Source organism: Juglans regia, chromosome 14, assembly GCF_001411555.2.
Source record: "Juglans regia cultivar Chandler chromosome 14, Walnut 2.0, whole genome shotgun sequence".
Lineage (NCBI taxonomy): Eukaryota > Viridiplantae > Streptophyta > Magnoliopsida > Fagales > Juglandaceae > Juglans > Juglans regia.
The window spans coordinates 21,793,267-21,865,355 of NC_049914.1; the positions used below are offsets into that span (position 1 = coordinate 21,793,267).

Genomic DNA, 72,089 nt, shown 5'->3' on the forward strand with positions numbered 1-72,089 from the left:
AGTTGTGATGTTTAGATGTGGGCCAAATATCTTAGTTATTGTCTTCACTGGAAAAGTCCCAAAAATGTTATTAATACCAATGAGATTTTGCCATTGCAAATATTCATTATTAGCCACATCAAAATTTTGTTACAAATTCTGATTATTAACAACGAAATATCATCGTTATAAAAATATATGCATTAGTATATGATTATTTGCGACAAAAAATTAAATCATTGTAAGTGACTTTTTTTTATTTGATTGAAACAATAAGTACTCATATTTCGTTGCAATTACACGCTTATTTGTAAAGATCTAATGTCCGTTAGAAAGACTTGTTATTCACAACGAGTTTTGATTTGTTCGGATTGTATATTCTTATTTACAACGGCAATCTTCGTTGGAACTATCACAATAATCTACATATTCTAATTTGCAACCATATTTGCAACCAAATTATGGTTGTTGGGAATGTGTATTCTCATTTACAATGGTCATCTTCATTGGAATTGTAGAAAATATCGTTAGAAAATATTTTTTACTATTCTTCAGTCCATTGTTTATGGTTAATACCAACAAAAATTTGTCATTGCAAAATCTTCGTTGCAAATCCAACTATTTTCAGCGAGATACTTTTAATCGTTACAAATGATGTATTATTAGCAACAAAAATAATTTTCGTTGCAAAAGTCAATTTTGTTGTAATGTATAATTAACTCAAATGGTAATAGGGTTCTTGTTTTTCTCAATAAGTGTAACCTCAGGCTTGAAACCCCTCAATTGAAGCCTCACTATTTTTTTTTACTATCTTTGAATTTGAGATTTTTCTCACCAATTAAGGTAGGTTAAAATTATAAAAATAAAAAATATAACTCAGTTGATTATAAAATTCATCAAGATTATCATCACTTTCATCTTAAAATTTAACCAGTAATATTTGAATTTTAACAATTTTTGTATACTCGGGCGAGTTCTAAAATTTCAAGCCTATTTCTTAATTTCATACTACTATAGCATAGCTTAAGTTGGAGCTTTTGGGTTTTCTAAGAAATTGAAACATGAAACTAGAATTATAATATATGAGCAATTTGTCTCTGTTCTTCTTATGATACTCATAGAAAGATAGCTTTAAGCGTCTTAATCACCATTTCAATTACTGTCATTCAAGTCATCATCAATTCAGGTGTTGACATAAATAGTTTGTTAATTCCAACATTTAAAAATGCCACGAGGGAATCAGGTCATGCCGGAAATGGGAATCTGCACCACGATTTTTGTCAAAAATGGAAGTGGAAGTGGACGCAAGCGGCGACGTTAGGCACAGTGGTGAGGGGGTTGGGCTCAGACCTTGGGGAGTCAAGAAGAGAGGGCGGTAGAGCTCTTAGGGTTTCAAACTGAGAGGGCTTCAAAATCATCGTCTATTTCGTCTCATTTTTTTTTCTTTTTTAATTTTAAAAAAGAAACCAGGTGGTAGTTACCACCTCAGTCAGAAACCATCCTCGATAGCCATCATTGATGGGTCTAAGTTTTTCCAATTTATTTTCCAAATCAATCAAGATGGAATTCCCTACCCTTCGAAGAAAACGCTCAGTGGCTAATTACATCTGCCATCAACAGTTACATCTTCTCAATTTGAATTTATGGTATTTACAAAATGTAAAATAAGTATGCTAAATTTAAAAATATAATCTTGATAAATGTTTCCATGTCTAACTTGCCGCATAGAAGTTTTAGCATGTTTTGTTATCCTCGAGTTATTCTAATAGTATATTAGATTTTTATTTTGAATAGGAACATATATACATGCATTTCTATGTGTGTGTGTGTATGTGTGTATATATAGGTGTTTTTTTTTTACATATGAACATGGGTTAAATTGAAAATTATAAAAAAAAAAAAAAAAAAAAAAAAAAAAGTAGTTTAAAGATTAAAAAAAAAAAATTGAACATTAAATGTTATTACAAAGAATTTTAAATTTTCAACTTCAAATTGATAATAAATTATATTAAAATAAGAAAGGTATGCTGAGTTAAAAGAAAATCAAAATAAGAGAAATCAAATAGAAATAAGATCCTATCATAATTTATCTTATACTTCAAGGGATGATGGAATTGTTTCTATAAGAGAAATCGGATCTTTTTCAAACACTCACGGTTCTGACAATACTATAGATAGAAATGAATCTGCTCTACCAAGGCTAAGGACCTCTGTATCGAACAGTATTGTCAGTATTTCAACAGCTAATACTTGTTTTAGACAATTATTGAAAACTATATTTTTGGAGATAGATCATTTGCCATCAATTATTTCATGTCAATATTATGGAGCGAAAAGATTTTATCATGAGCCAAACGGCTTTTGCTGTGCTGACGGGACAATAGCGTTGAGTTGTAATCAACTTTCAGACGAGCTTTATGAACTATTTACTTCAGATTCGATTGAGTCTGAAAATTTCCAGCTCAGGATTGAATTGACTACTTGATAATCATAACACATAAATTTTAACTATAAATGGACAGATTTATGTCTATATTTTAGGATTTTTTTATTGTTTACAATACATATTATACGCATGATTTGCATAATATTTATAACTATGATACAACGACTTACAAGAACCAAATCAAAACTTTGACATAAATACGACCGGCTTTTATAATCATTGAACATCCCAACTTAGGTATCAAAGTAGCTAAATGAGTTTTGCTCCTGATCTTGGTCGTGCCTATTCACACTAAAATTTGACAAGTTGACTGAATTAATGGCTATATAGCCATATCATACACTTCAAAATACATTTTACATCTAAAATGTATGTGGCTATTCATTCAGCCAACCTGTCAAACTCTTGTATGAATAGGCACGGCAAAGATCAAAAACAAAATCTATTCAACTATGATACCTACGCTAGGATGCTCGACGATTATAAAAGTTGGCCACATACATCTCAAAGTTATGACTTGCTCTTGTAAGTCGTTGTATTATAATTATAAACATTATATAGATCATGTATATAATATGTATTATAAAGAATAAAAAAATCCTAAAACTATAGACATAAATCTGTACATTTATAGTTGCAAAAAGAAAAATAAAAGAAAAAAAATATGGTTTAAAAATAAGATGAGAAATATTACTTTTATAAGAAGTCCATGATGCATACACTCAAAGCTTTATGTCATGCATACATGTCTATACATTTATTTGAATTTACTTTTATATACCTATGATGTATGTGGTACGTTATTTGTTTACTTGTTAAAATTTCTTGAAATCTCACTGTGGTAATTTTCACTATTATTTCCCATCCGCAATGGTAAAAGTTATAACAGGATGACAAAATCTCGATAGAAAAATGCAAAATGATAACAACTCCTCCAGAAAGGATTGTGCCTAAGATGATTATAAGCTCACCCAAGACCTCTATCTTGCAACACCTTGAGACAATTGACCAAGCTATCACAGGCATACTCAACAATATAGAGAATTTCAAATGTCATCACAATCGAGAAAAAGATTGGAATCTAAAAAAAAGAGTAAAACCCAAAGCTTAAAATATTTTGTCGTACTTACTTTTTGAAGAATAATGTGTTAATAAATCTCATGTTTGTGTTTTAGATTTTAAACTTTGCATATACTTAAATTTTATTATATCAACCATTTTATTACATATTATGTAAAAATTGCAACAAAACAACTGAATATGAAAAAAATGAGAATGTTTTGTGTTATAATTGCAAAAAAATAGAGACTTCACAATCAAGATAAACATTTTTTCTCATATTTTGAAATTAAAAATTTTTATATTATAATTAGAATATATTAATTGCTAATATCAATAAATAATAATTTATTTACTATTTTTAGATATTAAGTTTATTGAGAAAGGTATAGTGATAACATATCAACTTCAATAGTCGCTTTTGGATCTGCAATAGAAAATTGTGTAGCTGTAACTGTATTTGTGAAAATTCCTATGTTATAGCCATGGATATTCTGCACATAATATATATGATATTTTTTTATGATCAATGAGAAAATCTTAAAATATAGACAAAACTACTACATTTTATAATCATATATATATTAATCTATTTTTTATTATTACATATTTTTACAAAAAAAATCTTATTTTTAAAAATACTTTTCATATTTTTGCAACTGGGCACACGTGCAATGCACGTGTTTTCCCTTTACTAGTTTGTGTGTGTGTGTGTGTGTGTGTATATATATATATATATATATATATATATATATATATATATAAAATTAAAACCAATTTACAAAGAATACAAAAATAGAAAAACAAAAGTGCAAAAAAACAAAAAATCTTAACACATCTTTCACCATCTATAAAAGACACATAGCACCAAAACCCATAACAGATTGTCTTGTGTTTGATACAAACAAGAATCCAAAATTTGTGAGCACAGCTTATTATTGTATTTCCCTCAACCCAATACGTGACACACATAGACTACATCCAAACCAAGTAAAGCTGACCATCAAAGCCCCAAATTGTAGATAATTCTCCAATGTCCAAAATATTCTCCAACAATAATGCTTTACCAACAGTGTTGTGTCATAAAAAATTCGAGTTCAAATTATTTATTAAGGGTGTACAATAACCGATTGAACTAGTCGTCATCAATGAGAATCAGGCGGAACCGGTGGAGAACTAATCGAACAGTGGTAGAAATTTGGTGAAACCGACATCGACTGGTTCGGTCCCGATTTGGACCTGGTTCAAACCGCTGAACCGGCCGATATAATATTATATATATATATTAAGTAAAACTATGTCGTTTCACTTAATATATGTACCATTTAGTAAAACAATATATATAACATAAAATGACGCCGTTTGGTTTAATCGTTTGGAATTAGGGATTGAATACCCCTAGCACCTCCCTCTTCTATGCCTGATCTCATTTCTCTCTTCACTTTCTCATTCCTCTCTAACTCTCATGCAGCGGCAGCACATCTCTCTCTCTCTCTCCTCATTCATGTAGAAGGGTCACCTCCCATCTCTCTCTCATCAATGTCATAACGACATAGACATGGCAGTTCGGCACCATTCTCTCCCTCATCGCAATGTTCTCTCCATTCTTTCTCTCATCGCGCTACCGACGGGACACCAACAAACCAACTGGATTCACGCCAAGACTAACGTCACCAGTTTTCTCCCCCTTTACCAGCCGACTTCGGCTGATTTTAAACATGTTTAAAAGTTGTTGGTTGAATCGTTGCTGTTGATTTTTTCCCCTACTATTTATGACATGAAAATTGCCAATTTGTTCGTTTTAGTTAATATTAGATAAAAAGAATATTTTTATTCTAGAAAAAATTCCTTTTCTTCACACATCCAATGTATTATTTTTTTAAGAACATCCAATATTCTCAAAGTGGGTTATACTAATAATGAATAAAAAATATTAATATTTTAACTTTTTGTAAATATAATGTTACAACAAGTAGTGACGTTCACATGCGTAACTCCTCGCTCCCTCCTCCCATCTTCTCCACCTAGAGGGGGTGGAGCTTTGGCTCCTCCCTCCCTCCTCCCATCTACTGTTTTCCAGTTCTTACTGTGTTTTCCAATCCTTCTTTTGATTTTTATTGTGTTTTTCATTCATAACAAGAATAAACGTTGATCTACTGCTTTCCAGCCCCCCACGATCGCCATGTGCCCCACCGCAGGACTCCCCTGCTGCCGATCCTTCAGATGACAGAAGTAGAATGTCGAACAGAGTGACGCATGCTTCACACACAGCTCAACCCCCAGGTGAGATCCATGCACCGCCGCACGACCTAGGAATACCTGTTGCCACCACAGAAGGCATTTTTGGGGTCAGAGACCTCGAATCCTTAAGATCCGACCAAACTCCACTTTCTTAAAGTGGTGCATGGCCTTCATGCACCTCCACAACCCCTAGCGTTCATTGTCCGGCAATTCGACGCATCTCCTATTTATCTTTCTATGTTTCCGCTTCTCCTAACCAAGGATCGTAGGAAAGAGATAGTAGAAGTCTCCTACAGTTAGTCCAGACCAGCGAAATGCAACACAACTCACTTCACTACGACTCTCAGTCATAGTATTACAGTCTGTTTATCCATTATTAGACTGTATCAAAACTACTTCAAGCAGCAACTTCCTCTTATGGGAAATGGGTGGGGATCAAGTCATTGGCCCAAAATCACTTTTTTTTTCTTGTATTGTATTTGGTGGTTTGGAATGAATGTTGGAGCCTCCCACCGTGTTGACTTTGTATCCTGACCGTTAAATATATCTATAATATGCTAAAAAGAAAAAACAAAAAAAAAGCACACACACATCAAACTTTTAAATGTATAGCAAAACTCTTTTATCTTACAAATTAATTAATAAATTTAATAAGAAGTCACATTATGATCAATTAATTATTTAACTTGTTATTTTCAAAATTAAGAATGTGAAAATGTACGTACGAGGTTGTACCAATTATAAATCTGTCAACCAAGACACTTCTCCAATCTCCAATCGTTTCTGACTATATATCAAGAGAGGTAGAGAGCAGCCATGCACGTGAATGAAAAAACGAAAGACGAACGTTATAACATTAGTGGTATTTGTTTCATGCACTTTGTACAAAACCTAATTAAATAATAGCATTGCTATTCATAAGCCTATACACCACACACCAAAATTTTTTTATTTTTTAAAAATTTTTTTAAAGTTTTTTTTAGTTTTATTATTCTTAAAATAATTGAATTATTTTACTCATAATCTATATATCATATATTTAATAAAAAAATAAAATTAATAAAATTATAAAAAGGTTGGTGTGTGGTGTATGAGGATTAAGAATAAAATTTTTCATTAAATCATGCATGCACACGATGAATACAAGTTAGGATGACATATATACCACCTGTCAATGTCTCAGGCAACGAAAAGTACCCATCTCGAAACGTGTCGTACATATTCATGCATCAGAACACATGGTGAGTTGTGGGGACGACAAGGGAGCCTATGGCGTGTGCAGTAAAAGCATGTACGTGTCGCTTCGGGTGGCTCGTCTTTGCCGCAAGATTGGTCTTGTAAAAGGAGTCCCGGCCCTCTGTGCTTATAATCCACAACAATGTTGCCCAACTGAACTTTTTGGTTCTGCGAGATTTTGGAGGACTCATGTTTTTGGGAAATAGTAGATCAGTACGTTTACATCACTGTTTTTTCTTTGTCAGAAACAAATTAAGCTCTGAAAGATGAAGGTTTGTTCCTTTTAATCTTATTTTCCTTCAACATGAGTTGGGTTGATATTTATCTTTCCTGCATGTTCTTCCTTTCTATTATGTCAAAGTGTTTCAACCTTCGAGGACTACGAGAGTGTTCTTTTTTCTTCTCGATCCATGCAAACTTATATCATGTACAGCCTAAATATATAGCTGAAGTACTAATCTCGTCGACAATCTTTTTCACACCCAAAATACTTCATTTTAATGAAGTTGTAGCAATTGTTTTCTAAGAATATTGATATGTTATATCGTGTAGAACCCAAGACATGCATGCAAGTGTATTTATATTTGATCTACGTAAAGGAATCAAGGATACGTTTAGGAGGTTTTGAAACGTGATAGAGCTGCAAAAGTTGACAATACATAGGGTATAGGAGGAGAATTTTCTTAAATACCATTTAGATGAGTTTTTTTTTTTTTTAACAGGTTCATGGGACGCGATCTCATGCTCGCGCTGCCGAAGAAGATAAGGTATTGACGAGGAAGCAAAAGGCTGCAGAAAGCAACGAACAGGAAGCTGTGCAATCTCCAAAAAAGCCAAAGCCCGAAAATCATAACACCCAGATTAATGGAAGATCTGCAGATGAAATAGCTGCTGAGTTTGAAGAGTTCTCTAAAGCCATTAGAGAGCACCTCTCCATCCAACAAATGCGGGAAATACTGGAGGCTAATGGCCAAGATTCCTCTGGCCCTGTTTTTGATATTATCTCTAGATGGTTAGTTCATTTGATTTCCATTTATCACCAAGCTCAAAAAAACAGCATGAGGCCTTTGAACATAATTCCGAAAACGCTAGAGGCGAAGTGAAATGAAATATTCATGATATCATTTATGATTGTCTGTTTTTATTGGTATTCTTTTTTCCTTTTATGAATATTGTTTCAAACTTAACTGTGTGAACAGCCAAGACTTACTGTTTTATGGGCCATTGGAGAGATGCCCAGTTTGCAATGGCAATCTGGAATACGCGCGCACACGCTATAAATGCACAGGGTTTTATAGTGAGTGGTCTTCTTGCACCTTCAGCACAAAGGATCCTCCAAGGAAACAAGAACCAACCAAACTACCAGATTCTGTTCTCAAATCCCCTGTTGCAGACGTATTTCTTCTTCCTCGAATCTTATTAGCTTGTCCCTTACAAAGATGTTCCCAAAAGTTAATTGGGTTGTCGTATTGAGCTTTCTCTTTATGTGCTTGTGTAGTTAATAAAGAAGTATCAAGATCCAAGTCGCCGGCCTCGAAGGAATTTAGTCATAATCAATAAACCTTTTACAGGGATGGTGATTTCTCTAACGGGCCGTCTTTCTCGAACACATGTACGTTGCAAATAGTCACAACTGCGAGTTATAAAAGAGATATAGATGTCTGTCTTGGAAATGGCCTGAATTTAGCACTAATCTAGATAGCGAATTGCGAGCGTATGCAGGATTATTGGAGAAAAGAGATTGAAAAGCATGGGGGGAAAGTTTCCAACTCCGTGATTGGTAATAAGGCAATTAATCATGGAAATGTAAGCTGCCAAATACCGCTTCTTGCTGCTTAACACTGCTTGTAACGACCTTTGCAGGTGTAACTTGTTTGGTTGCTTCTCAGGCTGAGAGAGAACGTGGTGGTTCATTCAAACTTGCGGAAGCAATGTTAGTGTGGAGGCGTATATATTTCTTGACAGCAGCAGTAGTGAAAATAAGATAGTTTATCACCTTCAATTCGTTTTGAAGACGACAGTTATGAATTTCAATTGAAATCTTTTGCAGGGAGAGAGGCGTACCTGTTGTAAGCGAAGCTTGGTTGATAGATAGCATTCAGAAAAAGGATCCACAGCCTCTTGAAGCTTATGATATTGTTAGTGATCTTTTGGTAGATGGGAAAGGGATTCCATGGAATAAACAAGATCCTAGAGAAGAGGCATTCGAATCACTCACGACTGAAGTATGATTTATTTCACTATTATTCTCAACACAAAGTATCTAACAAGACATAATTCTGGGCTAATGATTCGCTCGCTATATATGTGGGTACAGCTAAAGGTTTTTGGCAAGAGAGGAGTGCACAAGGATACTAAATTGCAGGAGAAAGGTGGAAAGATCTTTGAAGAAGATGGGATACTATATAATTGTGCTTTTAATCTTTGCGACTTAGGGAGAGGACTGAACGAGTAAATTGAAACCCCTTCTAACGCTGCAGCATTGCTTCAAATCAATCTGTTTGTGACTTTATATTCAGTATTTGAATTTTACTTGGTGCAGCTATTGTGTCTTGCAACTCATCTCAGTACCAGGGAGCTGCTTGCATCTGTTCTATAAGAAAGGGAGAGTTGGTGATGATCCAAATGCAGAGGAGAGCCTTGAGGAGTGGGAAAATATGGATAATGCTGTGAAAGAATTTGTAAGGCTCTTTGAGGAAGTAACTGGAAATGAGTTTGAGCCCTGGGAAAGAGAGAAGAAGTTCCAAAAGAAGCCACTCAAGTTTTATCCTGTAGACATGGTACAATAATTGTTAATTCTGCCCTATTAGGATGCTACTAGGCTATATTGTGGTGCTTGCTTGCTTTTTCCAATGCATGTTTCTTGGACAATATTATTTGGATAGGATGATGGAGTTGAAGTCAGACATGGAGGTCTTCGTCTTCGGCAGCTAGGAGCTGCAGTCGCTCACTGCAAACTTGATCCTTTGGTTGCCAATTTCATGAAGGTTTTGTACAGTCAGGGAATATACAAGTATAATTTATATGCATACAGTCCATTTAAGTATTTTCTTCTTCAATGTTCTTTTTCTCTGTAAGCACTAGGAAACTGAAATTTTATCTATATCTGACTTAGGTACGCATTAATGGAGATGGGGTATGACCCTGCAGATCTACCAATAGGGATGGTCACTACTTTTCACTTAAAAAAGTGTACGAAATCTCTTAGTTTTTTTTTTTTTTTTTTTTTTTGGCCTCTCGTTATTTTATAGCCCCTAAAATGAATACTGAAGCAACATCATCATCAGGTGAGGAGGTTCTGCAGGAGTTCATTGATAAAGTGAAATCATTGAAAGAGACAGGGCATAAGGCTGAGGCTGTTTGGTCCGATTATAGCCAAAGATGGTTCAATCTGATGCAATCCACTAGGCCTTTCATCTTAAGGAACTGCCAAGAAATTGCAGATCATGTAAGGGAAAGAAGTACTCACATCTGCTATATGCATTCATATTCTAGTAGATTTTTAACACAAGTATACGATCTCATTAGGCTGCAGCAGCTTTAGAGACTGTTCGAGATATAACTGTGGCTTCACACATTATAGGAGACATGAGTGGCCCTACCCTTGATGACCCTTTGTCGGATCGATACCAGAAACTAGGCTGCTCAATCTCCCCACTGGATAAAGGGACGGATGACTACAAGATGATCCAGAAGTATCTGGATAGAACTTATGAACCTGTCAAAGTTGGAGATATTGTAAGTAATCTTATTTGATAGAATTTCTTACTTGCAACTAATGATTCATTAGGGCCTGTTCTTGGGAATTCTGAACCTCTTACGCATTGCAGGAATATGATGTGACCGTTGAGCGTATATTTGCAGTAGAATCGAATGCGCTCCCTTCTTACGATGAAATAAAGAAGTTACCAAACAAAGTCCTTGTGTGGTGTGGTAAGAAGCTGATTCATGCATCATTTTTTCAGTGCCCTTCTTTTGAAGGTTTTGTATTGATGACTTGATTTCCAAGTTGCCTGCCCATTTCCTTAATTTACAGGCACGCGCAGCTCAAATCTGTTGAGGCACTTGCATCAAGGCTTCTTACCAGCAATATGCCAGCTCCCTGTCCGGAGTTATATGGTATTTAGAATGAAAAGTTAAAATGCAATTGCTACAGAAATATAGTTCATTGTCTTTGACACCGATTCTGTGGTTTTTGTCGAACAGTTTGGGCCGGCGATCGTCTGCTCTGATGCTGCAGCCGAAGCTGCTAGATATGGTTTCACTGCGGTAGACAGGCCAGAAGGGTTCTTGGTCCTCGCAATTGCTTCTCTAGGAAATCAAGTTATGGAAGCAAAGAAGGCACCCGAGGTTAGCAAACATGACTCAAAGCATTTCTACACGATGTTAAGCTCTTCAAAAGACATTTAATCCCTGCTGTAACTCAATGATGCAGGACACCAAGGCTTTCCAAGATAAGAAGATCGGGGTGAAAGGATTGGGTCGAACGAAGACGGATGAATCAGAATACTTCATTTGGAAAGATGACATCAAAGTTCCTTGTGGTCGACTGGTTCCCTCGGGTCACCAAGATAGCCCAATTGAGTATAATGAGTATGCAGTTTACGATCCTAAACTGGTATGAAAATCGACTGTCAGAATGCCATTTTTTATGGATTGAGAGTACACCTCCTTAACTGGGCTATCTATATATATGTACGTACTGTGGATGCAGGTGAGCATAAGGTTCGTGGTGGAGGTGAAGTACGATGAGAAGGGTGTGGTGATGGACACAGAGGAGTGAAGGACAGTATGGAAGAGGTTTTGTGTACAGTTCTGTGTCTGTCTTTTGTTGCTGCTTTTACCTTTTGCACAGGGGATGGAACTTTCTTTCGTTGGGAAGGTTGGATGGTGTGTATATAATCATCTAACTTTCGGCTAAGATTACAATCTATAACATCATCTATTATATTAAGTAGTTCGCTATGTCTTCCATTTAAAAGAGAAATGATATTTATAGTCAGAATGTATAAAAAAATAGTAAATATGAGATTTATATTAAATAAAAAAATTAATTTTTTTTAATGATAGACTCTACTCCGGCATAACCCAAATAAGCTTACCATCCTGTACAAACACATGTTTTAAATTTCTCCCTTTGAAGTTACAAAAGTTTACAAATTACACCATCATCATCCCTCTTTCACAGTTAAGATGTAACATTGTACAATTTTGACAATCAAACATTAATAAACGGTGTGCGTTTTCAAAATGCATGTTACCATTGTACGTGATAAATCTTCTCCGTCCGTATACGGCCAACAACTTTTATGGACATGATCTCAAATGAAAGTAAAATCAACCACTTGGGAAAGGAACCAAGTGAAGCCAGTAACAGTTGAGTCTTTTTTTTTTAAATAAAAGATGTATTCATTTGATCATTTTGTATTAGTCATTACAACATCTCTCCCTCTCTACAATTCTTCTAATGCAATCAGGTGTATCTTTTATCCAAACTAATTCAGACTATAAAAATAAATTTTCCTTCGCTAGAATAAAAATAAACTTTCATTTGCTAGAATATGAGCTGCCTCATTGTAAGTTCTATAAATAAATTGTACTTTTCAATCTGTTCTATACTTCAGTAACTGCTTCATACCTTCTATTAGACTTCCATAGTATGATAAATCTTCATTGTTGTTGTGAATAGTATTAACTATGTAACGCTCCGGTCTCGGATGGGTTGAAGAGTTATCTCTTAACACTTAAAAATCATATCTCATTGTACAAATATAAACTCAAATTCCTCAATTACTCATAGACCTCATTGTTTTATACCATTTACTTCAAAATAAAGAACTAAGAATACAACGAAGTCTAAAAAAAAAATGCCAACTTCCCAAGGTACTAAGTCAACAGAGCAAAACGAAACTATTCAATAAAAAATTCTCCAATAACAAGTACTCTCTTTGTATTTAATATACTATGCTCACAAAGCCTTACCCATGCTTCCTATTCTTGAACCTCCGTTGAAGTATCCAAAATATCTAAAAAATGTTGGGGAGATAAGGGGTGAGTTATCAATAACTCAGTAAGCAGAGAACAAATGCTAGAGTACAAACATGAGCACTTACTAAGTACAGTATGTAGAATAAAATATTTTCTGGACTTATCATACAGAACAAAACATGTTTTCAAACATAACAGAGCGACGATTTTAAGACAAGTAAAACTCGGAGTACTTTGGCATATTATAACCTGAGCATCATCATCACATCAAAACAGAGCATCTCACATAGCAGAGACCATGTTTCACCCCCGTGGTAAGATTGTGCTAACCCCGGTAGCCAAACCGGACAGAGACAAAGGTGAAATATTTTCCTTATTCTTCTCGAAGTCCCTAGTGTGCACACAGGAAAGACCACAATAAAACCACTTTGTTTCCAAAGTGGGTGCACTTAAAGATAGAGAAGTTGGTACCAACCCAAACAGAACAGAGCAGAGCAGAGACAGAGTCAGATACAAAATCAGTACACCATGCCAAAGGTTTTCAGATACCATATCAAAATAAAACAGAGTACCAAAACATAATCAGATCCTTCTCACATACTAAAAAAAAAAGTCGGAGCATCTTTTGAAATCAATGCACAATTTTTCAGATTCTCAATATCGCTCTTTCTAATATTTCAGAAACAGTATGACAAAATTTAGCTCATGTTTACACAATGCATGTCAGAAATTATTTTTCCTTTTTTCATACAGATTTCATGAGTAATGCATATAAGCGATCGAGATTGGTTTTTCTCAAGTTCTCATTTCATCACAAAATATGCAAAGTTTTCAGAAAGTCAACCTCAGTCTCAATAATTCATATAAAACCTAGAATAGGAACCCCACTTACCTGGACTTTTTAGCTTTTCAAAAATTTCCTCAAAACTGTCAAACAAAAATTAATCGTCACCTATAAAATAATCACTTAATTTTCGTAAATTTTCAGTCGATCACGTACTTCAATATTTAAGCCTAAAATGCTAAAATCACCTATTTTAATTCATCAAAAACCTAAATTTTCAATCCCTAAAATATCATCACTTCCCAAATTCTTCAGTATCCAACTTGACCTTTGACTAAAATATTAAATTCTAACTTATTTACTATTGAAGAATCAAACTATCAAATTTAATACTACGTAAAACAATTATACCAAAATATTTTAAATTATATAACAACAATTATTTAATAAACTAGATCATAATAAAATTAAAATATTATCATTTACTTTTGAAAGAAAAGCCTTACTTAATACCAATTTAAATTACTTAAAATATCTCTGTAAACATAAATATATTAGAGATTACTAACTCATATTAAAAGTTTAAAACACCTTAACGCAACTTGTAGCTCAAAGGGTAATAATGTAAGTTGATTTAATTAAACAAAACATTACCCAAGCTTCAGAAGAAGCTTTGTTATTTGAAGACAAAAACTCATGTTACGTAAAAGCAAAACAACAGTTTGTGAGGCAGAGGCTCACCGAGAGATTGAGAGCTCGACGGGCGACGAGTTGGGCGGTTGTCTACAGTGGTGAGGGCGGTGGTTATGACGCAAAAATGGGCGGCTGAGCACTGGTAAGAGAGACAGAGAGAGATGAGCGAGAGACCTCACGTAGAAAGAGAAAGGGACGGAGAGAGAGCTCGGCGTGAGAAAGAACGGAAACTCATCGTGGGGCAACGAGGCTTGTGACGGTCTGGGGGCTGGGTGTTGACCAGGGCAGTGTCCGAAGGTGGAGGCTTGTCCTCCGGCGTCTTTTGATGGCAGTGGTGTCGGAGTGGAAGGGGCTAACGACGTGGCTCACGGTGGGGATGCTTCCCCTGTTTCGACGTGTAAAAACAGAGTCCTTCACGTCCAAAGCGTATCAGCGGCTGGGTACGGAGGTGCAGGGCAGAGCAGCGGCTATCATGGTGGTCTTCATGTTTGTCGTGGCTGTGGGCGGTTCCTACTACAGCGTTGCTTCCGGTGGAGATTTGCAGTGTCGTGGGTCATGCACGATGGTTTAAGGAGCAGCACAGTGGCTAAGCAAGGGGAAGCTACAGTTTCACGTGGGTGGTGCACTGGCAGTGGCGTACGGTGGAGAAAGGTCTGCTCACGGTGGGACTACTCCAATGAGAATGATGCTGCCGTGAAAGGGGCTTCCCATGAGGTTGGGGTGGTGTTTTTCCGAATGGGTGAGGACCGGGCTGGAGGGTGGTGCGCTGTTTGCAAAGAGGAGTTGCTGGCTACGGTTTCACATAGCAAGGCAGTGGCGTGAGGTTTGTTCGTGCAGGAAGTATGTGTGTATTTATATTGGTGATTGAACAAAAAAAAAAAACCTAGAGGAGGAGATGTGCATGGCAATTGGTATGGATCCATGCTTGACGTGGGGCCTATTCTTGGTTATCAAGGGCTTGGGTCAGATAAAAACATTGGGCCATTTCAAATATTTGGCCATGTTTTGTAGTGAAAAATAAAAAATAAATAAACTATTAATAAATGGGTTGCTCTCTGAGTTTTGGGCCTCGACTCATTCCTAAAAATATAAAAATACTTGTTTCATAAATTCCTCGGCTCTTAAAAAGATTTTCCATCCTACCCCAAAAAATAATACTCGAAAATTAACTGGGCTCTTTCTACGTATAAATCCAAAAATAAAAAATTTTAGAAAACAACTTGTTGCTAGACTCGGGTGTTACAAACTATCACTTGAGCATCTCCCTTGAAAAGCACCTTATCAAATCAGAGTTCACTACACACATCCATTGCCTTCCACAAAGCATGACTTTCAGCAACAGCAAGTTGGTTAACATTATACTTCTATCCCTCCACAACTACTAACGTTTCCCCTTCTTCATCTCTGATTACAACCCCTATACCCACCTTCCTTTCCTTTTTGTCAACTGTTGCATCCCCATTAACTTTTACAAAACTTGGACTTGGTTTCTCCCACCTCAAATTTCTACTACGACTCGCCTCATTCCTGCTACTACTTGCCTTTGATATCTGCTGAGCCAATTGGTATTCTGTCAGATCATGCTTAGCAAATCTTATTACTTGACTTGGATATTTGAACTTGTCTTCAAAGATACACTCATTTCTTCTCAACCATAAGCCCCTCATCACAACAGCTACCTCCTCTAATTCTGAATCATTCACCTTTTTCACTAATTTTTCCCACAAAGCTAATAGATCAGATTCTTCTATCTTCATCTTCTGCAATATACTCAGTGACTCTGACCACACATCACAAGTTGCAGGACATTGCCAAACCACATGCATAATTGTTTCCTTATCTCTTCTACAAATGGGGCAATAGGGGTTGTTTGTTTCTTTCTTCAAAAAAAGGTTTCTCCTGATAGCTAGAAACTCATTAACTTTCCAAAGAAATAATTTAACTTTCCCTGGAACATTCATTTTCCAAATGCTTTCCCAACTTTGATCCCTCTCTTGATGCCTTGAGTTTTCACCTCTGCTAGCCTTCTTTCTTTCAAGCTCCAAGTGGTATGCACTCCTTATAGAAAACAATCCTTTTTTTATGGACCCCAAATCATTTTATCTTCCACGTTCATGCTGCATATCAGATCAGCTTCCAAAGAAAAAAATGTTGCATATATGATCAGCTTCCAAAGAAAACAATGCTGCATATCTGATCAGCTTCCTCTTTACTAAAAATTATTCTAATCAATGATTCATTCCACTCCCCTCTACATTGCATCAATTCACACACTCTTGCTTCATTATTTAGAATCAAGACTGGGATTGTACAGAGAAAGTTGAAGGTGTTGCTAGCCATCTCTCCATATCTTAATATTATCGCCATTACCTACCTTCCATCTCAGTCCCTCCCTCAAAAGACTCACTTCATTCCACAAACTTCTCCATATATAAGATGGCTTGTGGCCCAATTTTGCTTCCAATAGAGACTTGTCTTTGAAGTACTTTTCTTTAAGAATCTTAGCAGTCATTAGGGGTGTAAACTCAAACCGGAAAACCGGCCCGGACCAGGTCGAACCGGACCGGTTTTGAACCGGTCCGATCCGGAACTGGTTTTTAAAATGTAAAAATCGGCCAGTTCCGGTTTCGGGATTTTTTGGCCTAGACTAAACCGGACCGGACCGGTTGATTAAAAAAAATAAAAAATAATATTTTTATATATAAGTTTTATACAAAATATTTTTTATATATTAAATATTAATATATATAAGTTTTATATATAATGTATAATTATAAATTTTTATGTGAAATTTTATATATAATATATATTCATATATGAAATAATTTCTTATTATAATTTATAAATTATTACATAAAATGTTAATACTAAATCACTAAAAGTTTATAACTAATATTACTATATAACTTATAACTATACCAATAGTCTAATATTAATATTATTATATAGTCTAATATATTAATAAAAGTATAAAACATTTTTTTTAAATCAAAAAAAAATTTTTTATAAACAAATTTTTAATGACAAATTGTGAAACTTACATTTTTAAAAACATCGAAAAACCGGACAAGACCGGACCGGAAACTGGTAAAATTGGAAGTATCGGTTTAGGAAGGTAACCGATGCGTAATCGGTTTTGAAAAATACAAAACCGGTACATACCGGTTCGATCCTAGATTTTATCCAAAACCGGACCGGACCGGACCGGTTACACCCCTAACAGTCATACTAGTCTTGTTCTGTAATAACCTTCACTCCTGCTTAGCCAAAAGAGTCATATTGAAGCTCTCTATGTCCCTGTAGCCCAGACCCCCTTTCACTTTCTGTTTCTCCATCCTCTCCCAACAGTACCAATGAATTCCATTTCCTTTTTGTTGATTACCCCACCAAAACTTGGCAAGCATAACATTAAGCTCCCTATACAGCTTCTTTGGAAGCTGAAACACACTCATTGTGTAAGTGGGCACTGCTTGAAGGACTTCTCTGATTAAAACTTCTTTCCCTACAGCTGACCAAAATTAGTTTCTCCAGTTATTAATCTTCTTCCATACTTTCTCCTTTATGCTCCTAAAAGCATTGTATTTTGATTTCCCTACTATTGCAAGTTGCCCCAAATACCTCTCATAGCTACCTTTCATCACTGCTCCACCTCCCTCCATTATCCTCCTTTTATCTTTTTCTTTTAAATTGGAGTTGATAAATACTGTTGTTTGATCCTTGTTTAAGAATTAACCTGATGCTTTTCATATTTCCATATTAAACCTTGAATTTTTGTCCATTCCTCTATCTTGGCTCTGCCAAAGATTAAGCATTCATCAATTAAGAGTAAGTGATTAACTCAAGTCCCACCCTTTGAAACAGTCACTCTCCTTGTCTCTTCCCTCAGGTCTAAGTTGTTTAGCAAGGAGTTAAGTCCCTCAACACATAGAATAAACAAATAGGGAGACAAAGGGTCTCCTTGCTTCAAACCTCTTGAGGGCTTGATTCTCCCACCTGGTTACCATTTACAAAAACAACATAGGAAACAGCTGACACACACTTCATAGTCAATTCTATCCACTCATTACATAAGCACATCTTCCTCATAACAACTTGCAAGTATGGCCGTTCAATCCAATCATAAGCTTTGGACATGTCAAGCTTAATAGCCATGTTCCCCACTTTTCCTTTTTACCTCACTTTCATTGTGTGCAAAACCTCATATGCTACCATAATATTATCAATAATTAACCTCCCAGGTATGAAAGCACTTTGGTTAGGGGAAATAATTTCATTTAACACACTTTTCAATCTATTAGCCATCACTTTTGCCATTATCTTGTAAGCTACATTACACAAACTGATGGGTCTGAAATCACTAGCCATCTTTGGCTCTTTAATCTTAGGGATAAGTGTTATATAAGTGAAGTTTGCATGAGAAGTTAAAGAATTACCATTTAGCCAAGCCAACACTGAGTTATTGACTTCCTCACCAATTAGATGCCAATGCTTCTGGTATAAACAAGCTCCAAAACCGTCAGATCCAAGAGATTTTAGAGAAGCCATTTGTCTTATAGCTTCTTCTACTTCCTCTCTAATAAAAGCTTTTGAAATGTGGTCATTCATCCCTCTTGTAACACATGGTGTCAATTCCTTCAGACAGTCTTCAATATCTCTACAATCAGGATTAGAGGAAGTGAACAAGTTCTCAAAAAAACATTTGAATGCCCCCTGCTAGACCTGCTAGACTCGTGTACCTCATGTTTTGCTTATCAACTATCAACTGAATTATGTTATGCCTTCTCCTCTGATTAGCACAACTGTGAAAGAACTTAGTATTTTTATCCCCCATTTGATACAAATTCACCTTAGCTCTTTGCTTCCATCTTAAGTCTCCTTCTCCAATATAACAATCTCTCTTTGTAAAGCTTTAATAGCTGCAGTGTTGTGGCATCCTTCATTTTCTTGTAGTTCTCTTACCAGTTTTATCTTGTCTTTTAAGGCTCTTTTCTGATCATATGTCATTTGCTTGCTCCATCTAAGTAGAGCTCCTTTAATGTCATCCAGCTTATTCAGTAGCCCTTCTGATGGTTCCCCACACATTGACCCATTTTGCCATAGTTCTTTTAAGACTTATTCACATTTCTCTTCTAGAGACCAACAAGCTTCAAACCTAAATAACCTCTTTTGTCTCCAAACTCTCTATTTTCTAGTTCATGCACAGTAAGATAGGTCTATGGTCTAAGCTCCTTGCAACCAAAACTTCCACCCACTCTTCTGCATATAACTCCTTCCATTTTAGATTGGCTACAGCCCTATCAAGTCTTTCTTTTATAAAAGACTCATCCTCATGCTTGTTACTCTATGTATATTTATCCACCCCAAATCAAAAAGACCCCCATCTCCAACACCTCTCTAAAATGAGCCATATGTTTTTTTCCTGATTTCTGCCTCCCCTCTCTATTCTCATCATGTACCAATATCTCATTGAAATCACCTACCACTTTAAAGAGCTTAATAAACCATAAATCACCCTCTTCCATACCCATAGCTCTCCCTCTTCCATACCCCTTTCACCTTCCCTCTTTTAATGCTTTCATTCAACCAACTACTCCCTTCCACCCCATTCTCCCTCTCTAGATTTACCTTAGCCAGCATCTCCCCTTCCCTTTATTCCCTCTCTACTTCAGCAACTTTTTTCCCTTCTTTTTCTTCTGAACTTCTTTTCTCCTTATTCACTACCTCCTCCCTTTTATCCTCTCTACTCTCCCCTCTACTTAACTCACATTCTTGAGTAACAGGAACCTCTTGTCTCTTCCCTCAATACTGCTTCTCTCACTTTCTCTAACCTTTCATTTTCTTTTTTTTTCTCTTCCATCATCACTACTATTCCCCTCTAAATATTTTTTGACCCCCCTCTCCGAGCTCCAAAATCCTTCTTTATTTTTTACTCTACCCCCTGCTCTCAACCATGCACCAAATTGATGCCCACCCTCCACCTTCCCCTTACATCCCGATTCTTCATGCAATACATCCACAACTAAAGCATAAATGAGGTAGTTTCTCATACCTTACAGGAATCCAGTAAGCCTTTCCCTTCATATTAATGGTCCTTCCTCTTGCCAAAGGTTTGTATAGATCTACTTCAATTAGTACTATCAGAAACAGACTCCATCCACTCCCATCTTCCTCCATATCTACCTCCAATACTTTACCAATCGTTCCACTTAAGATCCTCCTCCTCTCCTTATTCATGCATTTTAATGGCAAGTCATGCAGTTGAATCCAAAATCTTTCGATATTGAAGTTCAATTTATGTGGGGGTGTGAAGCCATAGAAGTTCAAAAGCACAAATAATTGATTTTCGAATAACCATGGTCTCCCCTCCATTATTCTTTGTTTATTAGCTTGGTTACCAAACTCCATCACAAAAACATTCGATCTCACTTCATAGAATTTTGCTCTTCTACTGATCCTCTAAATTTTTGCCATCGTTGCTTCGATCACACCTTTACTGATTTGCCTCTCCATCCAGACTTTCCCAACCATACTAACATCTTCTTTATATTTCAGTTCTTCTAACTCATCATCACCAAAATCAATATTTCGGGCTTCCTCCTCCGTCAGCTTCTCCCATCTATTCTCGATTTCATTCATCGCTCACCACCGAAATCCCACTCTCGCCACAGAAAACCACTCAGAAACCACCTCTTTCAATCCCCACACAGACGATGGAAGTGATATGAACCTGTGGGAATAGAATCTCTTGAACCCACAATCAATTTGAAAACTCACCCAAGAAAGCCACAATCAAGTCAATGGAAAATTTAGACCCGTTGAGGAACTCATTTCAAGAACCTAGATTATATAAAAATCTAGACCCATTGAAAAACCTGTCTCAAGAACCTAAATTATAAGGAAGAACATTACAAAAGTTATGATTTACCTTTGATAAGTTCAAAAATTCATTCAAGAACAAGAGCAAATAAACTCAACTCACAATGAATAAATTTATCAAATTTCATAAACTAATTAAAATGAGGCTACAAAGAGTAATTAAACCAAAACCTAATTAAAACTCTAGTCAAAATAAAGCTCTTTCTTTCAAAAATACCCCTGAATGAATAGTGTTGTGAGAGCAGTAACTCGGCTATAGTAACTTCTTGAAACTTTAGTTCAACAAAATAAAACATTTGTGGGCCACATATACTTAGCCCAAGTCGATTGCACCAATCCTTACATTGCTTCTTTGCACTACTTAATTTTCAATTTTGTGATTGCCCCATTTGAAACTTACAAAAGATCTTTAAGATTTTATCCATCTTAGTGTTCATCAAGAAGTGTCCATTATTATGCCCCTCCACTCCCAACCACCTCTGATTATGTTAGAATCTCGATGGACCCCACTTCATCTCAATTTTCTTCTAGAGAGAAAAAATGAGAGAAACTTTTTTCATATCTGCCTATTACTTAAAAGCGCTTATACTGTTACTGTTCATCAACAGTAATGAACAGTAAAGCCGTTTTTTTTTTTTTTCATTTTTTTCGCATATCTTATACTGTTTGTTACTGTTGATGTTACTGTTCATACACAGTAATTATGAACAGTAATGAGGTTTTTTTTTTTTTTTTTTGGCATGTTTGTTTGGTTTTTCTGTTTTTATGTCTCTTTTTGGGTTTGTCCGTGTGAATGCCAATGTGCGACGTAATACCACAATCGTGCGTGAGGAATGAGAGAGAGGGAGAAAGAAAAAGTAGGGAAAAATATTAGTTTTTGAGTTTTAAATTACAACCCTTCATCGTTAATTTTCAGATTTAATCTAACGGTAGAAGTTTAAATATTGATTTAAACTAACATAAAATAGATAATTAAAATTTAAATATTATATCATACACTTAAAAATTAACTTCAATTTATAAAATACTAATTTTTCATCATTAAATAAATGATAAAATTTTACTGTATATTTTTAAGAGAAAAAAACTATCTAATTAATTTGAATTTTTAATATAATTTAAATTTCATAATAAATGATGAACATAAATAAATAATAATTTTATTCTTATACATTAGACTATTTTAATATTCGAAATTACATTTTATTTTTTTCTTCAATTTGACAGATGTGGCAAACGTGCTTTTTTTTATCAATTAGAAAATCTTACGCCATATAGGATTTTACACAAGTACCACTAATTCCAAAGTAACCAAGCACATTCTAGAGATCAACGCAATCACTGAATCAAATAAATAGCACAAACAGAAAAAAAAATAGTAATAAAATATGAACAAATTAATTACTGTCGTCTGGCCGATCTGATGCTTTTGTCCTTGCCGACCTTACTATACTAGGATGCCAATTAACCTTTTATATATGTGTGCGTACATATATATCATTATATTTAAAAGTGTGTATCGTCTGATGAATAGTAAGATGAACAATAATGAACAATGATAATGTAACACCCGGACCCAAAATTGGTATGGTTGGACTTTAGATTTTTTTTTATTATTTATTTATTTATTGGAGCTTGATTTATTTTTAGTTTTTATTTTACGAATTTGAGTAGTGATTTTCTTTTAATTTGGAGATCTTAATTGTTTATTTTTATTCTTTTATTCTCCCCGCATGTTTAATTAGTTATTTTTGTTTTTGTTTGTTTCTGCTCATTTTCGTCTTTTTTTTTTACTCCCATAGTGTTCCTCTCGCCCACTCCATGCACACTCACGGCACGTCCGCGCGCACGTCCCTCTCTCGGCTCTCTAGGTTTTTCTTGTTTCTCCACTTATATATTTATATTTGTACGTATTCGAAGGATGCTTCCGTCGCTGCCCTCCTACGCGAAACCTTCGCCCAGTATATATTTTTTTTTTCTTCTCCTCTTGGCAAACAGCGCTCGCCCTCTAGCTCGGTCACGACCCACGCCAGTTTAACAGAAAAGCCTCTGGCTTTGGCCTACTCCGCGTAGCGTGCACCGAGTTGCATGCCGCGGGAAGCCACCGCAGCCGCCTTCCCGACGAACCCAGTCTATACCTCCTTAAGCCGCCGTGAACCCACACGAAACCACCGTGCCCACTGCCCAGTCACGGGAACTGTCACCTAGCGTTCCGTAGCCTCTACAGCAAGCATCGGACTGCTCTGTTTTGGTATCCAAAAACAGAGCATTTTCAGCCACCTTGAGCCGCTGAAAACACCCTCCACCGAAAGCTCCTCCACACTGTGCCCCTATAGAAACTGCCAAGGAGGATGTCTCATCACCCCTGTCTGCCGCTCGCTGCCTCTGTTTCCCACGGTAAGCTCACGCCTTTTCTTGTTGGTGTCTCCGTTCTCTCGGTCTCTCCCTCTTTCTCTCACAGTCTCTCTCTCTCTCTCTCTTCCAGTGCACCGCCGCAGTACCCACCACCACTAGCGCACCCGTCCAGCGTCTGTCGCACTCCCACGGTGCTGCTGCCTCGAGTTTCTTTCTCGTGAGTATGTCTCTACCGTCAATCGCATTTTTGCCTCTTCTGATTTTAGTCTTTGCTGTTAATAACAGTTACTTAAAAAGGAGATTGTGGTTGTCTCGAGTAACTGGTAGGAGAAGAACGTTTTTACCGTTTCGCCCGTTTGTTTAAAACATCAATTTTTTTTTTTTAACTGAAATGTGTTTCGGATGAAGGGCATTTATCTATTTGTTTATTTTTGTTGTTATGTTAAAATGAGTTTTGGGTTTAAGTCTCATAAAGCATTATTTTTGTGTAGAAAATATTTTAACAATATTGTTAACAAAAACTCTAATTTTTTTTAGAGGAGTTTTGCATGGCCTATTTTATAAGACTTTTAAAGTAGTCTAAATATTCTATTAATTTATAATATATTGTTGGTACTTTAGATATTTTTGAAGATTACTTTTTATTGAATTCCACAAATGCCTAAATATTTGCTCGATTAAATCTCTTATTTCGGTACAGTTTCGACTAAGTGGATATTGGTGATTTTAGATAATGGTGGTATTATAGGAATTATTAGAATTCTAGGTTTTGAGGATTTAAATAGGTTCTTAGGTTCAAATACGAAATACGTGATTGATTGAAAATTTACGGGAATTACTTGATTATTTGATAGTTGACGATTGTTAATTATCGACATTTTGAGAAAATTTCTGAAAAGCTAAGAAGTCCAGGTAAGCGGGGTTCCTATACTAGAATTTGCATTAAATAAAATGAACTGAGGTCCGTTTTGAAAAATATGCATGTTTTGTTATGAAAAGAAATTTGAACTACCTCAGTTATTTGTTCTACATTACTCATGAGATTATGTTTAAGAAGAAAGTATTTTCTGTCATGACTGATGTAGACATGAGCTTATTTTGACATTCTGTTTCTAAACTTTGAAAATGAGAGCGAATATGAAATTTGTGCATAAATTATGTTGTGATATGATTTTGTTCTGTTCCGAAGATTTTTGATCAGTACTCTATTTGGAAAAGACGTGATTTCTGAAAACCTTTGGCATGACTCCCTGATTCTGAATTTGATTCTGTTTCCATTCTGTTCAGTTACGGCCCTGTCACGGGTTATAATAGTGGCATACGGCCCAACCACGGGTTACAATAGTGGATACGGCCCAACCACGAGTTATAATAGTGGATACGGCCCAACCACGGGTAATAATAGTGGATACGGCCCTGCCACGGGTTATAGTAGTGGTCTCTGTTTTGAGTGCACACCTTGATGACAGAGTGTTTCATGTTCTGCTTGGCTATCCGCAGATGCACAACCCTACCACGGGGATTATACATGGCCTCTGTTCTGATATGATGTTCTGATGATGATGATGATCATTTATGTTATGCCAAATAATATTTTGAATGGAATTATTTCTAAATCTTCGCTCTGATATTTTTGATAACCTGTTTTGCTTCCGCACTCTGGAAATGAAAATATTTTGTTCTGCATTCTGATTTCTGTAAATACTCATGTTTATACACTAGTATATGTTCTCTGCTTACTGAGTTATTAATAACTCACCCCCTTATCTCTATAATATTTCAGATGACATTGATGGTTCAGCTGAGGATCAGTATTAGAGTTTATGAAGAAGATTAGCAGTGAATGGTTGTTGGGTATTTCGTGGTATTATTGTTGATGTTGGAAGTTATTTATATTTCTTAAGTTTGCTTCAATGGATTTAGACGGTTTATGGAGACTTATGTTAATGTTTCATTATTTCTAGTTTGTTATTTGAGACATGAAGAAGAGTTGGTTTTATTTGAGTTGCTGGATTGAAAATTGGATAGATGAGTTTATATGGTTTATTTAATTGAAGTATTTACGTTTGATTTGAGGTTTGAGAATATATATATATATATCCTTGAATTTGGAAGTACTCTAGCCTTGTTAGAGTTGTTTATCAGGTTATATGAGTTAACTCTCCAGACCTTCGGGGACGGGGCATTACAGATAAACAATATTCTTATTTTACGCTTCCCTTCTTCGTCCATCTCTACATCCTCACAACAATCATCTTCACAAAATCACCATAAAATATCACAAAAATTATTAAAAAATACCACAACAGATCACAAAATCACCTCATACAATATCTTAATTGAATTATATGTAATGATCAATAAACGGATAGACCCATTTCGGGAGAGGGAGTTGCGAGGAGACGAGGGCTGCCATGAGGGCTTCGACGGTGGCTTGGGTCCATGGGGGTGGTCGCCGGAGGAAGAGGAGCTCGATGGTGGTGGTGCGATGGCGCAGTGGCACAAACGTTGAGACCCATTTCGGGTTGCTCGCATGTGGCGAAGGGAGGAGCTGCCAAGGGGCTTCGGCTGTGGGGTTTGCTCGCCGGTGTGAGGGAAAGCCGGTGACGAGGTCGGTGACACCCACAGTGGCGCACGGCTACTTGAGGGAGGAGATCGGGTGAGAGAGAGAAGCCGTGGCTGAGCGGAATGAGAGAGAGGGAGAAAGAGAAAGTGAGGGGAAAATAAACTTTTTGGGATTTAAATCTAACTCTTCATCATAACTCTCCAAATTTGATCAATGGTGAAAATTTAAATATAGATTAAAATTAATTTAAAATATATTATTAACATATAAATATCAAATCAAAAATAAATTATCAAATTTAATTTATAAAATACTAATATTTCATCAATAAATAAATAATGAAATTTTGTTAAATATTTTTAAGAAAGTAAAACTATATAAATAATTATAGTTTTAACATAATTTAAATATGATAATATTCTTAATTAACTAAAGAGAACTACTACAGCTACCGAAAAAGTAGTCCAAAAATGTGTCCTGAATGTGTATTTCACTTTTTTATTTTTTTCATGTATTTTTTTAATCATCATAAACATTTTTTTAAAAAATAAAAAATTCACAATACCATTAAAAAACATTTCCTTAATCACTAGGTAAAAAAAAAAAAAAGTGAGAGAGGGAGAAAGAGAAAGCGAGATGAAAATGAAACTTTTTAAGATTTAAATCTAACCCTTCATCACAACTCTCCAAATTTGATCAAATGGTAAAAATTTAAATACTGATTTAAATTAATTTAGAATAGATAATTAACATATAAATATCATATCATAAATAAATTATCAAATTTAATTTATAAAATACTAATATTTCATCATTAAATAAATGATGAAATTTTGTTAAATATTTTTAAAAAAGTATAACTATATAAATAATTAGAGTTTTAACATAATTTAAATATGATAATATTCTTAATTAATTAAAAAGAACTGCTACAACTAACGAAGAAGTAGCCTGAAAATGTGTCATGAATGTGTATTTCACTTTTTTATTTTTCTTTTCTTTTTTTTTATGTATTTTTTTAATCATCATAAACATTTTTAAAAAAAAATTATAAAATTATTAAAAAAAACACTTCTTCAATCACTAGATAAAAAAAAAAAATTAAGCAAACGTCCCTTGGACGTTACCTACTACTAATGTATATATATAGATATATATAAATATATATATGCGCGTAACAGTAAGTCTTGGTGGAATGTATGGTGGTCCTTCTTCCTTAAAATTAAATTTAAAGTCCAGCAAATTTAAAGCCACTTTCTTTTGATGGTATTGAAGGAAGTTTGACTATTTGGTCACAAACCAGAATGCCATACGGGGAAGACATTATTAGGAGTTGACGTTTTCCCGTAAGCAAGCTCTCTGCCTTAATGCGTTTCTGCAAATAATATTCGTTTCTTCATTATTATTAACGTGGATGATACGTGCTTGACTGACTTCTCCTATTCCCATCGCAAATAGATTAATTTTATTGCAAAAAGTATCAAAATTATAATACAGAGGTTTTTCAACTAAAAAAAAATATTTTCGTAGTTTATAAAATATAAATAACAGAGATTACATTTTAAAGCTCTTATACACACACACACATACATACATAAAGCTGGGGTGGTTTCTATTCCGTTTTTCAATCACTCAACCCACTTTCATTCAGCGGGAATATGAGGCTGAGCCTCTTAACAGGTTTGATATAAAGTATTTTCCTAAATTACTTTCCCAAAAATGAGAAACAAAAAAGCTTCAACGGATGATGACATTACAATATCTCATATCCTAGTCCTTTGTATACAACTTTGAAGGCACAGTTGAACTAAAACAGTCCTGCAATCCAGCTAATATCTTGTAAAAACTGTGTGCAATGTGTGATGGAGAAAGGATTTGACATGGTTTTAATCAGTTGCTCAAGCAGGAATAATGTATCAGCAGGATGATAAGCACAGGGCTCTAAACACAATCGGATAAAGGAAAATATTGGTTGTTTCCATTGGTTTCACTGGTAAATGTGGAGGAGTACATGTTTTGCACATAATGGAATATCTCGTAATTCCTAAGGGGTGGAGGCGATGGAAACATACAGAAAGAAATTAGCAACAGGGAAGAGAAGAGACTGACATTAGTTGTACCAAGGCTTTGGATTTGCTAAATGAGGGTTTGGTGAGATGGTTGTCTTCAAGAAACTGGTTTGGCTTTTGTTGGAAAGTGATAGGTCCCAAACACAGATAATATATTTGCTAAGATAAATTGTTCTCTTCGGGTGAGAATGTACCACAGGTTTGACTTAACTTTTTGGATGCCCCTCATTAAGAACTCACGTCTGCTTAAATAGCAGTCATGTACATTGCAACCCGAAATAAAAGGAAAACGTGCAGACTAAGAACCGAATACAATGCTCATCAAACAGAGCATGAAACATAGCATAAAAATAGAATCATCAAACAGAGCATGAAACAGAGCATAAAAACAGAATGAAATTAACGGAAAGGAAAATAACGTTAAATGCGTAACTACTGAAGACCCCTTCATGCACTTCATGCGCAAACTCCCACTGGCCACGACCCAGTCTCATCCGCCTTCCTCGTTTCATGCATGCCGCATGCATTCTTCACGTACCAGATCATCCCAAATATTTGGGATTTGATTTACGGGACCTTGATGAACGACGTGGTCTATCAAAACGAGAATTTCGTTTCTCAGCATTTTTTCCTTACATCCTTCACTAACTACTTCCATTCACAAACAATTTCAGATAGAGTGAGAGAGAGAAGCGACTTTAAAGCTTTCCCAAGTTGGTCCCAATTGGTCATCAATTTAAATCCCATAATTTTGGAAATGTTGTAGAACTTTCAACCTTCTCATCCAAACAACATAAAGTACAACCTGCCACACATTATGCATAGCCATATGAAAGCAGAGCAGGGCATTCTTGAAGACCAAGGTTTTCACATCTCTAAGCAAGCTACCAAACATATAATTCATCACAATGATAACTCTCTTTGGACCTAATCAACTCCAAACTAGTACGAGTTGATTAGGTCCAAACTAGTAGTAGGATGTCTATTCTTCAAGAGAAATCCATATTGCGGTGAAAATGCATTCTAAAAACCGCCAATTTAAAATGCCCATTAAATACAGAACCAAGAAGAGTTATCCATATAACAATGAGGTCTGAAATTCTACCATCTCCAGGCATTTCAGTGAGCTCAATCTTAAAAACATGCCAGGCATTTCAGGTCTGAAGTGTTAAATTGTTTGTCCATTTGTCTTTCTCATGGCAGAGAGCACAACTCGAGAAACTACTCAAATAACTAGTGAAAAATTTAACAGTGAGAACTGACCATGTAAAACCCGAGACCAGGGCCCACGAGGAGCCCAGCCATGGGGCCACACAACATCGTTCTCGGTGAGTCCCCTTTCCCCTTTCAGTTCTCTTCTCCCCCGAGTTTCCCTCTCCCTCGATACCCCTCCTCCCCGATGCAAACTCCCCACTTCCCTATCAGTTATCTCAATCGGTTTCCTTCCTCAGCGTAATCCACAACAAATTTCCCTTCATTTTCTCACCCCGCAAATCTCTTCTTAACAGACTCTCACTCCCTCTCCTACTGAATTTCTGCAATTTTGGGTGTTACCGTCGTGGGTCTTCTTGGATCAGGGGCCGCCTTCGAGCAGTGTCATTCACCACAAACATGTTGGAATTGAGCTTGCTAAAATATAGCTGGAATTTTGGATTTTAATAATTAGATTGAAGTTGATTTGTTTGGTTATTAACACTTGATGAATATTTTATGATTAGGGGGCAAGACTATTAGAGTTCAAGCTCAACACTTAGATAATACACTGTAAGAGTTAAGTAAGTAAGATTCTTATGCTAAACTTTGCATAAAAAAAAAAAAAAATGGACTAAAGTTGACTTTATGAAAAATATGCATATTTTGTTACCAAAAGAAAAATTGAAAAAAACCTCGGTCATTTTATTCTTCATCACTCATTGTATCTAAATAAGAAAAGATAAAGATATTTTTGTCATGGTTGATGTAGACAAACAAAATTTTGGCATTCTATATCTGAACTGGCATGATTACGAAAAGATGCTCTAAATCTGTTTTGATTATGTGCAAATAATATGATTACGTTCAGTACTCTGTTTGATATGATGTGGCATCTGAAACCTTTGGCATGACATTCTGATTCTGTATCTGGCTTTGTTTCTGCTCTGGTCTGCTCTGACCTTACCACAGGTGTAAAATTGTGACCTCTATTTGGGTTGGTACCAACTTCTCTGTCTCTAGTGCACCCACTTTGAAAACAAAATGATTTTCTGTATAGTCTTTCTTGTATGCACACTTGAGACTCTGAGAATAATAAAAAGAAAATTCACTTTTCTCAACCCGATTTGGCCAGTAGGGATAGCACAACCCTACAACGGGGTTAAACATGGTCTTTATTCTGATATAATATCATGGTAATGATACTCAGTTATGCTATGCCAAAGGACTTTGAAATATAAATATTTTGAATCATCGCTCTGATAATTTTGATAACATGTTTTGTTCTGCATACTGAAACTGAAAATGTTTTGTTTTGCATTCTGTATTTTGTAAATGTTCATGCTTGCATATTAATATACGTTCTCTGCTTACTAAGTTGCTAATAACTCAACCCCTTATCTCCACAATATTTTTAGATATTTTGGATGTTTCAGCTGAAGTTCAAAACTAGGAAGCATGGGTAAGCCTATGTGAGCATAGTGTATTAAGTACAATGAGGGTACTTGGGTAATTGGACAATTTTATTCAGTTGTTTCGTTTTGCTCTGTTGACTTGGTATTTTGGAAAGTTGACATTTCTTTTGAGACTTTGTGGTGTTCTTAATTAATTATTTTGGACTAGTTGGTTTAAAACAATGAGATCTATGAATAATTGAGAAATTGGAGTTTATATGTGTACGGTGAGATATAATTTTAAGTGACAAGAAGTAACTCTCCAACCCATCCAGAATCGGGGTGTTACAGACCATGTCTAAGTGTTCTAAACTACCTTACGTTAATAACTATATGATCGTGCCTAATGTGAAAAAATTAATTGTGAAAAAAGGAGAAACTATATTTTGCACCCTTGAACCACAATTGGTTTTCATTTTGCACCCTATATTATCAAACTTCAGCTTGCACCCTCTCAACTACCCATAGATTCACTTTGCATCCTTCATTGAAACCTTTTAACAGTTAAGATGGTGTAACGCTCGGATCTTGGCATAGGGAACAAATTGACAAACATAAATAGTCTATGATGCAATTTGAAGCCTTTTGTAGTTTAGGGTGGGAAACAAAACGGAAAGCTGGGTGAAAAGTGAAATTACCAAAGTAATTGGTACAACTTTTGTGTCCGAAAAGTTTGAACAATTAGAGACAAGTAAACACAGTCCTGGAAAAAGAAAAACAAGGACAAACGTGAGCCCATATCTTTGAATCATATTCCTAGATTGCAATTGTACATTTTTGGTATCACCCCAATCTACCTTTGATAGAACAGGGCCAGAATATGAAACAAAAATGTTCGACAGATTGGTCCTTAATTGGTACAGAACATGTGCTTGTACAACATGAATACAACAATTCAATTCAAAGCTGACGAACAAAACCAACCAAATCAAACATAAAAAATTGAACAGGCGAAAGAATCACTGGTATATTACCGTAGGAGGAATCTTGAAATTGCCAGAAATGAAGGGTACTTGCCACGGCTTCTCAACCACATCTCGATAAAAGGCATACTCTGCCTCATAGTCATGTAATGCAAGCTCTACCTTCTGATTAGTATGATAGTGATGCTTAGCCGAAGCCGATTTCCCAAACCCAAAAATACTGACTTCATCACAAACTCCCAAAGCCAGCATCACAGCCTGCATACCAGAAGAGTAATGGAAATTAGCACCATCATGTGCAGTCCCCCATTCTTCCAATGGCTTTCCCGTCACCTCTGCAAATCTTTTCAACGAGTAATACTTGACAATCCTAGCACACAACACATCAAATCGCGGATCGGTGACGAACAAAGGCGCTTTGTGGGACGAATTGCAGAAGGTGTAGTCCAAAATATGCACCGGTTGGCAAATGTACATTACGATCGGCACATTTATCCCATATGGATGGCAAAAACAACCTTGTCTTCTCACGCAAAAATGCAAAATGTTGCTATTTACAAACGAAATATTGGTTTTCGAACCCACATCGCGCTCAAAACCATTGGTTCTGGCATTGTTCAATCTTATTACAATCTCGTGGCTATCGATCAGTTCCCCTTTATCACTATTCAGCAAAATCCCACTGTTCCCCACGACCGCACACGACGAGTACCGGCGGTCAGAACCCAACAACCCGTTGTGCCTATCGATGGGATGCTTCACTAGTCTTATCAACTCCGACATGACTTCTGGCTGGAAAAATGCCTTCTTTCGAGCCCATTCATCCAATAATCGCCTGAAATCCAACCAATACCGATAAAACTGCGGCGACCGCAGCCCCAACGGCAATCCAATCGAAGGCCTCTCTTTCACCTCGTGGCGATTGAACCTCCGCCAGGTGGCGAAGGTCCTGTACTTTCCCTGCCCACCAAAGTTTCCATCCAACAACTGCGCTATCTCTTTCTTTGCTCGTGCTCCACCGATGTCTATTGCGGCGTATTGGAGCAACGTGGAGTTGAAGACCGGCATTGGCGGCGGCGTCTGCGCCAGCACATTGATCGGGTCAACCTCAATACTGCCCGAGCCCACACTGCGGCGGATTAATGTGCGAAAGCTCACGGTGGCGGCGAAGACGATGAGCAGAAAAAGGCTGAATAGCGGGCGAACTGACCGTTTCATTGGCTTTACCAAATCGCCGGAACGGTTGACGGGTTTCGCTAGAGATGGCCACAAGAAATGGCTTGTCGGAATCTTGAAGGTACGTGGGTCAGATCCATCTTCGCTTACTAATAGTTTTGGGCATCCCAAGAGAGAGAACGGGGCAGATATGGATCTGGGGAGGGAGTTCTCAAGGGAAGGGGTCATGAAAAGCAAAAGAAAGTGTAATATGAAGGTGGGGTTTGGCTCAGAAGTGGGATTGTCAAGATTGTTACAGAGATTGAGCTAGATTTAACATTGAGGAGTAGCTCGAGTGGCAGTGAGAGTAAATGGAGTGTGTGGGGGTAACGGATCTTGATCTTGGAGAGGAAATAGAGACTCTGAAACTGGGGCTATGAAATGAAAACCAGAATCAAATATGAAAGTAGGATTTGGTGGAAAAATGGGAGTTTCATCGTTGTTCTATCACTGATCTAACAGAAACAAAATCAAAGACCAGCTTCTACCAAAAATAATTTACCTATAAAAAAGGACTACAGAACCCAAAGTGGGTCGTGTGATTCGAGAAGTGGGAAATCCACAAGTTCTACTTTTTCTTTTCTTTTTCTTTCTGAGAGATTGAGCTGAAAGAAAGATTTGAATTTGAGGAGCAGCTCAAAGTGGGGGAGTGGGAGTGGGAGTTGGAGTTGGAGCTATATATAATGGAAGCAGAGTTCGGACTTGCGGATGGTCGCTGAGACAGGGATTGGTAAAGGTCATTAGGGTTAAGAAAGGTCGATTGGGAAGGTTAGATGGTTGCATCGGAATAGAGTGCAGAACAGAACCCCTCCAACCTCACTGACAACCAGAAGGACGCCTTTTTCTTATTTAAATATATTTATTATTATTCTTATTATTTTGTGAAGCAGAAGCATGGCCAGGAGGAGAGAGAGAGGAGATGGAGAAGACTACAGTAGTTATCAGGTGTGGGAGAATGTAGGCATGTGTGCTGTGACTTACCAAATGAAGTGAGTGTGTGGTGTGGGTGGGATGTGGAGAGTGTGCTTCAATTTGAGAGAGAGAGTGGACCCCATATCAAATCCTACCTGATCCAAAGTTCCATAAGCATTTCAGATTGTGACATTGTCTAGCTTGAAAGTGTGGTAACATGGTATTTAAACCTCAGTTTGTATATTAAAATCATTTCATCTTATTTTATTTTATTATTATAATTTTTATATAAAATATAATAAATAATTTAATTTTTTTAAATTTTAAAATAATAATAAATATATTTTAATAATATTTTATTTTATTTTTAATTTTTATTTAAAATTATTTCATCTCATCTCAATAATAAAATACTATCATGTTGCAATGCTTATCTATTTGATCTGATTTTAGGCATTATCTTTACTTTCATACAACAAATTCCATGATGGTTCTCTCGAACAAAGGTTTTAATAAAAAAGAAAATATTTTTTTATTACATAAAAATAAATTACAAACTCACGTGATTTTATATTGTATGTCAAATTATAAAATTATTTTTTTTATAAAATAAATCTAACAAATCCTATAAATTCATATCAATTTATAAATTTATTTTTATATATCTCTTTTTATATATGTAGCAATTATTTTTAATAAAATAAAAAGTAAATTAAAAGGTTGTGGATGCCTAAAATGTAGGAGATTCATTGAAAAGACAATATGTTATAATATGAGGAGTGCATTGAAATATTAGATCGCATGCTATACTTAGTAAAAAAACATTACATGCAAATTATGATGAAATTGCTTGACATTTTTATCATTAATTTAAATCATAGATGTAAAAGTAGAGAGTGGAGCGACAATAAAAATTCTATTAAAATTACAGAAATGATATTTGAATTCTTAGGATATGTAAGTCTCATGCATTTATTTAAAAAAAAAAGAGTAAATTTGAGAGTCTAAAACTTACATGAAAAAATATTGTTTGTACATTTTAAGACTGTATCTAATATTATTTTTAAAATTATTAATATATATATGTAAGAGGAGAGAGAGAGAATAATTCAATCATTTCAAACTTACTAAAAACACAAAAAACCTTGCAACAGTCGGTCCAATATCTTGTATGAAATTAATTGTCTTTTTCTTAGGAGAATCAAATTTATTTATTCGTATTTCAAATCATTTTTTAGTGCCAGTTGAGTTAGCACCCGACAAAAAGTAGTGACTGAAGATCGATGATATCAATGGCTTACCAATATTATAATGCATCACTATTCGTAATTAAAAGAATAAATAGTGGCATCTTTCCCTCAAATCTACCAATTTCCCGAGTCAACTTTGGATTATTATTGAATATTGAATATGTTTCACCAAATAATCTTTTTTGAGAAATGACTTGGGATTCGGTTCAATTGAACACATGTCTCACGTCTAATTTATCTCGCATCTAAGTAGATTAGAGCTCGTTTAGATAGTGAGATGAGATAATTTTAAATGAATTGAATATATTATTATTGTTTATATTTAAAAAAGTTAAATTATTTATTATATTTTATGTAAAAATTTGATAAAGTTGTAATGATGAGATGAAATAAATTGAAAGTATTTCTGTATCTAACGGGACCTAAATATGAAAATTAGATTTATTAAAACCGAACACGCGTACGTATCTACTATACTCAAGCTTAACCTTTTGGAAAATGGTCCTAAGGTTAGAATCTAGGATTACTTAATTATTAAGAATCGGAAGTAGTATTAGAATAAGATCAATAAAATAAATCATAAGTTTACTCGTCAATAAATTATTGATTTTGTAATATCACGTGACTTTCCTCGTGGGAATGAGGAGATCCCCTCAACATCCACCCCAAGCATGGGGATCCCCTACACTCCACCACCACGAGAAGCCACCTCCGACCCATGCTTGCACAAAAAGAGAATAGATAAGAGGCGATTTACAACTTCCGACCACTTCGTTTGTATGATACAATGAGTTGAATTTTTTTATAAATAGTAATGAATTGAGATTGTTGAATGAGTTTGATGGAATTCACTTAAAATAAATTTAAAATATGTTTAAATATTAAGATAAATTTAAATATATTTATAAAAAATTATAAAAAAATAGTCTCACCATTATTTTATACTATTCGCATTACAATAAAAATGAAAATGATTTTCGTATCTAGCGCCAAATGCACCAAGAAAAATATCAAAAGATTTGACATTATAGCTTAGATGCCAACGAGAACATGCAAATAGGAAATAAGTTTGGATGCCATAAGTTTTTTTTTTTTTTTTTTTTTAGTAATTTTCATAATAGTATTCACAATTCCGTACTCTTTGAAGTTATTATTTTTTATATTACTTTATCTTTAATTTTTTTTATCTGTTTCCTTTCATATCATTTTTCATATTATTATTTCACTATTTTCATCACTTTTATTTTATTATTTCTATTATTTCTTATTTAAGATATGACACGAAATTAGTAATACCAAGTAACATTATATATCTTCCCTAAAGCTTTTATTTGACTGTATAAAATATTTCTTGATTTTGTTATTTTTAATTTTTTTAAAAACAACAAAATTAATAAAGAATATCACTTTATTATTTAAATGAGTCAATGCATGTAAAAATACAATTTCCACTACATTTTGTATGTAAATTCCTTCTTGAAAAAAAAAATCAATTAGTGGGATAAAATACTACTAGGAGCATGGCCACATTTTATTCAATAATTTATTTACATATTAAATATCGATATATATAAATAAAATGTCCCGAATTGATAATCTATTGTTTCATACTAACGTAACAAAAAAAATTGCAACACCATGCTCTCAATTAGGTGTTTCCTTGTTGACCATATGTATGCTCTCACATAGGTAATGCAATAGCATCTCTATTTACAGCCATCGCCTGTGCTGATGCAGTCGACATGTCAGGAACATTAGATTCTTCACTGGTGTTCTAATCCGCATTCATTCTTGGATAATCATTGGGATTGCTATATGATAGAAAATCCCGATCATTAGGTGTAACCGTGCGGATGAAGTTATGAATCGTACAACATGCAATAACAAGATATCATTGCCGAGTTGGAAGGTATGGGGGCATTAAATTTAAAATTCGAAAATGCTTCTTCAACACACCGAAAGTTCGTTCAATGACATTCCAAATGGATGAATGCCGATAATTAAATAGATCTTTATATCCTTGAAAGGTACGATTGCCATGACGTTCAGATCTATGGTACCTTACCCTTAGATACGGTGGCATAAATCCTTTGGTACAGGGAAATGCTGAATCTACTAGATAATAATAACCTGAAAATTTAGAGTACAACATTAATCATTTATAATGTTTGAAGAATCCAAATTCTCGCAAACTTTCAAGGTACAAATAAAATAATGTATAAAAATTACCGTCTTCAGGCCATGGAAAATGGTTCCCCGGACGCCTTAATGCATCGATTAAAACACGAGCCTCATGGGCTGTACCCTCCCACCCGGCGTATACAAATGTGAATTTCATATTGAAATCACAGACATACAAGACATTCTAGGTAACCCTGTGATACCAATTTAAGTATGCATTTGCTATAGAAGCTGGCACAGTTGCGTCGATCATCACCCCATCCATTGTACCATGACATTTTTGTAGATTTCGTTTAAAATCCTCATAAATTCCAAAATATCGTATTGCAAACAGTTTTTGACATTTGTAGAAATTTAAGCTACGAAAGTAGATCATGTAAGAAAAATTTACCTCAAACCATGGATAATGTTTGGGATTTCCTTCAATATAAGGCATCACCCCCGTCGTCTGGCTCGGTTTAATTACATGGCGTGATAGGCAACATAATGCACACATTACATTGTACACATGTCGATTTATAGTTTTAACCGAATGTTGAAACACGTTAGCTGCATTCCGTTGAACAACACCATGTCCGACAGTGTAGCAAAACATTCCTAAGGCTTCCTCAACTGTGACCTCTCGTGACGAATCACGCAAGCTAACATCTCTACGTAAATGATCACATAAGGACTGTAATGCATATACCTCCATTCAGAACATCTCGTAACAGGTGACAGGATGTCCATTTAATACTGCGATGATGTACTGATAACCACGCAAGCCAATTTTATGTTGTGGCCTAGGCATACGACGTTGGGCATGAGATTGTTGCTCCTCCATCAACATGCTCAAAAGAAGAACCGCTTCTTCCTTACCATCGTTACAGCTAGACAATGTGTACCATTCCGCCCATCTATCAAAATCAAATGTACTTGACGCGTTAATACTAAAGCCCTTCTCGCTCATCTCATTCTCCTCGGTATTTACCTCATCATTCCACGCATCGCTATCATCGTCCATGCATTCCTTTGAAAAAACGATGTTCACACAAACATTAAACATTACATATTGCATATGAATTTGTCATCCAAAGAATAAAAGGAATTCACATAAAGCAAGAACTTAGCAATGCAAAATTATTTAAAACCAAATATCAAGTTTGAACTTAAATTAGCCAACACGAAATAAGATTGATAGAAATCATTCAACATCTAATAAAGTTAAATTAGCCAACACGAAATAAGATTGTTAGAAATCATCCCTACATTTAATAAAGTTATACATAAAATAAAGTCTCATTTAGTTTAAAAAAACATAGCAAGGCCGGAGTGGATGTGGTCAGCCAAGTGACCAAACCCACTGTATTCTCATCTCTGGGGGCATGTTCTGGAAGACAGTTAGGACATTAGGATCCATAAACGCTTTTACTGCACGAAGATGAACGTCCAGCGGTAGGGGAGGGTGATATCCTGCAAAAACTTCATACACTGTGCTACACTGCTAAAGCCTGCATTCGACCCACTATTTGAACCCTCGCCTCTACTGCACTTGGAGCTGCATAGTTCAAACATCTTTGCATCCAAATATGCCCGTTGTTTAGAAGTGACGATAAGTGTCTGTATGGCAGCACTAAGCTCTGGTGAGTATGATGGCCCGGCTGCGTCCCTACGTCGCCTACGTGGAGGCCTTCGCTATGAGACCCTCTTTGCGTCGATGGAGTCATGGAAATGTCATCCAAATCAATGGTGGAGTCTAATCCAACGCCACTACCCAACACGGGACCTCGGGCCCTCAATTCCTCCTCCAGTTGCTGCTGCTCCTCTCTAGAAGGAGGTTCCTATGTTGAAGCATAATGCAAGACCCCTGTTGCAATGGCCTGACCAAAAATTGTGCAGAGGATGTCGTAGTTAGCACAACCGTTGGTCTTGTACTTTTTCCATTGGGATCGGACCTAAGAAATGGTAAAAATAACTACACAAGTTGAAACAAATTGATAAAAGCATTTAATCATATAATTGGCCATAAATTATATAAATTGATAAAATCATTTAATCATTTAATTGGCCATAAATTCTATAAAGAAAATGCAAGAAATTTCAAATACATGAAGGTTAAGCCAAATGAAGACGGTGTTTACCCGAATCGCGTTTGCCCAATGTTCTTTTGTAGCAATAACAGTTTTTGTGATGGGGTTCCAACCCATGCCCGTTTGACCCATTAAATCTGTAAACTCGCATTGTGTCTTCTTAAGATGGGTAATTTTTCATTTCACTTGTGATGCATCAACTGGCCTAATACCAAGTTGATTGAGGCGCGTGGCAAGTCGGACTGTGTCACGGTTTGTAATTTTGGACCCCACCAATTTACCCTCCAATGTTTCTTGGTACAAAATATCAACTAACATCTCCTCTAACCCACCAGACCACAGGTCATGATCACGTACAACCTCTACGTCATCCATGGTATACTGCTAATGGCGAATAATGACAATACAAAAAATAGACAATGCAAATAATAGACAATGCACTTAAATCTATATTATTACGTATTGCTATGCATCATAAACATGGTACATGCATCAAGTCCAAAACTAGTAAATTTCACTATATTAAATGCATAGCAATGTTATTTTTGTTTTATAAGTTAAATGCATGTAATATATCATACAAGGAATCGAGGCCTATATATGAGTAAGATAAATTTAGAATGTATTTGTACTGAAAATGTTTTAATACCTTGTACGAGGATCTGCAGGATGAACGTAGAAAGTAAGGCTGCAAGTCATACATAGCAATTAGAATCAAATCCGCACAAAAAAAGAATAATCTGTAGTCATGGGTTTTTAAGTCCATTTTGCGCAAACTTTGCAAAAATGAGATCAAACATCCAAAACAAACATAATAGATTTTTATTCCTTCATGTACATCTACCAAAGATCTGTCACATTTCAGATGGATGAAAAGAATACCATGTACATTCTCCTTCATCAAATAATTGATGGCTTTCTCCTTCATGAAATGATCAAGCAATGTTAAAGTAGAAGCAGCTGCTTTCCATCTGTTTTAATATCCTTAATTACATAAGATGCCATCATTTTGTCACTTTTCGATGGGGATGAACATTGATGAAATCAAAACTCTGTATACATTTAAGTTAAAGCCAAAATCAAAACCTGAGATTCTATTATATTTGTGGCACCCAAGTGTATATTTGTGCAACATTATTAAGAGCTTTGCTACTTCCGGCACCCAAGTGTATATTTGTGTAACATTATTGACGTGATAAATATGTATATGCCTATCATATCAATTACAAAAACGATTGGTTTGATTGTTTGTCGTGTCGATAATGGTGGTATATAGGTGTTTCAAGTAGAATTTCTTAAAAAATATTTATAGAACCAACGAATACAAACCCACAAATGAAACAAATGCTACCCAGCCTAATATATATATATATATATTATAATGTAACAAAGCATACTTCAATGGTGTTGTTGAATGAAAAAAGAAAAAGGCTTTGAGGTATGACACAATAATGAAGAGGAATAAAAAGGAAAAAACAGCTCCCATTTAAAAGAAAGAAAAGAGAGAGGAAGAGGAAGGAAGATGATGAGAAGCTTAGCACCAACTCCTCTTACAGGTATGAACATGAGTGTAATGCATATTATTATGTACTATTCATGCACAGAGAGTGAGAAAAGTAAGTCCGAAATAAAAGCTTCTGTTAAATGATGAAAAGAAAATCGGAGCAAAGGAATCACCTAAACATTACACTCGTGTTTCACGCTCAAGTTTAGTTCTTCCTTGCATGGATAAGCTTAAAGAAGAGTTATCTTGCTTTGTAAGAATGCTTTCGATGGTTCAAACTTTAAACTGTTACTGGTTCTGTTTTTTGGCCAATTAAAAGCAAATGATGTTCATTTAACTTTAATGGGTCTGATGTTCATCGGTACCTTTCTTCATTATTGATAAAAGCATGGGGCCATTTTAGGGGTGCTTTAAAGTAACAAACAAACATGATTGTTGAGACAAGTTTAACAAAACCTCTGTCTTATGCAACAAATCTAGTCGATAGTTATGGACTAGTCGACCATTGTTCTAAGCACTAACAATATAGTATTAACACATATAACAAATTTCCTTCCTAATCTCACTTTTAAATGACGTCATGATTGTTCATAATTAGTTTAAAAAAAATTATGCAGAAAAAGTGGATATCAATTGGAATAAATATAGATAGAAGTTACTATTGGGAGCATCTATTTTGTACACATGATATGGCATCATCTACACCACACATCTCTCCAAGTGAGTGTTGGGAACAATCAACTAGAAATAGCCACGCAGTGAGTGCAAAGTGTACACTGTTATAGTGGCTTCTCTCTAGCATTACTCTACAGTGTGAAAATTAATTAGAGTACCAACAAACAAATTGTAACGAGAAAATATAAAACTAAAAAGTAGACAAGAAAATAAAAAAGAGTTGGAAATGAAAACTCTTATGAAGAAGTTTATAAATTATATTACTTTTGTCTTGTATCATTATTCTTGGCCCGAATCTCTCACTTCCAGCTCTCACCTTGATTCCATGTGGAAACCCTGCCCAACCCTATGTATCCCACACCAATCATAGCCAGCCAGAGTTGGCACCAAATGAATGTCATCATTCTAAATTACATTTTCTCGTTGGGCCAAGCATGTATATGCAAAGATCTCTATTCAGCTTTGTGTTAATACGAGGCTATGGCTTATCCCAGTTAACTTCTAATTCAAAATTAACCATCGACAGTTCTAAAGTCTAAACTCTCAATTTTTCCCTTTTCCTCTATTTTCCCCACATGCCAAACAGAGAGTATATTACAAGAAGATATAAAACGATGTTGACTCCAACAAACCAATAAAACTAAAATATATCTATTAGTAAACTCCACTCTCAATCTACATTAAAACCAAAGTACTAATCTGAAACTAAAAAAGAAAAAAAAAAACAGTTGAAAAACTCAATCTTTTACCTGGAAAAACTCACTACCCAGCTGAAAAAAAAAAAGAACAGAAAAATAAAACATATCCTTTCCACAATAATTCAATATCCAGCCGAAAGTTCAAATCTTGTTCATAAACAAAAATCCAAATATTATAAAAAAAAAATATTCCACTCAAATTAACATATATAAGTGTTTACTTGTTTATAGATTCGGTGATATCAATTTTGCATAAGACTAGGGAAAATTGCACTCCACGTGTTTGAGTAAATTATTCTGAAATGCATGTAGTCAAATGCTTTCCTAAAAGTTGAGTTCGTTTCTTACCCGATACGAGCGCGTCCTAGGACATGTATTTTGCTGATCTCTTCAAGGTAACTCTTCGGTTGATCCGCTTGACCGTGGAGGACCTTTGCTTTCGTAGTAAATTGGTGGTGGTTTGGGTTGATATCGGCATGGGAATTATATAGGAATCTCAATACGCAAAGAAACAAATAGGTGACCAAAGAAGATGCCCACATGGGTTTACAGTAGCACCTATGACTTGCAAGATTGGAAAGAAAGTTTTTAGTAGATGCAGAGTTCAGTTTGTAAAAAGGAACCAGCTTACTCTAATCGGCATTATTTATTTATCATGCTGAAAGGATGTAAGCCAGAGGGCTGCAGCGGGTTTACAGTAGGGATGGACAACCCCTTCAGACTTCAATCACTGTTGGAGCACGAGGGCTGTAAACGTTGGAGGAGTTTACGGTGGAAGCTTTTCCGTTGAAACAGAACATCTCCTTCTCCAACCCATTGACTATGGGGGATGACTGTGGGTTTGATAGCTTTCTAAATTTGAAGCTCAAGGTTGCAATTGGGAAATATTTTAAACAATTTTTGGTGCAGTGCAGTCACTGCAGAGAGGGATATTGATTTTATGGAATGAGTTTATTTTCTTGTGCGATGGGTTGGGGAAGAAGAAGGACAAGGAGAGAGAGAGAGAGAGAGAGAGAGGAGAGTTATAACGGTCCAACGGAAAGTAAAAAAAATTAAAAGCTGTTTGTAGAGTCAGGAATCTCTGCAAAGAAGGACATGTTACGTCCATCTACAGCCTAAACTGTGTTAAATGACAAAACTCGGTTGAAATACATTTGAATGGCAAGCTCAGTTCAAATTTGAACTGACCTGAGCTACTTTTGACTTCCAAACGAACTCCAAGGCTACATTTGGATAGTCAGTTGATAAGTAATAATAAAATATTAAATAATAGTGAATTGTAATAAAAAATCATAAAAAAATAAATGAAAAATAATAATTAAATATTAAATAATAGTTTATCCCAACACAACTTTAAACCACGCAAAAATAATATCATGCCCCCAATGGGGGGAGTGGTTGGTTTGATAATTGACAAAGACAATTTAGCAAAAAATGATCTGAATTTACCTATTACTTTTGGTTCATATCGACACTACGATAAATAAGCTTAATTGCAATGAGTAATGATATTTTAAAGCCTCTATATATACTACAAACTAGTCATATAACATGATTTGATTTGTTAGTTAAATTTTAAAATTTGAAATTTATAAATCAAATTTTATCATTTAAATAATATTATAGATTGCATAGTACTCTACCATATAAGCATGATGTCGTGGAGATTTAGGACCTTTTACTTTTACAGTACATAATGTAAATAATTTCTTGTCTATTTGTCTAAAAATAGTTTCGATCACTCGTTTTTAGTGGCCAATATTAATTATCATGTATAAATGGCGGGGGAGATTTTAGCTTGGGGGTTGACAGTTTTGCATGCGGTGTAAGCTGATGATGATCATGATCCACATGATTTCATGAAACCATATATATATGTAACAATAATAATATATTTTGAGATAAATTGTTTTTATGTTTGTTTAATTTGCTCGATCAGCTTGGATTTCCTATATTTATTTCATGACAATTTCCGGACGTACCTTAATTTGCCTAACCGCGGTACGTACTCAACAAGATATCGTTTCTGAAACCCATGCATGCATGTTAATCTAATAACAGCACGTACGTAATTCTCCTCTCATCTGAGTATACTGCTCGTGTTTTAGTAACAATTAATTAACCTGTCCCAATGAATCCTTACCATTTCCAACAACATTAGCAGCTCCCACAAACAAATCTGGCCTATACCTCCTCGATCTTAACATGCCCTAATTATTATTTATATGAAGGAAGCTTCTCATTCTTGCCACAAATACAGCTGCTTGGGGGAATTAATTAATTAAATTGGCGTTAATTTTCTTGTTCCTCTGATTGATTTTCCCTTAATTTTAAGTAGTACTACACCATACGTACCCAGCTAGCCTTGATCATATAGATCGATCAGATCAGGCCGGAAAATGGGTGGCAAAAATGGGTACTTCCGATTTGGAGCACGTGTGGTAAGAGGGCGATGGTTCATGCTTTTTGGTGCCATGCTGATCATGTGTGGCTCTGGGCAAACCTACATCTATTCAACTTACTCTAAAGCCATCCAAACAACTCTTGGGTACGACGGGGAGGAGATGGATATCATCACTTTCTGCAGAGATGTTGCTGCCTACGTCGCCATCTTCGGTGGCCTCGTTTGTGAGGTGGCTCCGTCGTGGGTTGTGTTGCTCATCGGCGCAGTCTTGAACTTTGGAGGGTTTATCATGACATGGTTAGCCGTCATGCACAAAATCCAAAGGCCACCAGCTTGGCAAACCGGCGTTTACGTTGCCCTCGGAACCGCTTCACCCAATTTCGCCCACACAATCGCCCTCGCCACCTGCGTCAAGAACTTCCCAGAAAGCCGAGGCGTTGTTCTGGGTCTGATGAAAGGTCTGGTTGGGCTCAACGCAGCTATCTTTACCCAAATTTACTTGGGTTTCTACGCAAACGATCCGAGAGGTCTTATTCTCGTCACTGCTGTGTTCCCAACTATATTTTATCTTGGATTTATGTTCACGATCCGGACGATCGAGGCAGACAGACAACCGAACGAGCTCAGAGAGTTCCTGAATTTCTTTTATCTAACAATCGTGCTTGCACTGTTTCTCATGATCATGACTTTGCTTGATAAATACATTGTTGTTACCAGAAACGGGCATGTAATAGGTGCCGCTGTTGTGTTTATCCTTCTCCTGCTTCCGCTCTATCTTGTCATTAAACAAGAGGCTGCCCTCTCCAAACTCGAAACACACGATCATTTGAATTATCCTACTCGTGATGAGGTATCCGCCATTGATAAGAAACCACAAGCATCTGCTGCTCCTCAGCAAGAACACAACACGCCCAGCAGTAGTGTTTCTTGTTTTGCAAATATCTTCAAAAAACCAGAAAGAGGAGAAGACCACTCCATTCTACAAGCAGTGTTCAGCGTAGACATGGTGTACATCTTCTTCATCACGCTGTGCGGATACGGGACAGGCTTGACAGCATACGATCACTTCGGGCGTCTCGGCCAAGCACTGGCGAAAAGAGAACGGCTCGTGAGCTCCATTGTTTCGCTTGTAAGCATCTGGAACTACTACGGGAGAGTCTACTCTGGTTTCCTCTCCGAACTCTTGCTCCTCAAATGGAAGGTTCCTCGGTCGATCGTCTCGACTGTCATGCTTGTCTTGCAATCCATCGGGCTGCTTCTCTTCGCATACCCAGAAATCCCCGGTGCATACTATGTGGCATCAGTGACACTCGGATTTACACTCGGCGCGCAAGTACCGATATACTTGGCAATAATTTCCGAGTTCTTTGGTCTCAAGTACTACGCAACACTGCTCAATTTTGCACAGTTGTACTGCCCACTTGCCTTGTATCTGATGAATACGAAATTCACAAGAGTTATTTACGCAAAAGAGGCGATAAAGGACGTTATTGCTCAGGGCAAGGATCCAGCATTGGTGAAGGATCCGGTTTGCGAGGGTAGCCATTGTTATAGGCTATCATTCTCCATTTTAGCTCTCATTGCATTCATTGGAGCTCTTATCTCGCTTAAATTCGCGAGTAGGACTCGAGAATTTTACAAAGGAGACTTGTACAAGAAGTTTAGGAATGAAAACCGTAGAGATGGGGACATGTTAATTAGGAGATTCGGAGGTGAAAAATATATGAAGTTTGGAGAGGCACAGGGGAAGGCAATATCGGAGACTCAGATGGCCCAGCACTGTAATAAACGGTAGTACTGAGGTTGACTCCAAATTAAAGAAGATAGGGCTGCATGCTGCTGTTATGATGATCTTGAACTAATGTATAACAACAAATTTAAGAGGTAGAATGATCACTACAATGGAAAAAAATTTCCTCCAACTTATTGAGCGCCTCAAATGGGAGAGATATAGACACATCAAGTGGATCATACGATATTTATTGATCATTTAATATTGTTTGAAAGGTGCAATAATAAATGTTATATAGCTCACTTGATGCGTCTATCTCTCTCCAACTTAAGACCCTCAAACTTGAGCAACAACTTAAGAGAAACCTTGAATTCCAGAATGTAATTGGTTATATATGGGCTTTTTTTCTTTTTCTTTTTTTTTTTGATCGGTTGGTTATATGTGGGCATTTTCATGTCAGCTTCTATAGTTACCATCAATATGCAAGGAATTCTGCAAACTCTTTACCCCATTGGATCTGGTAGTCATTCTTTAATTTGCATGCAACATATACAACTCACATGGCAGTATATATTTACCCCAAACAAAAAGGTTTAAAATAACAAAACAACAATGTCTTGTTTGTTTTCGTAGATGAGATGAGTTGAGATAAAAATAAAAATTAAATAAAATATTATTAAAATATATATTTTTTTAATATTATTATTATTTTAGTATTTGTAAACATTGAATTGTTTATTTTATTTTGTATGAGAATTTGAAAAAATTATAATGATTATGTATTATGAAAACATACGAGGCCGGCTCTTTAACACTTGATCTTGTTTTATTCGTATCTCTCTAGCCAGTTGCTTCTCTTCCTGTATGCTGTAAACTTAGTATATATCTTTAATGATTAATTACTAATTACATCCTAAAAATGTCGATAGTTTAGGAAGAAAGTATAAATTGGAAAATAGGAGGTAGTTTACTAGCAAAAAAGTGTATATCCACCATGTATAAATGCATCATTCCCATATGGATTGCAAAATACTAATATTGTGTTCGACTATAGGGCCTCTTGATGTGCCCTCTAGGTTAGATCTATGGTTGTCTTTACAAGGAAAAACTACCTTTTACACCCTTTTTTTTACTACTACTATCTCAGTTTGTATCGTAAAACTACCAAAATTGTCAATTTCCACTCTAAAGCAGTCAACTTGATAAGAGATGCGAGCAGCAGGGGCCATGGAGGGATCCCTTTGTGGACAATGGGTGGGGACCCAGCTTCCATGGGAGGTGGGGTAGGCCAGAGGGTTCTCGCCCCGCCCCACCACCCCTTCCCCCTCCCGGGGGTGCTCACACTCAAGGAGCGATGGACGTGGTAGATAATCCACCCCCAACAGCGGATCCCTGTGTGGGGTAGATACCTTGCACATAGGAGGATTCTTTTGCTTTCTTTAAAAGAAAACACAAAATCGTCTGAGATATAAACATAATTCACGTTATCTCTATGAGTAATTTTACGTACAAGAGAATAGAGATTCAACTTGATGGTTGATAACGAAGTATGATGTAGTAGAAGTCAATTGCCATACATGATGAAAAAAGAGCATTTTGATTATTTTGTGCTTTTTCTCTTTAGGTTTCAGCATTGACAACTAAGACTGTTCATCTGAGTTCCAACCCGAGAACCCGGGTATACCCGAATCCGGATCCGGGTTTCAAATTCGGGCCGAAACCCGAGCCGGATTGATCCGGGTCAGACCCGGTTAAATCTGAGTTTTTCAAAACCTAGATTCCGAGTTCTGGGTTGAACCCGGATTTTTTTTTTTTTCTTTTTCTTTTTCTTTTTCATAATAGAGATTGCACAAATTGAAATAACACTCAACAAACAGAAATGATACATCATATTATGAAATAATGTAATGCCTATATATTGAATTTTTTACATGTGAAATTGTTGCGCAATGAAGTTAGCTAGTTGGAGATCAGCTTATATATTCTTCCTTTCGTCTAATACATTTCATTTCAACCCTGCATTTATCCTGCGTTAAAGTCAAAGTTATCATACTAATATCCCCTGTATAATGCCTATATATATTCCCTTTGGCAGCACATCTTTTAAGAACAGAAAAATTAACAAGCAAGGCTATTAAATTTGAAGACTATGCAAGTGGTGGTAATGCCCTAGATGATCTCCACGAGGGAGCTGAGCCCTTTTTTTTTAATGGGAAGAAAGAACAAAATCATGGTAATATTAATAATACTCTTTTTAAGTGATGAATCTCCAAGTCTTGACCATTTGAGGATGCTTATCTTGAAATGCTTGACCATATCAGCCAAAGACATCACAAAAACAGTAGAATAATGATCCATTTCATCATGTAAAAGTCATATATTATTATAACCCATCCACACCCATCAACCATGCACGGCCACCAATTGCTATATATATTCACACATGCATTTCCAAACTATATCCCTCACAATCCAAAACCGCACAAGGCCAATCATTACATCAACCATCATGCATCAATTGTCGACTAAACCTCCCAAAGTCGCCAAGCACCACCACTCCAATTACATGCTCACAAATTCTCAAAACATCTCAAGACAACCAAACCATGACAATTTTAGATGATTATATAGTATAATAGAAAATATTACAGAAACCATTCACTCGAAAATTATTTCAAATGTGGCTTAAATATTTGCCCCCATTGGGAACATGGTCATTGTAATTAGGAGTAAATGTTTCACAAATAAAGAGGTTACAAGAAAGCCTTCACACGAGGACTGTATTTTGGGAGTGGAGTACCATGGATTGGGAGTTCCCAGTTATCCATTAATTGACTCGAACATCTAGAAAGAAACTCACGAATGGCCTGACTTTACAAGGGGAGATTATAGGATTTGAAAACCCACATGTGAGACAATGTTAGGATTTAACAGTTTATAAATCAACCCAAACCCAAATCAAGCCGAGTCCTAGAATCGGGCTCTCTCCGAAGTTATGCTTGCCTCTATTGTGGTAGTAATTGAACATAAGTAAACTTGCCAGAGATTAACCAAACCCAGAAACCCGCTTATGGAAAACTCAACAATATTTAGTTTCTAATAATCCAAACCCAGAAATCCAATGGAGAGAGAGAGAGGGAGATAGAGAGAGAGAGAGAGAGAGAGACTCACGGGGTCACGGCAACGGAGATGCGGTGACGAAGATGCGGTGACGAAGATGCGGCGGCGGCAATGGAGTCGCAGCGAGGAGGCACAGACTTAGGGTTTCTCCTTTCGTAAGCAGCAAGCGTAACGAGAGAGAGAGAGAGTGAGAGAGACAAACCCGGTACCTGGGTTTGTAACCCGTATCCGGGCCGGATAGATCCGGGTTTTTCAACCCGGGTTTCGGCCCGAGTTTAATCAGGATTGAAACCCGGAACCAGATCCCGGTTTTCCGGGTTCCGGACTGGGTTGGGAAAAAACCCGGCCCAGTTGAACAGTCCTACTGACAACTGACTGACGAACAATCGGCGGTCATTGGCATGTGTTGATGAAGTTAATTTAGTATAGCCTTGTTTTGTTCATTCAATTTTGGGGCAACTATTTTAGACAACAGAGAGGACCTGTTGTTAATTCAGTCGCCAAAAACACCCATTGGCAGCCAACTTAGGTAGTGCAAAATAGCCGTGACAAGGTAATAAAATCCACCTGTCTCTATATGGCTTGGACCAAATCATATGGTATAAGCATCTTTTAGCATAGCTTCAAACCCAAATGAAACAACTAGAAAATAAAGTAAGTTTGAGAAACACCTAATCCAAATATAAAAATGAGGAAACTTACTGGCAGGATAGAACAATATCTGCTTCAATGTAATCTCTCGCACATGGTAGTACTTTGCAAGCTAGATTTGGAGGTGGAACTAAACAGAAGTAAAAGAAGGTTATTTGTTTTCTTGGTCTTAATGTCAGTGAAGTTTTAAAAGCCCCTTATCTCCTAATCATGAGCAAAATTAAAAGTTTTGGCCATGATGTCTACATCACCTTGAATTTTACCAGGAAAGATGGAGCTACACAACACCTACTATGTATGCATTCCAAGCGTCTTGTTGCTGAAAACTTTTTACCTCTTCATACTTCACATCTCGTCCAACACCAAATCCCTCTGTAGTTCTGATTTCTTCAACATCTGGCATTTGCCGAAGCCAAAAATGGACAGATCGAAATCCAGCCTCTTCTAAGCAGTCTTTAATCTCAGGCAATGACCACCTAGGCATGCAAACAACCATTTTCAAATGTTTTTGAACTTACTAGAAACAGAATATATCAAGATCAAAGCTAGTAACAAAGCCTGACCCTACTGAGATAATTATGTCTTTTATATATAGAACACAAAAGAGTAAATAAAACAACTTACAGCCTCCAACTGTATGAAAATGCATGACGAATTTTTTTCTGCTGCTTTTGGAGATGAAAGTGTAGGCTAATCCTTGTTTTGCGCTCAATTATGTCAAATTCAGCTTGCTCCCAAACATACTGCACATGTGGACAGAAATATCTACATTATAAGAACGGAAGTTTGCAAAACAAAGAATAAAAGGCATTGGTACAAATTTGATTATTCTAAACTCAGAAGCGAAGTAAACATGAATATCAAGATCCTGAAGTTCTATTTCTTCAGCAAATTTAATGGTACGACATGCAATAAGGAGAAATATAGATTTCACTTTTTCATTTATGGAAAGATTCTAGTTCAATGGGTTTTGCTGTCATTACAGAGCGGTAGTTAGGATATTTCACAATCCTGATAACACGCACGTAAAAAACAGGGAAAGAAAGGAAATAAAAAAGAGCCTTCACTAGTATAGCGGCATTGTAAAAGATACTGGGTAGGAAAATGTACATGGGAAGTTGAATATAGATTTGGAGGATGTTTGGAAACAATTTCCATCTCATCTCATCCCATCTCATTTCCTTCCCAAATATCATCAAACACAAACATTTTCAAACTAGTCATTACAATTTTTTCAAACAAAAAACAATTCAACTTTTTTAAATCTCAAAACAAAATAATATTAAAAAATAATATTCTAACAATATTTTAACTTTATAATATTTTTTATTCAATTTTTTCTCTCATTTCCCAAAACCCAATAAATACTTAACTCAAACTATCTCAGTACTATTCACAAACCATCTTACTACTATTCACAAAATTCTCATCTCATCTCATTTCTCAAACATCCCTTAAAGCTAGAATACGAAGAACTGCTGGGAAAAAATAAGTTCACTTCTATTTCTTTTATAAATCTTGCGTGATTCTTTCTTAGAAATACTAGTTCTTTGATCCTGAACATAACAAAGTTGCTTTATATTTATAATATTCCAACTGGTGCTATAAAATGTCACGAGTATTTGGAGCAGAAAGAGTAAACCGTAAAATTGGCAAATCTCCTCTGGAGCCTTAGCCTGCGCTCTGACGATGTCCCACCATATAAATCCATCACAAATATAGCCCCTTTCTTTGACAAGGCATCAAGCACATGCTTAAAATACAAAACCAGGTCTTCACGTTTATGGAGACAACAACAACTATAGTTGAATGCACAAACTATGTCTCTTGGAGGAAGTGGAAAGTTCTTCATGTACTTGTGATTGGTAGGAGAGTCCAATTGCACAGTAGATTCCAGTGCATGAGTCCCACAACCATCTTTGCCTTCTTGCAGTGTGATTTTACTTATGAGCTCATGAGGCTCGTCTTTAACTTGTTTGGCATCAAGAGGCTGCAAGACGTTACCATGAAATAGGGATATTTGGGTATATGCATCAGCGCCAACGCTAGTTATGTTGTTCTCCATGCACCAATTTAGTGCCTCAAGGTCCAAATCCAATCCCACAGCAGTCCTACTTGGATTACTGCGAATCCATTCAGCGCTGTCAAACACAGAATTTGGTAAGTACTCAGGTGAAGTTGGCATCCCACTGGGTTGCAAATTAATTTCTTCTGACTTAAGTGTGGAATGCTACATGGAAACACATTCTATTTGGGAAAAAAAGTATATTTATCATAACCAAACTTATTCACACCTACCACAATTGGGAGATCAACCAAATGGATGTAAGAACCTAAACAGAAGTAACCTCATACGAATTCAAGAATGGCAGCAATGAAGGCACCATTTCTCGGCTGCCACCCCGAGTGACAGCGGAAAGGTGGATGTAGGTTGTCTTAAAACTAATTAGTATTAGGGTTTTTAGGAGTTTAAGGTTTATATCTTAGGATTTAGCACATGTAGAATTGGTAGAATGATGAGGTGGTGATTTAGGATTGGAGGGTGTAAAACCTGAATTTTACACCAGATTCAGACAGCGGCTGCAACCTTTTCTTAAAAGTAAACAGCAAACATAACTCATTATCAGTAACTTCAACATATAACACATTGAAGAATTCTCTCTAAGGAATTGCCTTGCTATGACTAAGGCAACAATAGAGTCATGAAACACTTAATGGGTTACTTCAAACATCAAAGAAAGTGAAATTCAGAATAACATTCACATGCATACAGAATTCAAATATAGTAACGAATTGCCAGATAATGTCACTGAACTGGGTGGTTTTATCACACATACCAGCATAGTCTTCAATCGTTGAAAGACATAGAACAAGAACAACAAAAAAAAAGCCCCGTCTATAAAGCACCAAAATGGTAACAAATAAGCATCATAACTCTAGAGAGCACCAAAATGGTAACAACTAAACATCATACATGGATACAAGAACTCAGTAAGTCCTTGGCGAGATGGATTCTCAATTAACATCATTGCTTGGGGAATTATTTTCAACGTGTATTCCAATAGATTAAATTCTTGACAAACTTATCATGAACCAGCAAAATAGTAGGGTGAGAATGTACCTAAGAAGAGCGGTTCCACAGAAATCCTCTTGGAGATGGAGGGGCAACCTCCCACCCACATACATCAGAAAGAACTTCTGCATATAGCTTATGTCTCCCTTCGGAGACTGCATTCAAAACAAAATTGACAGTACCCCATTAAATTTCCGAGTATAGATTAGTCGAATTAGGTTTTGATATGGGTTCTTGTTTTCGTTTCCTCCAAGTCCAGAATGAAAGCAAGCTTAGAAAAATCCCAGTTTTCCGAAATATCCCACAGTTTATCAGCAAAGAATCACGGCATAATAAGAACTAGTGAATGAGTCAAACCTGTACGGACTGTTGGTATAGAAGAAATTTTGACGGGACGTCCTTCAATGAATATTCTCCATTTTCCTCTTCTTCTTCTTCATCGTCACTTTTTTCTTCATCGCCTTCTTCTTCCCCTTCTTCAGGATTAGAAGGTTTGGAAGCAGAGGAAGAAGAAGAAGAGGGCAGGCTCAGCTGGTCATCATAGTCATCATCTCCCTCAGCATAGTAAGAGGCTCCTCGACGAGGATTTCTTTGCTGGTGCCTCAGCTTCTTCTCCCTCTTTCCCATTGTCGAGTTCTTCCCACCTCCCTCGCCGCCAAACACCCAATTTGACACGGCCAAGATGCCACGCAAAGTAGCCCTCTCCCAAAACTGTTTTATGGGTGGTTATACTCCCACAAGAGGGAGCTCCCACTGGCTCCCGCTATTTCATTTTAATTGTTTTTTTTTTATATATGTATTTTTTTAACAATTTTAAATTATTTAAAAAAAATCACAAAAGTATACCTAAATCAGAATCCGGATTTCAAATCCGGTCCGGGTCCGGATTAGCCCAGGTCAGACTCGAGCCGGAACCCAAATTTACAGACCAATACCCGATTTTTTTTCCCTTCTTACTCTTCCTTTTTGTTTCTTTCTTTTTCCCAGCTCGGATTCTTTGCTTATGGTGCTATGTGGCGTTTTTTTAAGTGTTGAAGGCTGACAATTTTTTTAATTTGAGAAGTTAAATATTTTACTCGGACGTTCAGCTTTTGATGTCGGGAAGAATGGATTCATGTCAAAAGTGAAAAAACTATGAGTCCTCGCTTTGCAGTCCTGCCTCAGTAAACTCAAACCAATAAATAGACAAAGACAAATGCGTAGGCAAAGAAGCAGCAGAAGAAGAAGAAGAAAAGAATACCCAATATATGAAAAAAGCATAACAAAAACCAGAATAAGAACAGGAAGCACAAGAGAAAAAAAAAATCCGAGTACTGGGTTGTAAACCCAAAATTCGGATTTACAACCCGATATCCAGACCGGGTGTACCCCAGTTTTGCAACCTGGGTTTCGGCCCATATTTGTTCCTAGCTGAAACCGGAACTGGAACCCGGTTTAATGGGTTTCGGACCGGGCCAAGAAAAAACCGATGAACGGTCCTAGGTAGCCCTAAGCGGGGGCTACCAACAGTAAGAGTAGAGTTTTCCTTGTTTCATTTGAGCACATCTTGTTCTCGTTATGATCATTTTTTTTTTACAAGAAACAACTAGGTAGGAGGCCCTACATTCATTCCAAACCACCTAGTATAATACAAAAAGAAGAAAAAAAACATAAAGATCCTGGATTAATGACTTGACCCCCACCCATTTACCACTAGGAGAAGCCGGAGAAGCCGCCTGAAGTAGTTTTGATACAGTCCAATAAATAGACTGTAATATTACGACCAGAAGCCGCAGTGAATTTATTTGTGCTACATGTCGCTAGTCTGGACTGATTGAAGGAGACTTTCATTATCTCTTTCCCAGAATCTCTAGTTAGGAGAAGCAATAACATAAGAAGATTGCAAATGGAAGAAGCGTTGAATCACCAGCGGACGACCACCAAGAGCTGTAGAGGTGCGTGAAGACCACACACCACACTAAGAAAGTGGAGATTGGTCAGATCTAAGAAGATCTGAGGCTGCTAATCCCAAAAATACCACGCGTGGCAGAGACATGCTCTTCCTGGTATGGCGGCATGTGGATCTCACACTCAGTTTGTGCCGCACTTGAGACGTACACGCCTTTCTTTTTGACGATATGCTTCTGCCATCTGAAGGACCGACAACTAGGGAGTCTTGTGGTGCAACATGTGGCGGTTGTGGGTGGTCGGAAAGCAATAGATCGGCACTTCCCCGTGCTATGGTTGGAAAAAACACGGCAAGACAATGTTAGGACTATACATATGGGAGAATGATGGGTAGATCCGAAGTTCCAGCCACCCTCTAAATGGAGAAGATGAGATTTTTGGATCTTAGGTAGAGCGGATTTGCTGGAGAGAAATGAAAAAACGTCAACAATCAATGGAGACAAGCCCACCTCGTTATGCTCACTTAAACGGTTCCACATTTTTTCACTCTCTTTTTATTTAAAAAAAATGTTAAATAAAATACAATCTCATAATAATATATTATAAAAGATATACATTAATCTTTATTTTTGAACATTTTGTCTCTTGAGTAATGTCAGAAACAAATTCTAAATGCACAAGTCTTATATAAAATTTCAGTAAAAAATTAGATTTTACTAAAAAAAAATGAATGTTTTCATGGTTGGATTCATTTTTTATAAAAAAAACCATATGCAAAACTTGTACATTTAAGATTTATATATTTCATTATTCTTGTATCTTTTTAGAGCTTTTATGAGAAACGAAATTATATTTGCAATCGTGGAGTGCGCAAGAGCCGCGCAATCTCTTTAAAAAAAAGTGAGTAAATATGAGACCCATATAAAAGAAAAAGAACTATTTTTTTTAATAATAGACCCTACTCAAGATGATATTTCCTAACCAATGATCAAGATGAAGTGGTCGTGAAAGTCTCATTCAGTCGGACCAGACCAGCAAAATGCAGCACACAACTCTCAACTGTGACTTTTAGTTGTAGTTTTAAAGTTTGTTTATCAAATTATGTTAAAATCAGTTTAAGTAGATTTCCCTTAGTGGAAAATGGGTGTGAGTCAAACTTTTGACTCCAGATCCCGCTTTTTTATTTTATATTGTGTTGTGTTGTTTTTGCTTATTTTGAGACGATTGTTGGGGACACTTACCCCATTGAATCTTGTATTTTTGTAACCACTTAGTTAATCTATGTTATTCTTACCTTGAGAAAAAAATAATAATAAAGGGTGGCACTACAGCCACCTAGAATTCCTTCAAAGTAATTCTCCCAACAAGTGCATTTTTTTCTTTTTTTTTTCATGTATTTTTTAATCATCTTAAACATTTTTAAAAAAAAATTCGCAACATTATTAAAAAAAAATTCCTTAATTATTAAGTAAAAAAAAGTGTCAGACATTTTCCTATTATAAATAAGGGACATAATGATTAAAAAATACATACCAATTAAACAACAAATGAGCCTATTTTTCTCTTGAGTTAATGGTGTACGGAAGACGAAATAAAAATTATGAAGAAGAGCTGTGTCTTCTTGGAACGAAAACTATTATCAACTTTATTGATAAAACTTTCAAACTTTGACAATATTCATAATAATACATTCTCTACCCACTCACAGATTATTTGTAGGAGGAGACTAGCAATAAAGGAAAGTTTATTGTAATGGAAAAATACCATAAGAAAGTAATAAACAAAGGAACAAAACAGAACCACAATAGGAAAGAAAACAGAGTAGCAATCCATCTTATTTGCTATGAAAAAGGAAAGAAAACGTGGAGAATATTCAGCTGCGTTGGTGCGATCCAAACGGGCTATTCTTGGTCATTCATTGGTAATTTAGCAGCTTGCTTGTTGACGTCCTGCATCAACTCACCCTTCCTTGGAAGAAGACTCGACTCGAGTCATTGTTGCTATAGAGTAGCTCATCTGGTGGATGATACTCATATAAATCTACTACATTAAAGGCTGACGAAATTGCCATATCTTATGGTAGCTCAATCACATAAGCGTTATCACTGATTTTCTTAAGGACACAAAATAGACCACATTTCTTGTTCTACAGTTTGCTACATGTACCTGATCGTAAACATCCCTTGCACAAATAAACCATGACCAGATGACCCTGTGCAAATGTTTTAGCTTGCTTACACTTGTCAGCTGCTGCCTTGTATTTTTCATTGGCCTTTTCCAGTTTGCTTCAAACTTCCGATTGGACTTGCTTAATTCTTGAAGCCATATTCTCAGCTGATGCACTGAAGCCTGGTAGCTTAGGAAGAGGAACCAAATCCAATGCATGTTTAGGTGGTTGAGTGTAGACAATCTCAAATGGTGACTTTCTTATGGAACGGTTGCACATGCTATTGAAGGCAAACTCTATATGCAGAAGGCTCACGTCCCATTGCTTCAACTTATCACCAGAAATACACCGAAGCATGTTGCCCAATGTTCTGTTAGTCACTTTGGTCTAGCCATCAATTTGAGGATGGCAGGTGCTACTATACTTGAGGGACGTTCCAAACTTTCTCCACAAAGTTACCCAAAAATGGCTAAGGAACTTAGTGTCATGGTCCGAAGTGATGGTTTTGGGGACTCCATGCAAGCAAACCACTTCTTTAAAGAAAAGGTGAGCGACATTAGACTCATCCAACGTCTTTCAGCAAGGTATGAAGTGTGCCATTTTCGAAAATCTATCAACCACCACAAAGACGGAATAAGTTCCTCGTTGTCAGGGTAGACCGAGTACGAAATTCATGCTCAAGTCTTTCCAAATATTCTCTAGTAAGGGTAGTGGTATGTAGAGTCCCATGTTTTGGGACTGCCCCTTCCCCACTTCGCACACTGGGCACATAGGGCTTTGTTGCATAAACTTGCCCACATCCTTCTTTAGTTGAGGCCAAAAGTATCATTCAGCCACCAAAGAAATGGTTTTGTCCCTTTCCACATGTCCTCCTAAGCCTCCTCCATGAAGCTCTCGGATCAGGTGCTCATGCAAAGAAGTTTGAGGGATGTATAGTTAGTTTTCGCAGAAAAGATAGTCAACATGAACGTGAAAGCAGTGTTTTAAATTTCGTACCGTACCGGTTGGTATGGCCGAAATTTTTCGTTTCGGCCGTCCAGCCGGTACAGGTACTATATCTATTCTGTATCGGCTAAAATACCGGCCATACCGGACTAAATTTCTGCCTGTACCGGCCGATATTTTGGCCTGTGTTTTTTTTTTTTTTTTCATTTTTTCAAACTACAAACTTATTTTTTAACCCTTAATTCAGAGTAGACTATTTATAATTTTTATATATATGTATTTATATATAGACTATTATTTTGGAATATAATTTTTATATATATTTATATATATAATTTATTTATATATCGACTATCCCGAAACGTTATCCCGAAACGCTATCCCGAAACGGTACCGGTACCGAAATATTTCTTTCCAGTACCTTGACCGGTACGACGTCCGGTACGGTATTCAAAACATTGCGTGAAAGTCTTCTTCAACTTGTCCATTCGAGCACTTGCTCCATATTTTAGCGAAATTCAGATCATCGACATATAATTCTTGCAGATGTTCAAAGCCTGTGAGTTCAGCCTTTAAAGTCACTAATAAGGTTGCTCGACAGTTGAAGGCGTCGACTACCTTGTTCTGTTGTCCCGATTTATGTTTCAACACCATGTAAATTTTTGCATGAATCCGGTCCATCTTGCATGCATTTGGCTCAAGTTACTTTGGGTGTTTATAAATTTCAAGGCATGATGATCGTTGTATAAAACAAATTCCCTTTGGATCAAATAATGTTCCCAATGTTTAAGAGATCGAATAACAGCATAGAATTCTAGTTCGTAAGTCGTCCACTTCCATCGAGACTCATTTAGCTTCTAACTGAAAAACCCTACAGGCTAATCTTCTTAGGATAGAATTGCGCCAATGCCCACTATAGATGTGTCACACTCCACTTCAAAGAGCTTTTCAAAACTTGGTAACGCTAGCACAGGTGCCGTAGACACCCTTTCTTTTATTAGAGCAAAATTGGCTTCTTGTTCTTCTTCCCAATGAAACTGTCCCTTCTTCATGCACTCAGTGATGGGCACTGCGATGGAACTGTTCTTAATGAACCTTCAATAGAGGGTTGCTAGCCCGTGGAAACTACTCACCTGACCAACGGTCGTAGGTCTCAGCCACTCTCAGATGGCCCTGACTTTCCCTTCATCCACATGAATGCCCTCTGCACTTATCACAAACCCAATGAACAACAGTCGGTTGCTCATGAAGGTGCATTTCTTGAGGTTGACAAGCAACTTGTTGTCTCGCAGCATAGATAAAACCTCTCATAAAATGCCCAACGTGTTCTTCCTCATCTCAGCTATAGAGAAGAATGTCATCGAAATAAATGATGAAAAACTTCCCGATGAATGGCTTGAGCACCTGGTGCATGACCCTCATAAAAGTGCTTGGTGCATTAGATAAACCGAACGACATCACTAACCATTCATATAGGCCTTCTTTGGTTTTAAATGCTGTCTTCCACTCATCATCGAGCTAAATTCTAATATGATGGTACCCACTATGTAGGTCTATTTTTTAGAACACATTAGACCCTGCAAGCATGTCGAGCATATCAGCTAAACGAGGAATGGGAAATCAATATTCTACTGTGATCTTGTTAATGGTATGACTGTCCACGCACATCCTCCAGCTTCCGTCTTTCTTTGGTGTGAGCAATGCTGACACGGCGCATGGACTCATACTCTCCCTGATTAGGCCTTTTCAGAGGAGCTCTTCCACTTGGATTTGAAGAAATTGGTGCTCATTGGGACTCATACAGTAATGAGACAGATTCAGAAGGCTTGCTCTTGGGACCAAATCAATGTGGTGGTGGACATCTCTCATAGGAGGTAGCCCCTCGGGTAGTTCCTGCAACATGATGTCTCCAAACTCAGATAAAAGGTGATGCACTTGCTAAGGAATATCGACTACTTCAACTTCTTCACTTCCTTTTACCACAAAGGTCCAAACTTCCCCTGCCTCCTCAGCATCTGCCATGAATTGCGCTTTAGAGATCATGGGGAATGAGTCCTTTTTATCTGCAATAACCAAATCACGTGCCTTGTCCCTTGTAGGAACCAATATTATTTTTCGCCCTGCCACAAAAATGAATACGCGTTCTCTCGCCCCTTGTAAAGAGCATTCACATCAAACTGCCATGGGCGCCCAAGTAAAATGTGACACGCATCCATCTCCACCACATCACACTGCACCTCATCCTTATAAAATTTCCCAATGGAGAAAGGAACTCGACAAAGATTATTCACGCGAGTCTCAGACCCTTTTCAAATCAAACCGATTTTATATGGTTGTGGGTGTTTCTCAGTTTTCAAAGCAAGTGCAATGACAAGAGCTTTAGTTACAATATTTTCACAGCTTCCACTATCTATAATCACCTTACATACCTTATTGTTGATAGTGCAACGTGTTTTGAATATCAAGTGCCTCTGATTTTCCTTTTCAATTTTTGGGGCCAACGTTACCCGTTGTATGACACAATTCATGGGTTCCCCTTCATCGCCTTCTACGAGTTCTCCTGCTTCTTCACTTTCGTTGTCGCCCTTATCTTCCTGACCTCCCTTTTTCCCCTTCAATCATATGTACTGATCTTCGTGTAGGACACTCATTAGAGCAATGTCCAAGCTGATTGCATAAAAAACATTTTCCCAACATAAGCCTAGAATAAGGATTACTGCTGGTGCTGCTCCTTTGCACTAATGGCGTGGTTGGGTCTCTCACTGCTTGGTTGTTGGTGTTTCCCTTTTGAGGTCAACTAGAAGAACTTGGTTGTGAATTGCTCGGTCGAGGTTATTGATGAACAGCCTTAGTGGGTGGAGTAAAAGACGATGCTCTAGACTGTGGTCGAGATTGTTGTAGCTCAATTTTCAAAGCTAAGTTAACAGCCTCTGATAACATCCATACGGTATGCAATGAGATTTTGCCTTAGATGGCGAGGCACAACCCTCCCACAAACCTCGCAACCTGCTGCCTCTCTATTTCGGAAAGATTGTTGTGCAAGTTCAGTCAATAAAACTTTTTCGTGTAGTCGCTAACAGTTCTCATGCCTTGCTTGCAGTTTTAATATTGTTGATACAAAATCTGTTCATAATCCGGGAGTAGGAACCTAGCTCTCATCAATTGCTTCATCTTCGGCCATGCTCGCATTGGTTGTTTACCCTATCGTGGCCTATTGTTTTGCATTTGTTCCTACCACGCCGATTCACCACCACGCAATTTATATGCTACTAACTTCACTTATTGTGCCTCAGGGGTCTGCATGTAATAAAAAAAAAAATTCTACTTCCAATAACCAATCAAGAAAGCTCTCGACATGGAGATGTCCATTAAAGCACGACAAGTCGATTTTGATTCGAAATTTAATATATTTTGGTCCAACCCCCTTCTATTAGCTGGGCCCTCTCCCTAGAAGCCAGCGACCTCTTCATCACTAGATGAATAATCTGGTGCTTGATTCCATCGCCTCAGTATGAAGCCATGGTCTCCATGTGGGTTATCTTGATTCCTTCTATTCTCTTGATGCCCATCGCCACCAACATGAACGTTGGTAACGGCTCTTTGGATTTCCTGCAGCATCCTTTTGATCCCCTCAAATCATTATTAGTTTTTTTGATTTTGTGATTGGATAGCGGCCCAAAGGGCTGGTACTCCACACCCTTCATCAAGGGGGTTACCTTCCTCTCCTGCCATCGAGCCAGACGCAACCTTACTTTGATGCCAAATTGGCATAGCGGAAGACGAAATAAAAATTATGAAGAAGAGCTATCTCTTCTTGGAACAAAAATTGCTATCAACTTTATTGATAAAGCTTTCAAACTTTGACAATATTCATAATAATCCATTCTTTTACCACTCATAGATTATTTGTAGGAGGAGACTAACAATAAAGGAAAGATTATTGTAATGAAAAAATACCATAAGAAAGTAATAAACTAAGGAAAGAAACATAACCACAATAGGAAAGAAAACGGAGTAGCAATCCATCTTATTTGCTATGAAAAAGGAAAGAAATCGTGGAGAATATTGAGTTGCGTTGGTGCGATCCGAACGGGCTATTCTTGGTCATTCATTGATATCCGAATGGGCTATTCTTGATCATTCATTGATAATTTAGCAGCTTGCTTGTTGACATCTTGCATTAGTTAAGAGCATTTGCACTGGTCTCTTCAAAAGTTTTGCAAGATTTTGGTTAAGAATTTTGCTTCAACCGTTTTAGCTACGTACTTTTCAGATCCCTACTATACATCTCACTCTCTATATTTCAATTTTCCTCTACCCTATTTAAATATTCTTTTTTATTACTTTTTTTAACAATTACACCATTTTTTTATTTTTAATTTCACCATCTCTTGAGTCATATTTTAAAATCATTTCTTTCTTTCCAACAATAACATTTTAAAAAATCTGTATCTTTGAATACTATTTTCTAAAAATTCATCTCTTCCGACAGTCTTTGTTTTAAATAATTTGTCTCTTTCCCAAGGCAACATTTTTAAAAGGGAAAAAAAAAATTATTCATCACCTTCTAATCATTCCATAATATGGCATTAGATGATAGATTCACTACTAATCATATTAAAAAAAGTTTGTCTTTCTCTCAGCGATCATATTTTAAAAAAAATAAGTTTTTTCAAACCAAGATAATGTTTTAGACTCAGTTTGGATTGAGAAATACTCTCAATTCATTTCATATTATCATTATAACTTTTACAAACTTTCATATAAAACACAATTAGCAATTCAATTTCTTTAAATCCCAAAATAATATCCGATTTGGATATACAAAACCATCTCATCTTATCATTACAACTTTTTTCAAACTCTCACACAAAATATAATAAAAAAATTCAACTTTTCAAAACTCAAAATAAAAATTATATTAAAAAATTATATTCTAACAATATTTTATTCAACTTTTAACTTTCATCTTATCTCAACTCACTATCTAAACCTAATCTTAATATTATATGATATTACCTTCCAGATAGTATGTGTATAATGATCAACATTTGTGAAAGCAAAATCATCTATATAAGAAAACAAGAGAAAGTATTTTCAATAATATGTTTAAGAGAAAAAATATTTGCAACATTGAATTGTACAATCGTCGCGTAATCACTTTGAAAAAAGTGAATAAAACATAAGACTCATATGAAAAAAAAAATTAATTTTTTAATAGTAGATCTCACTCTTTTTTAAAGTGATTACGCAACGGTTGTACACTTCACGGTTATATGTAAAATTATTCAACTCGGTAATAAAAACATGTGTAATTTTCAATAATATAATTGTCAAAGATGAGTGTGAGGAAAATGGAATAGCAGGATCCGATTATGAAAGTCCTCCTCAACGAAAGTCCTCCTCAACGAAAGTCATATGCTCATACCACTTACATTATGAAATTCATTCAACACCATCATTGAAAGATAAAATAAAGTATAATAGAAAAGGAGATGAAAACAAGAGAAAGATGGAGAAAGATTTTGAAAGCTACATCTTTATTATTTTCAAGTGTCATTAAATAGAACACGTGTCTCTATTTATGGGAAGATTACATGAAAATAATACATTTACAAGGAAATAACGTCCTTTCATTTTAACATTTCATAATCCATTGTCTTCCTTTCTAACCAAACACTCCATAACCTTAGATGACAAAAATATGAGAAAATAGAGTAATTAAAGAATTTAGGATGTAGTTATAAAAGGTCATGTAGTTTCAGCCATAAATATTTTATCAAACAGAACTGCTACATACATAAAGAAATTATATAAAAGTAAACATACTAATTGATGTAGTTTCATGGGATCCGTTAGATCTACTTTACAATAAAAATAACTTTATAATCTGACGTAATGCATCAATCCACATCAATTTGTGAATTTACTTTTATACAATCCCTTTGTATCTAAAGTATTTCTAAATCAAAAACTAATCATTCAAGAGTTGATTTCCGACTTTCAATGGAGTGGACTCCAAAATTGATGTTGCATTGTAGACAAGTTAATTGTATCCATCATCATAATTCTAACCACAAAATATTTGATTGGTCCCTTAACATATTTCAACAGTTTTTCTTTTTTTTTTTACAAGTTACATATTTTAACAGTTCAGAAATGGTAAAGCTTCTTATGGAGTATTTTGTTGAAGTCCATGCCCTGAGCAGTCATTGTTGACTGCTCAGCGCTTAACCCTCAACCCCCAGCGCCCAACCACCTAATGAATGCAACAATAAATGCGTTCATACGTGAAGTAATGCGCCTATAAATTGAAGTTTCAGACGAGAGCATCAAACACACCCAAGGAGAAAAGAAAAGAGAGAGAGCCGAGAGAGCTCTGAGAGAAAAGAAGAGAGTTGAGTTGAGTGGAGTGTGATCCTCCTCCTCTGTAATATTTTCTTGTGTTCCACTATTTATTAGTGAAGCTCTTTTCTGTGGATGTAGGCAGTTGCCGAACCACGTTAAATTCTTGGTGTCACTGAGTGCGTGAGTGTACTCTTTTATTACCACTTTTATCCCTTCCGCTGTGTTGATTTCCCCAACATATTTGATATATAATCTTCGTCATCTCAATCTGAAATAATTCAAATAAACAACAACAATAATTAAAGGAAACTGAAACTATCAATGATTTGATTCTTTACCCCACTTTCAATATAATTTAAACCATAACTTGCTTGATAACACCACTTTGATTCGAGGATTTAATTTGAGTAAAGCACGCAAAAAAATTATCAGTCAATTTTTGAAGGAAAAGTCCTCTTACGACCGAGTTCACGCACCAAATTATGCACCGATGTTGATATGTAAGGAATCTATTTAATGAAACAGTGCGAATTAAGGCAGAAATAATTTTTGCAAGACAGAAGACCTTCTTCTCTCAAAATTTTTTTTCTTTAATTTTTCTTTTTAATAAAAAAAAAGTCATGTCAGCGTCGGTATGCGATTTGGTGCATCAAACTGCTTGTACCTAACGAGGCTAATTTTTTAATCATTCACCCACCAATTTCATAATTAGGGAGCTCGAGGTATTCATAATTATATTGCTTGTATTCGTTGAAGTATGCATGAATTCTCTCTGAAAATTGACTTTTTTTATATCGGTCCCTTGTACTACATCCAAGATAGTCTTTAGAAGCTTGTCTTCATCAACAAAGCAGTTGGCACCCGGCCGTCGTGATCTCTTGCCACCAACAATAGTTGTATCTTTGTATTTCGATGCATCTTGCACTTTTTTTTCATAATTTTGATGTGTAAAAGCATAGTTTAATTTCCTATTTCATTCAATTTTCTTTTTATAATGTCCTATTCAATTTTGAAATAAAGACCAATAAAAAATAAATAAAACCCTTGTTTCGACGCCCAACCTTGGCTACTTGTATTAAGATATAAAATAAATAATAAAATCTATCTATTTCTATCCGCTTTAGTTTTTAGAACAAGTGGTGATTTCACAACTTGAGGCTCACGATTCAAACTTTGGCTGACTAAAAACACATGACCTTATGATTAAAGCTATAAACACACAGCTAGCTAGCTCACATCTCTTTCACTCTTAATTAGATATTAAGTGTAAATAGTTGTTGAATTCCAAAAATCACATACAAATATCAATTATAGTCTCTGCTGCAAATTTACTAACATATAGCAAACATATATATGGGTTTTAACATATTGAAACCAAGATACAAGGATCACTCTAATATATAAACAAAAACCTGATCGTTCTCTTTCCACCAACCATATTTATAAACATAGAAATTCAGCTCTCAAAACCCCTCAATGTATACTACCCAGCATACAACAAAAGAGTTCAAAATCTGGTTTGTGAACAAAGATTGTAGTTGAGAAGGAAACAGGAAAAAAATACAGTGTGCATTGGACTTAATCATGGGCGGAGGACGTGGTGGAGACATCGATCGAGCTTGTCGTAGCAAGTGACAAAGAAGAGAAGTTTAGATTTTGGGGGGGGGGGGGGGTTCTTGGTTGGGCATCAAAAAAGAAAGAAAGAAACATTAGAACAAAGAGTTGAATATGTTATTTAATAAAACTGTTGGGGAAATCAACACAGCGGAAGGGATAAAAGCGGTAATAAAAGAGTACACTCATGCACTCAGTGACACCAAGAATTTAACGTGGTTCGGCAACTGCCTACATCCACAGAAAAGAGCTTCACTAATAAATAGTGGAACACAAGAAAATATTACAGAGGAGGAGGATTACACTCCACTCAACTCAACTCTCTTCTTTTCTCTCAGAGCTCTCTCGGCTCTCTCTCTTTTCTTTTCTCTTTGGGTGTATTTCTCTCGCCAGAAGCCTCTTCAATTTATAGATGCATTGCTTCACGTATGAATGCATTTATTGTTGCATTCAATAGGTAGTTGGGCGTTGAGGGTTGAGGGTTGAGCAGCAAGCAGCCATTGTGGACTGCTTGCTTGGGCAGGGATTTCAACAATTCTCCCCCTCCATGCCCATTTACCTATATGCTATCCATCCCAGCTATGTCTCTGCATAGCTCAAGCTTCTCACTTGTAACCACCTTCGTCAGCATGTCCGCTGGATTCTCTTTCGTATGGATCTTCACAAGCTTCAACAGCTGTTGTTCCATCGCTTCGCGTATCCAATGATAGCGGATGTCAATATGCTTGGTGCGGGAGTGGTACATTGAATTCTTGCTCAAGTCTAGAGCACTTTGACTATCACAATGTACCTTGTAGTCTTCTTGACTAACTCCTAGTTCTTGGAGAAAACGCTTCATCCACAACATCTCTTTCCCAGCTTCCGCTGCGGCAATGTACTCTGCCTCTGTTGTGGATAAAGCAACACACTTTTGCAACTTGGACTGCCAAGAGACAGCTCCTCCTGCAAAGGTGAAGAGAAATCCCGAAGTAGATTTCCTGCTATCCAGATCTCCTGCCATATCTGAATCTGTATAGCCTTCCAAAACTGGTTTAGCTCCCCCAAAACACAAGCACATATTCGATGTACCTTTCAGGTACCTGAGAATCCACTTGACTGCTTCCCAATGATCCTTTCCTGGATTTGAAAGGAATCTGCTCACCATGCCTACAGCATGAGCAATATCTGGTCTGGTACAAACCATTGCATACATCAGGCTTCCTACTGCTGAAGAGTAGGGGATTGCTTCCATTTCTTCAATCTCTTTCTTTGAAGAAGGACACGAGCTCTTGCTCAATTTGAAGTGGTTAGCAAGTGGAGTATTGACTGGCTTAGCATCTCCCATGTTGAAACGTCTAATGACCTGTTCAACATATTTTTGTTGTGATAGCCACACCCTTTTGACTTTCCTATCACGAACAATCTTCATGCCCAGAATTTGCTGTGCTGGGCCTAAGTCCTTCATGTCAAAGGACTTGGATAGTTCCTTCTTTAGTTTGTTAATCATGGACCTATCCTCACCAACGATTAACATATCATCAACGTAAAGAAGGAGTATGACAAACTTGTCATTCTGGAACCTTCGAACATAGACACACTGATCTGCAACAAGTCTCTTGTAACCATGACTCATCATGAATGAGTCGAACTTCTTGTACCATTGCCTCGGCGCTTGCTTGAGGCCATAGAGACTCTTCTTCAGCCTGCAGACTAAGTGATCTTTCCCTGGAGCTGCAAACCCTTCTGGTTGCTCCATATAGATCTCCTCCTCCAAATCTCCATGGAGAAAGGCTGTCTTCACATCCATCTGTTCGAGTTCCAAATTCAAGCTGGCTACCAATCCGAGTATGACTCGGATCGACATCATTTTCACCACCGGAGAAAATATCTCGTCAAAGTCGATTCCCTTCTTCTGTTGGAATCCTTTGACAACCAATCTGGCCTTGTGCTTCATCAGCTTTCCTTGGCCATCTTTCTTCAGCTTGAACACCCATTTGTTCTTTAGGGCTTTCTTTCCTTCAGGAAGTTTCACCAACTCATAGGTCTGATTTTTCTGCAAAGAACTCATCTCTTCTTGCATTGCCTGCACCCATAGGCTTCTATAGCATGAGTTTGAACTTCCTGGAAACTCTCTGGCTCCCCCTCATCAGTAAGCAGAATATAGTCTGATTCCGGATATCTCCTCGACGGAATCAGTAGGCGGCCTCTTGCCGATCTTCTTGGTTCATCAACCAAAGGAGGTTCGTCACCATCTAACCCTTGTGGTGGTACACCAGCTGCTGGTGGAGAGGATTCTTGCTCCCCCTGCTCGACACCCTGAGCTTCTTCTTCTGCTTCTGGATCTCGATCCTGCATTTCCTCATTATCTGTGGCGGACTGTAATGGTGCAGGATTTGGAGTATCGGAACTAAGCTCTCTTGATGAAGCTTCAGTTCCTATGTTCTGGTTTTCATGGAACACAACGTCCCTACTTCTGACAATTCTCTTTGTCACTGGATCCCATAACTTGTATCCGAATTCTTCATCTCCATATCCAACAAAGATACATGGAGTTGACTTGACATCGAGCTTCTGTCTCAGCTCCTTGGATACGTGTGCAAAGGCTTTGCACCCAAACACTCTCAGGTGAGAGTAAGAGACATCTTTTCCAGACCAAACCTTCTCAGGAATTTCAAATTCCAGTGGTGCAGAAGGTGATCTGTTGATCAGGTAACAGGCAGCTAGAACAGCTTCACCCCAGAATGGCTTTGGTAACTTGGCCATACTGAGCATGCATCTTGTTCTTTCAATGATGGTCCGGTTCATTCTTTCGGCTACACCATTGTGCTGAGGGGTATATGGGACCGTCTTCTCATGTCGAATACCGCGATCAGCGCAGTATGCAGCGAACCTTTTGGAGACATATTCTCCTCCGTTGTCCGTTCGCAGGCACTTCAACTTCTTTCCCGTCTCTCTTTCCACTAGGGTGTGGAAATTCTTGAAGTGCTCGAAGACCTGATCCTTTGACTTCAAAACATATACCCAGACCTTTCGTGAAGCATCATCAATGAATGTCACGAAATATCTGTTACCTCCCAATGACTCTTCTTCCATGGGACCACATACATCAGAGTGTACCAGACTCAACAACTCTGATCTTCTCTTCGTAGAGGATTTAAACGAGACTCTACATTGTTTGCCAAACAAACAGTACTCACAAGGGTTTAACGCTGTTCCTTTGGCAATTTTGATAAGTGCCTTCTTTGCAAGCGTATCTAACCCTTTCTCACCCATGTGTCCGAGTCTCTTGTGCCACAGATTCGGTGATGCCTCGTCTTCCACTGCATTGAGGCTATCAGAACCGATCTTCACATGGGTCTTGTACAACGTACCGCAAATATGTCCTCGGGCGACAACCATGGCACCTTGTGACAGCTTCCAAGTGCCTTTGCTGAAGTAGCTGTCATAGCCCTGTCGATCAAGGGCTGTCCCGGAAATCAGGTTGAGCCGAAGGTCAGGAATGTGTCGAACATCTTTCAACACCATGGTGCAACCAACGTTGGTTTTTATCTGCACTTCGCCAACTCCCACGATCTTCGAGGAACTGGCGTTCCCCATCCTTACCGTACCAAAGTCTCCTGCTTTGTACGTAGTGAAAAATTCACTGTGGGAAGTGGCGTGGTATGATGCTGCTGTGTCTACCACCCACTCAACATCATGGCTTGCAACGTGCAGACACGTCTCGTCACTGGTGGAGAGTATTGCCACATCTCCCGAAAGAGTGACAAGGGTTTCACCATCTTCTTTCTTCAGCTTACTGCTTTGACCTTGCTCCCTTAAAAACTTGCGGCAGTGTTTCCTCATGTGGCCTTCTTTGCCACAGTGGTAACATTTCATGTTACCCGTCTGCTGGTTCTGCTGCTGCTGGACCTTCCACGTGGTTGAGGCTTCCCTCTGTTTCTGCCTCCACTTCTCCCTCTATCATTACCTTGAGGCCTTTCTCTACTCTCGGTGACAAGGGCATGAGTTTGATTCATGCTTGTCTCTTTTCGTCTGGCCTCCTCATTAAACAGGGCATCCTTAACCATCGTCATGGTAAGTTTGCCATCTGGAGTAGAGTTACTTAGGGAGACCACCAGCGTCTCCCAACTGTCTGGTAATGAACTGAGAAGTAGCAGGGCTTGTTCTTCATCGCCAAGATTCAGGTTGACGGACCCGAGCTGGTTAACTAGGTTTTGAAACTCGCTAGTATGCTCGGCAACAGAGGTATCGCTTTTCAACTTCAAGTTAACAAGCCGTCTCATCAAGAGGGCCTTGTTTCGAGCAGTTTTAGCCTGATACATATCCTCTAACTTTTTCCAGAGGTTATATGCATCCGTCTCCTGGGCCACGTGGTGAAAAACACTATGGTCAATCCATTGCCTGATCTGACCAATAGTCTTCTTGTGCATCTTTCTCCACACTTGATCCGTAACTTCATCTGGCTTCTTCCCTTCATCTTCCAAAGGGTCAAACAGATCTTTACAGTTCAAGAGATCCTCCATTCGAGGTCTCCAAAGACTGTAGTTTGAGGCAGTCAGCTTTATCATGGCGCCTGATGCTGAATCCTCCATGGATTTAGACTGTTCTAAATACAAAATACAAGTACAGGATCTTTGAGGTGGAATATCACAAAACGGACAGCACCGTTGTGTCCGGAACGTCTGATTTTGTTAGAAACGAGTCTTGTTTCGTCAAAATCGGACTCAGATAGCACAAGGAATGAGCAAAAGAACCAAAACAGGAACTCTGTCGCGCGTGCAGTGCGTGGCGCGAACAAAACGCGTAGGCGCGTGTAACTCACGCGCTGAAACTCCTCTGGTGCGCGTGGAACGCGTAGGCGCGTGTACTCACGCGCTTTATGGAGTCAGGGGCACGTCAGGCGCGTGAACTTCACGCGCAATGGCTTCTCTGGAGCGCGTGTGGCGCGTGGCTGAGCGTGGGACTCACGCGCTAGGTACTCTCCTTGGCGCGTGTGACGCGTGTCGAGAGTGGGTCTCACTCTCCGATCTTCAGACGGCGCGTGGAGGAGCGTGCGGCCTCCGTTTGGCCTCTGGTTTCCACCGCTTTTCTTGTCTGGATGAGACGAACACAGTGGTATGCTCAAATTTGAAAACTGAGCTACACACTAAAACCGAGTTTTCTGTAAAAAACTTCTTCCAACAAACGCTCTGATACCACTTGTTGGGGAAATCAACACAGCGGAAGGGATAAAAGCGGTAATAAAAGAGTACACTCATGCACTCAGTGACACCAAGAATTTAACGTGGTTCGGCAACTGCCTACATCCACAGAAAAGAGCTTCACTAATAAATAGTGGAACACAAGAAAATATTACAGAGGAGGAGGATTACACTCTACTCAACTCAACTCTCTTCTTTTCTCTCAGAGCTCTCTCGGCTCTCTCTCTTTTCTTTTCTCTTTGGGTGTATTTCTCTCGCCAGAAGCCTCTTCAATTTATAGATGCATTGCTTCACGTATGAATGCATTTATTGTTGCATTCAATAGGTAGTTGGGCGTTGAGGGTTGAGGGTTGAGCAGCAAGCAGCCATTGTGGACTGCTTGCTTGGGCAGGGATTTCAACAAAAACAAGCATATATGTTTTAACTTTGCTACAGTAGCAGGCCAAAGATAGTAACTGTAGCAAAGTAAAAGTTTATAGTTATTTAAACTAGCCAAATGTGGGTTTTCTTTTAGGAGTTTGTTAGTTTGGTTAAAATTTAGCCAAACAAAGGGCATAAAAGAGCCGATTGAGGAGCAGCAGAGTTCAGTTCCCTTTTAACATGC

The 72,089-nt window shown here is 37.0% G+C and overlaps 5 protein-coding genes across 10 annotated transcripts; 2 read left to right on the plus strand and 3 right to left on the minus strand.

The window, feature by feature from the left end:
- The first annotated feature begins 7,039 nt into the window (after nt 1–7,039).
- On the plus strand, nt 7,040–11,926 carry LOC108985837 (protein ADP-ribosyltransferase PARP3). The gene is made up of 18 exons (XM_018958276.2): nt 7,040–7,233; nt 7,684–7,973; nt 8,161–8,356; nt 8,460–8,573; nt 8,684–8,741; nt 8,825–8,894; nt 9,012–9,186; nt 9,279–9,412; nt 9,504–9,741; nt 9,847–9,974; nt 10,077–10,153; nt 10,249–10,409; nt 10,490–10,699; nt 10,792–10,894; nt 10,998–11,080; nt 11,168–11,311; nt 11,397–11,579; nt 11,676–11,926. Exons 1-18 carry the CDS (start codon nt 7,228–7,230, stop codon nt 11,742–11,744), a joined length of 2,439 nt encoding a protein of 812 aa, XP_018813821.1. The 5' UTR covers nt 7,040–7,227; the 3' UTR covers nt 11,745–11,926.
- Nucleotides 11,927–15,790: 3,864 nt separating this feature from the next.
- On the minus strand, nt 15,791–16,252 carry LOC108985839. Its single transcript, XM_018958279.1, has one exon. The coding sequence runs from the start codon at nt 16,250–16,252 to the stop codon at nt 15,791–15,793; it is 462 nt and encodes a 153-aa protein (XP_018813824.1).
- Nucleotides 16,253–28,492: 12,240 nt separating this feature from the next.
- On the minus strand, nt 28,493–33,921 carry LOC108985857 (beta-1,6-galactosyltransferase GALT29A-like). 6 transcript variants are annotated; one of them, XM_035685261.1, is made up of 3 exons: nt 31,912–33,902; nt 31,576–31,640; nt 30,554–30,569 (listed from the first exon to the last, which is right to left on the minus strand). In XM_035685261.1, coding segments are annotated over exons 1-3 (1,419 nt in total). In that variant the 5' UTR covers nt 33,265–33,902; the 3' UTR covers nt 30,554–30,568. The 6 variants fall into 6 exon arrangements, with proteins under 6 accessions (XP_018813851.1, XP_018813852.1, XP_018813849.1 ...); XM_018958306.2 differs by lacking the exons at nt 30,554–30,569; nt 31,576–31,640 and adding an exon at nt 28,493–29,097 and having other exon boundaries at nt 31,912–33,908; XM_018958307.2 differs by lacking the exons at nt 30,554–30,569; nt 31,576–31,640 and adding an exon at nt 28,493–28,886.
- Nucleotides 33,922–44,763: 10,842 nt separating this feature from the next.
- On the plus strand, nt 44,764–46,563 carry LOC108985838. Its single transcript, XM_018958278.1, has one exon. It carries the CDS (start codon nt 44,764–44,766, stop codon nt 46,561–46,563), a length of 1,800 nt encoding a protein of 599 aa, XP_018813823.1.
- A 2,780-nt stretch (nt 46,564–49,343) lies between these two features.
- On the minus strand, nt 49,344–54,092 carry LOC108985853. The gene is made up of 5 exons (XM_018958297.2): nt 53,702–54,092; nt 53,393–53,499; nt 51,914–52,412; nt 50,896–51,014; nt 49,344–50,747 (listed from the first exon to the last, which is right to left on the minus strand). Exons 1-5 carry the CDS (start codon nt 53,969–53,971, stop codon nt 50,549–50,551), a joined length of 1,194 nt encoding a protein of 397 aa, XP_018813842.1. The 5' UTR covers nt 53,972–54,092; the 3' UTR covers nt 49,344–50,548.
- Nucleotides 54,093–72,089: the final 17,997 nt, after the last annotated feature.

Coding starts and splice junctions, on each gene's coding strand:
- LOC108985837 (XM_018958276.2), top strand. Junction 7,974..8,160: donor TTTGATATTATCTCTAGATG/GTTAGTTCATTT, acceptor CTGTGTGAACAG/CCAAGACTTACTGTTTTATG. Junction 8,895..9,011: donor TTCAAACTTGCGGAAGCAAT/GTTAGTGTGGAG, acceptor AATCTTTTGCAG/GGAGAGAGGCGTACCTGTTG.
- LOC108985839 (XM_018958279.1), bottom strand. CDS start 16,252: ATGCATGTGGTTTGGCAATGTCCTGCAACTTGTGATGTGTGGTCAGAG.
- LOC108985857 (XM_018958303.2), bottom strand. CDS start 33,264: ATGACCCCTTCCCTTGAGAACTCCCTCCCCAGATCCATATCTGCCCCG. Junction 30,570..31,911: donor ATTTCAAGATTCCTCCTACG/GTAATATACCAG, acceptor TATTATTCTCAG/AGTCTCAAGTGTGCATACAA.
- LOC108985838 (XM_018958278.1), top strand. CDS start 44,764: ATGGGTGGCAAAAATGGGTACTTCCGATTTGGAGCACGTGTGGTAAGA.
- LOC108985853 (XM_018958297.2), bottom strand. CDS start 53,971: ATGGGAAAGAGGGAGAAGAAGCTGAGGCACCAGCAAAGAAATCCTCGT. Junction 52,413..53,392: donor TGTGGAACCGCTCTTCTTAG/GTACATTCTCAC, acceptor TGTGTTTGACAG/CGCTGAATGGATTCGCAGTA. Junction 51,015..51,913: donor GGAGATTTGCCAATTTTACG/GTTTACTCTTTC, acceptor CCACATGTGCAG/TATGTTTGGGAGCAAGCTGA.